Source organism: Argiope bruennichi, chromosome X1, assembly GCF_947563725.1.
Source record: "Argiope bruennichi chromosome X1, qqArgBrue1.1, whole genome shotgun sequence".
Classification (NCBI taxonomy): domain Eukaryota; kingdom Metazoa; phylum Arthropoda; class Arachnida; order Araneae; family Araneidae; genus Argiope; species Argiope bruennichi.
Genome location: NC_079162.1, coordinates 70,459,367 through 70,520,620, shown reverse-complemented (window position 1 = coordinate 70,520,620; position 61,254 = coordinate 70,459,367). Strand labels below are relative to the sequence as shown.

The window sequence follows — 61,254 nt, the reverse complement described above, 5'->3', positions numbered from 1 at the left end:
CTGGTAAACTCGCAATATGCGGCAACTGACTGCTGGCTTCAACGAGCGCGGTCGCAACGTTTTATACACTGGAAAATAGAATTTTTCCCATCCTCTACCTTGAATACCAAATTCCCAGTTCTTCAAATTTCTGCATCTTGCGTAGGCATCTGGAGACATTCGACCTCTTCTTATCCTCTACATACGACAAAATTCCTTCAGAACTGCAATGGAGTTTTGTTAGTTCCGGTAAAACAACTTCATCGGTAGCACTTTTTTTTTTTCTTGCAGTATAAGCATGACGAACAGAGAAGAAACTAATGTATGTGCAGAATCTGCCTTCTTTTTATCCAAAGAAAAAATGGTAATAGACATGCGCTGTAGCGAAAATTATGTTTCACATTTTCAATATATGCAAATAAATGCCATTTGTATTACAGCGTCATCTATTGGCGAATTTTTGTACTAATTTTTTTAATTAATAAATTTAAAGCGTATCATCTGAATAATCTGTAGTTTAAATTTTATCTTATTTGGACCAAAAGAACGCATTTTAGAGCTCTCTGAAGTGGGTAACTTATTTCTTGCTAACCCTTTATATTCTAAACTGAATTTCAAAGTCAAACCAATTCCACTAGTCACCTCTTTTTCGGATATAGTTTTTTTTTTTTTTTTAACATTTAACTCCTCAAATATATTGATATCGTCATAACCGCGATAGCTTAGTGGTAAGACCTCGGCTTCAGGATCAGAGGGTTTAAGTTCAAAACCTGATCCCACTGAAAATTCTCCGTGTAAGTGGGTCTGGTACATGTTAAAAAGGACTTACTTCCTCTAATAAAAAAAAACTTCTAGTGACTCTACCGACTTATATTGCAACGGGAGAGGACGGTCCTTCGGACCGCTCCTCTCGAAGTAAAAAGTCCATGGCATTCATGTAAAGCCAAGTCAATTTACATCAATTTCTAGCCATTTACAGGAGATAGCTTCTGTTGGAAGCGGGCTCTCCTTAACCTCCACCACTTCTCTACCGACTTATATGTTTTCTTTCTCGTCTGAACACTCTTCAGTATAACGAGGTTCATCGCAGAATAGTCCTCGTGTTGTTTTGTAATGGTGAGCAAATATAACAAAAACTGAAAATTCATGTTATTAAATTAACGTTCCGTTTTGAAAGTACATGAGGACAATTTGGCGAGAGATCTTATTATTTCAAACCTGGGTCAGATGATTAGAAACGAAACTAAGTCAACATATTACGTTCAAAATTTTGAAGCCACATGCGGCGGCTGTTTTATCGTATATCAGACTCCCATAAATAGTGAATCTATGACTGATTAACTCATTCCAATATTATTAAAAACATCCTGTTTCGGAGCGAAACAAGGCCAATTTTTGGACCTACCTAGTTATAATGAATTGTGCTGAGAAGAAAGACTCTTCAGCCGGTACATCACCACGTACTGAAGCTTCTGTATCAACGGTAGTGCATCTTATTTAATTTTTATCAAGCCCCCAAATTACGGCGGATCTTCGATGGAAAAGAGTTTCGAACCTGATCCCGAAGTTGAGACCTTATTAGAAGCCCTCCATGCCCAAATCTAAAATATTTCGAGTCTCAATAATGTGATCTTCTTATCTAGAAGCATTGCCAGCACGGCATGGTGGTTTTTGACTAGTGACTACTTTGTTTGAATCACAAGTTTGTTATGTTTATATTCTTAAATGATGATTTTATCCACTAAATTTATAAAACCCTATAAACTTATAAATTAGAAATTTAGAATAGTGTGGTAGAAGAAGCATTCAAGCTGCAGTTTATAAATTCTTTATCAGATAGCTTTACAATATTAAAAGATCGGTAAATTTTCACAACTTGTACTCTTGAGGTATCCATCGCAATTCACATGGTTAAAAAAGACAGTTAATATAATCACTAAAATTCATCCATATTAATATCAAAAGCAAGAAATAAGTCTTTAATGGCATGGTTCTAAATTTAAAAAAAAATCTATGCTTACAGGTGTAAGCGTCAGCTTCCGAGTGAAACACGAGCAAGCACCTTATTGCTGAAATATCCTCGAACATTACTTGAGATTTATTCAATGTAAAAATCTTTTTTTTAGTTCTATCGGGTTCGAAAGAAAATTGAAATTTCATATTCAAAATTATATGAGAGAAGAAGAACTATTCTGGAGAACACTTATTATAAGCCTGGAAAATAGTTGTCCAAGCACATATCTAAAAGCAAACTTCTCAACTCTAATACGAAACTGTAGCTTGCTGGATGTATCTAAAATAGGAGTGCAGTTAAGCACGCATTTGTAGAAACATTTACGAAGGTCAAAAATCGCATGAAGTAAAAGATTTGTCATACGAAGTTAAAAGTAAAAATGGATATAGAGAATGAAAATAAGACAAAAGAATTCGATGAATTAATTTTCACTTGGCGTATAGAAAACATACGTTTGTGCTTTCAAAGGAATGGTGAAGCGCTTACAAGTCCAACTTTTACAGTCGACTGGTTGAAAGAATCATCATGGAATCTCTGTCTTTATCCAAATGGTATCCAAGGAGAGAATGATTACATAAGTTATTTTATCACCCAAGAAAACAAGAATGCTCCAATGGATGATATAGGAGTGAAATTCGAATTATATCTATTAGCCGCTGATGGAACAAAAGTGCATCCTGAAGTTTCTGAATGTTTCTTGTCGATGAAAAAGAACGATATGTTGGGATGGTCACGCTTTATCAGTCAGAAAACTTTAATGAAAGAAAAGACAGACTATCTTCCAGACGAAACACTGACGCTGTGCTGCAGAATTTGGTGTGAACATAAATTGGACACAAGTGAAAAGATAGAACCTGTGAAATTGAAAGTATTTGCTCGCACAAGAATAAGGAAAGAAGAAATTACTCAACAAATGGCATTGTACCCCAATGATTCAAAATGTCAAGAAATTGGTCAAATAAGATCGATTTTACAAGACAGCCCAATAGCAGAATTCTTTGCTACCTTTCGCGAAGAGTCTGGACATAAGAGCCTTACTTTTAATATTGAATTCAAAAAGAATGAGAAAATAAAATCGGGCTTTTTAAACCTTGTGTTAATTAATCAGACTAAAAAAGTCTACTGGAGGACCGAATATGTATGGCAAGGTATTAACTGTGAATTTATGTTATCTTCTGAACTTCCAAAAACTTCGGAGCAGTATGTATTGAAGGAAATGTTCACCGTGAAATGTCTTTACTTGCTATGCCGATTTGTCTTTACAACTGGTTCAATAACACAAAAAATAGAAAAGAATGATTATGGAAACAACTTAGATCTCGTATTCGCACAGCGTCTTTCAGATTCCTCGGATACAAAACGGGAATCGGCATGTCAGACAGCAGCAGATGCCTTAAAATCATTGTTTGATGATCCAATATATCATGACGTAATTATTAAAGGAAGGAATGAAGAATTTAAAGTTCATGAAATGATAATGGCTCCGAGATCGGAATGGTTTAGTAAACTGTTGAGCGAAAGAGATGAGACTAATGTCGTCCAGATAAACAACGAAGATGATGACACATTGCAGAGAGTCATATATTTCCTTTACACAGACACGATATTGGATATGCACTGGGAAATGGCTAAGAGAATGTACAAGGCTGCTTTTAAGTACAAAATAGAACTACTCAAGGAGAAATGTTGTGAATATATAAGAAGAAACATTAGCGTATCTAATATTTGTGATCTTTTGATCTTAACCAAAAATGAGAAGGATTCCGAACTGAAAGGGTATGCAAGAGATTTTATAACCAAAAATCACTCTGATGTGTTTGGCTCCGTTGAATGGAAAATATTTTCGAAATCTAACCCAACTTTAGCTCTGGAATATATGATGACCAGATTTAAACTTAAATAAGGTGCAAGATTTTGACTGTGTTTTATTAACAATAGTCTCTCATGGATTTAAATTTCATTACCTTTGCTTCTAAATGTTATGTATAATGACCAAATCGATATTTCGTTTTAAATATTATGGACGATACTTAAAACAGTTTTTAAAATGTAAATTATGTATTTAACTCTTAGAAAGTATTATAAATATCGCATATTTTCTAAGCGTATGCTGTACCTTTAAATGTTATATATTTTCTACTTTTAAATTGTGAGATTGTTTAATGGCTATCAGGCGAGCAAATTTTAAATAAAGTATTTTATTCAATTTTTGTATTATTCATATGGTTGAATAACATCAGTGTTTCATGACTTCAGATAGATTTTTATCCTTAATTTAAATCTATTATTAATATTTATAATCTTTGCAAGGTACAGTGCAGTGTAATAAGTCCTTAAAAAATCTTACGACTTATTATACTGCACTGTACTTTGACCGCAACTATTTTGTGTGGCTATTGCAAATATGGCTTCCATTTAAACTGTCATGCATTTTAGCTGGTATATCCGTTTCGTTTACTTTATGCAGAGAAATATTTCCAGAAAGGCCATCTTTTTGAGTATGGGATGACATGTTTAATTGTAGAAATGTTTTTTTTCTGTATGCCTAACTATTAATCTTTTGCCCACGGAAAAGTAATTCGATTCATAATTATTCATGTAATACAAGGAGTTGTTTATTACTCCGAAAAATAAATATATATAATTGTTTCAAGTAGATTAATTTTTCTGGGAAATTCAACATCTTTTTACCATTCTGTAGGCGTTTATAACAATCAAAATTAGAAAATAAAACTTTAAAATGATGCACAGTCTTGAAAACGAGAGGCACCATCAGAGTCCAAAGGGTTAAAATTTGAAACATTCTTCATAGAATATCGGAAAGAGCATCTTTATAATTATAATTTCAGTTAGATAATTTCATATAACGTCCACAGTAAGCTCTTTAAAATTGATAGAAAACAAGATATTATTCGAATTAATATGGCCCTCGGGTCTCGCCTTAAGTTTCTCCTTTACACCTTCTGCTATCCGCTCTCTTGACGGCACGCGAGAGAGTTATCCATGGAAAATTGCAGCCACATTGTCTGCGTGTTGGTCGTGTGTGGCAACCCGTTAGATGGGTGATGTTCTATCAATTCGGCTGGTAGTTTGGTCACTTAAATGGCTAAGTTGCTAGAGATCTTGCAAAATAGTCACACAACCTCTCAGCCTACCCGAGTTGGGTGTAAGGAAAAAACAGTCTGGTGTGAGAATCGCAGCAGCAGTCAGGCGGCCCTCCGGATCAGTCCAGGTTCTGGACAGATTTATTAAAGTTACTCTAAAATATTTACAAACATTGCCCCAAAACCAGGAGCAATTCATTAATAGTGGGAACATGGTTAGTTCCGCCAGTGGCGGAGAGAATATAAATAAAAATATCCTTCATATAAGAGATTAAATTTAAGATAAATGAAAAGTAAAAATCCACTGATAATCCACTCCATTGCGGGCTATGGAGGAGGGGAAAAGCGCACCGCGAAAGATGCGACTAATAGCGCCTAGATTTTAAGTAAATTTAGATGTAGCTTTATTTCTATTCTTAATTTAGATAGAAATAGGATTAGATGAGAAGTTTATGTTGCTGTTATCTCAAGTCGTATGAAAAGTCCTATTCGCGCTCGTAGGAGTAGTGATGAATTGCTTTACAGAGTGCAGCAAAAAAACTCGGACAAAGTTATTACATCATAGAAGTTAATTTCTTTTTAATTTTTGCTCATTTCTTTTTGTCTACCACTTCAATTATAACATTTTATAATGTATCTTTTAGTTTATGTATTCTTTTGTGGCTTTTTTACAATGCCAAGCAAAAGATATGCTATTTTAGAGTTGCTTAAGCACTGAAAATGACAGAATGAAGTCGTTCTTTTGCTTAATATGTCTCGGGAAACAGTGTCTGATGTAATCTACCGTTTTAAAGAGCTTGGCAATGATGGCCAAAGACCAGGAAGTGAACGAAAACGTATGGTGAACCCTTTCAATAGGTATAAGGTTATCAAAAACCGAGTTCAATGAAGTTCGGGGGTTTCCATGAGAAATATCGCTCGTGAACTGGGAATAAGGGACTGATAAGTGCAACGAATGGCAAAAACAGAGCTTGGGATAAAGCCTCACAAGTTCCAAAAAGTTCAGCTTCTCACTGAAGAAAACAAACTCATGCGGCTCCAAAGACGCCGAAAACTTTTGAAACGGGTCGCAAGTCGGCACTGAGAGAGATTCCTTTCCACTAATGAGAAACTCTTTAACGTCCAAAAGCTTATAACTTCTAGAACTAAATGATCTAGTTTGTAGACACACCAAGCACTGCAGCAATTGTTAAACATCGCAAAAATCCAAAGTTGGTCATGGTTTATGGGGGAGTTTGCGCAATCGGCAAAACATCTCTGAATTTTGTGGATGAGAGTGCTAAATGAAATCAAAAAGTGTACCAACGGGACATTCTAGAAGCTGTGGTACTTCCGTGAGCCAAAACACATTTCGTCAGTGTAAAGTGGGAGTTTCAACAAGACTCCGCATCAGCTCACAAGGCTAAAAAGACAGAAGAGTGGTGCAAGGCAAATTTTCCGGACGTGGCATCTCATGGAGAATGGGCACAATACTCGCGGAATCTCAATCTCATGATTACAGTTTATGATCCATTTTGAAGTCTCGGGCTTGTACCAAGCGACATAAAAGTTTGGACTCTCTAAAGCAATGGCTTCGGCGGGACTGTCGTCCATAATAAGTTATATATATAATATTAAAACTTGTGATGTTTAAAAGGTAAAATGTAACTATGCAGCCCGCAACAAAAAGGAAAATGTTTTAAAATCTTGTCCGACCCCGTTTCACCCCACCAACCGCATAGCTTGTAATCAAGGTCAAAGGAGGGCAAGGAAGCTCCGGGACCGGAAATATTTGTCATGCCTAAAGATTCATTTGCAAGATGTTATAAAAGGAAATAAATAATTTGGTAGGGCTTCCTGAAGTTGAATCAAATTTAGAATAAAATATTTACAATAAGAACATGTACATATAATCAAAGGAAGAACATCTAAAAAAGTTAAATCACAGTGTCATCCGGTGCCTCTATGTGGGACAGTGACTCGCATGTTCTCGCACTAACCTAACCCTAGTTTATCAACAGCTATTTTATTTCTTGTTAGATTTTTGAACCAGCCTCTCTCGTGAGGAAACACGGGTTTTGTAAGGTGATAGTTTTTAAGACGAATACAATGGAAAGTATAATGATTCGCGCCTCCAATTTCCTTGCATTTGAGTAAGGGAGAACCAAGTTTTTTAAAACGATGTAGATATACTGAGAAAGGACCGTGCCAACTAAAGAAATAAATTTAGAATTTATTATTAATTAAAAAATTTTCATCCACCCTGTCCACATAAACTCTCGTCCGGATTCCGGAGGCTGAGTCATAGTTGTTTCAGTATTGACTCCATTTGTCCAGAATGAAATAATTTAATTTACATTTTAAAAACAAGTAGATGCCGGGATTGCGAATTCTTCCCCCGATATAGTGGCTCCTTTGGTATATTGATCGGCCAGTTCATTTCCTTCAATGCCGACATGGGCTTTAAACCCATTTCAAGTCGACCAGATTTTTGGCAAGATATATGATAAATTTAATTTTGTTTACAAATCCAGATCTGGAATTGTGGCTGTTCAAGATAGAAATTGAAAATAGGCTGTCGGTTTTGATGTTAGCAATATAATGTTCCCTGACAGCCTAGCCAGCCACAAAGTCAATAGCGGCTAGCTCTGCCTTATTAACAGAATTAAAATGTTGCAGTTTAAAGTGCAGTTTCTGAGTGACCCGAATATTCTTCATTAAAATATTTTTGTTTATGTCTATAAAATCTATATAATGGTTAAAATCCAAAGAGCCAGCAACCCAGATCTTAAAATGGATAAATTTAGCTTTGGAAATTATATGCAAGGGGGAAGGAATTCCAGTTAATATATTGAGGACATTGGTGGAAGTCGTTTTATAAGTAAATCGTAGAAAGAATATTCTTTGAATCAATTGGAGCCCAGAAATTTGCAATTTGGTTAAAGACTTTCCCCACTCCATATAGAAGGGCCTTTTAATAACGGTGTTGTACTAAAATTTTATAACTTTATTGTCCAGATTTCAATTAGTTTTAATTATTCGATTGAAGTTAGCTGTTAAATTTAGAGCCTTTTTAGTTAAAGGTTAAAATGTGGGCGGTCCAAATAAGTTTATTGCCAATTGTTATTCCCAGTAACCTTAAACTGTCACCAATTTTAACCATGTTATTATTAATTCTATATGTCGGTCTTTTACTCAGAGTAATGGAGGCCTTGTTAGATAAACTAATCAATGCTTCTGAAAACTGCATGGTACTTGTCAACTGACAGATTCAATTTCATTTCTAATAATTTATTATGGACGGTGGCCGTGCATTATTACCGTTATTGCTCAATATATTAGATGCATGGCCAATGACCTCAAGTATCAGGTCAGCAACAAATGCTTGAATGCGGACTCCCGGAAGGTTGAGGTTAAGAATGTCATTTACGTAAAAGTTACAAATTATTCAGGCGATCGCAGGCTCTTGCGGACACCTTCTATAACACCATCGAGTCAATGTTAAAATATCATTCTGAAACGAAATCTTTCTTTCTATTTAATAGTAAAAGATAAAATTTGTGTAAAATTTTGGGGTATCATGAGTGCATAAGTTTTCAAATAGTATCGACCAGTTCATATTGTCGAAATCTGATTTTATGTCCAGGAAGAAGAGGGCCAGGTGTTCTCGAGATTTAATGATGTTGATTAGAATTTTTAAGGCTAGATCGCATCTTCGGCCCCCTCTAAAACAATATTGTTGATCATGTAAAAATTTGCTTCTATCCAGTTAGGCGTTTAATTTGAGTAAAAAGACAACTTTGCCAGAAGACAAACCGGCCGGTAAAAAGAACATAAGGCAGGGTCCTTAACATTTTTAAATTAAAAGACGACCCTGTCATTCCTCAAGCACTCCGGAAAGTAGTTGTAATAAAAATACACATTAAAATAGTTCAGCAAAAAGTCTTGTCCAAATTATATACCGCTCTCCATATTCTATAATCAATTCTATCTAGTCCCGAGACTTTGCCTTTTTTGAGGCTCCCGAAGATTAAACCAAGATCAGAGATATTGAGAGCATCGAACTGATCATCTGTTGAGGTATATGAAAAATAATCATTGGAGATTCTGCCCGGGAAGAAATGATCCAATACGTAGTCAATCTTTTCACAAAATCGACAATTTGGATCATTGTTCGGATTACCTTTAATATCGTTATTAGAGGATTTCTTATTAAAAAACAATTTGAAAAGAAACCCTTTTCATTGTAACTAATACATAATTTCTTCCCTTTCAGCTTTAAGTAACTGTTTTTTATAAGCTGCTCTTTCTTTTCGATGATTTGACCCCAAGACAAGAATTAAGTCTTCCGTGGTTATGTGAGACCTGTAAATTTTACCTAATTTGTTAATCATATTCATGTGCACCTTGAGGTCCTCGCTCCGTAAGCAGAATTTTTTGGCCGATTCTTTGGGGGTTTTTATAACCATTTAAAACTACTATTATGTATAAAATTAATAAAATCATTAGTAAAATTATTTAGATCTGTAATATTTTTAATGTCTCTAACTTGTATTTATTAAAATCTTTACGTTTCGAATTTAAAAATTATTAAACTCGATAGCCTATATTTAGTTTTGAAAAAGTAATCAGCATTCGGAGTGGTTAGGAATTTAAATTTAAAATAAATATATTTAGGGTCGCTATGGGATTCAGTATCCATGACTCCCCAATTTTTTATATAATGTGTGATTGGTGAACTTATTAAGGTAAGACCAGGGAACCCAATATGTTTAGTTGACTGGAAAGTTGGACTATATTCTTTAATATTACAGGTATTAAGACTATTGGAAGATATGAGCTCGGCCATTTTTCTCGCACTGTAATTATCAGATTTACAGCCCCATCATATGGCTTTACAGTTAAAATGTTCAAAGACTAGATTAAAAGTGTTAATAAAGTTAAAATCTTCTAGTTTCAACGGTTCGTCAAATAGTCGTGTGGGAGGAAATAACAGTTTAAAATATTTAAAATGAAATCATTAAAATAAAGTTCAACACACTCTGTATTGTTGATGTTGAACTTAAAAATGAACGTTAAAATTCTTGTTAAAAATGTATATAATTGTTTTCTGCTCGATGGAGAGGATGGTCCGAAATCCAAAACGGGCTTTAAGGAGTTCCTTTTTAACCATATAGGGTCCATGACGGTCATACAGTCAAGATCCAAATCCCTAGTGCGCTGAAATACCCCAGTGCGATCCGCCTCACAATGATTCAGATTATCTGTATTCCAAGTAAGATTTTACTGTCCATAATCAATGTGGTATCGTATTAATTCTCTTTGCCTCTGAATAACTTCTACACCACAGATCAAGGCTGCTGTGATTAACTCCAAAATTTTTGCTGAATCTTTGATTTGATCTAGTACAATTTATGCTACAAAGATTTTAACATTTATGTTTCTTGCTTTTTGTATTTAGTTCCCCTCATCGAACGCGTATGGGGACATCCTACCACCTGCTGCATACCTTGGTGGTGTGTCCGAATTTAAGACAATGTTTGTATTACTTAATACTAATAAATTCAATTCGGGCACACGAAGACGACTCCAGCCTTAATATAAATCGCTCCTCTCCTTAATATCGTTAAAAATCTTGGAAGGCACCTTCAAACTCCAATTATTAAATTTTTTATTACGAGAGGTGATGTTAAAATCAACTTTGAATAAGGATTTCGATGAAGAATCCGCTAGAACCAGTGGTGGTCTAGGGGGCCTAATAATTATTTGTGGATATTTTTTCGTTGGTAAAATAAATTCAAAGGTCCCCCCCCCACAAGAGAGGATCTCATAGAAGAATTTCTTTCAAGTGTGCGGATTCTTCGGTATTGGAAGAGATGATCTTAACTCTTCCTGCATACAAAGGGCTAACTTCTCTAATCCTAGCAGAGGGAATGCTTATTCTTGAGATATCCTAGGACCCGCATCTCTTTTTTTTTTCCCAAATCGGTCCAATCCTCCATTTTTGGTTCAATAAGGAGTGCCCCTTCCCAAGCCCTGGGAAGGAGACCAGTGGTGGTCTAAAGGCCTGAAGCCACTACTTTGGCAAAAGATTTGGCCTCAGTGAATGTGTGTGTGTGTGTGTGTGTTTTTTAATTTTCTCTAATGATTCCTCAAGATCATTTTGGCGGGAGCGGATAGAGTTGCATAGATCTACTAATTGATGACCCTGATTATTCAGAGAAGCCCTATCAAAAAGTGCCCGAATGTCTTCTATGGCATGGAGCTTACTCCTCTGGTTTACATTTTGTCCTTGAAATATATAAATTTTGGATTTCATATTTGATAATTCGGTTTTAGAGTTCAGCTCTTTAAGATCAAAGCTTTCATCCTTTAACAGATGCAGAGCCGAACTCATCCCTCTTAATGTTTCTATGAAGAAACAAAAATACTCCGTAACAATTTTGTTTTGGAGCAGTTTCCCATATTATCTCTTTTTTGTTTTAAGTTGGACGGAAAATATACTGAACTCTTCAAGGTTATTTAATATGACAGTGTTCACGCAGCTAGGTAAGTTCCTGCTGTTAATTCTACTGGCCAGAATTTCCGTGGCGTCATGTACTTTACGGCTAGAACTGGAATGACATTTAATTTGAGAGATCCGTATGGCGGAGTCCTCAAATAATAGAGAAGTTTCAAGTGACGATACTCAGAATTCTGTTCTTTATATTAAAGTAAGGGACTCGAATAAGCTCACCAAAACCCTAGTTTTGGTCCTGGTAGCTGGGATGGAGGGCTTATCATGCTTGTCTATGATTTCTCAAATGAAACTTTACCATTGACTATAAAACTGTAATTACATTATGATCGATATTTAGAATAGCATTCATAAAAATTGCCCCAAAGAATAAACACAAATTCCAAAGACAATTAATGTTTGTCAACATTTTTTCTTTCGATATTAAAGGCTCTGTCTTTCTGAATACTTGTGAACAGTGTGATTTGTTGTAATTAAGTATACCTCCTCCGGTTGCAAAATAAATGTGCACTTGTGAAATATGCTACCGGGAGAAGCAGTTTATATGCACAGCAAAACTAAGTGTTACTTTTCAGTCAGCTTTTTTTTGGTTTATTCTGAAACAATAAACAAATACATTTAAAAGATATTTATGAGACGAAGAGATGTTAAGGTGGAATCTCTCTGATTATTTGAATAGTAATTGTTCTCAAACTGTTATTATCAAAAAAATGATTCGTGCTTTAAATTATTTGATATAGAGATACCATTATTCCGTATTAAATTCGAAAATGGAAGAGTAACATAAATGACAGATTAATATAGTAATATATTTAACAGATATTCGTAGTCTGTTTAATCCTTTTAAGCATCGATTCTCACATATAGACTGCACAAGGTATTTGCGGCCATGTTTGAGAAAAAGATGGAAACGTTGGAAATAAATTACCATGAAGATGCAATTGTTTCCATTGCTAAACAATTGTGCGCACTATCGATCGAAGTCTGATTTCAAAAGCAAAACGATAGGCAATTAATTGATAGATTAAAATTTTTTTTCAACGAAAACAAGAAATTTCAATGCCAAAATATATGCATTATGTAAGAATTTTACTTCTGTCTGACTTTTACATAAATATTAAATATTTCAAACTATGTTGACGAATATAATGAAACGAAGGCTGTGATTCTTGATTTTTTTTGTTAAAATTATATTGAGTTTTTTTTAATTGTTAGGTTTCAATTTTTTGGATAACTTTTATCTTATAGCAACAAATATAAAATAGAATAATTACAATTTCAAATTATTAAAAAATTTTATCCCTTTAACTGAATTATCATTTTTTATGTTCAGGACGAACCGATTGGTCACTGACGACATCTTACTATTGAATAGGGAATTTTATGTTAATGTTACTTCAGTTTCAATCGTCAACTTATCCTTATGGGATGGGCGAGTCTATCTATCGCAAGCTGTACATTTCGGAGAAATGAAAGCGTGAGAGGTTGAGTTTGTTGGTGTTTTATGGATTAGTGTCTCAACTGCAAAATTTATCCCTATGGGATGGGAGAATCCATCGCAAAGCGTACTTTTCGCAGGTAGGAATGTTTGACCGAGAGGGGCATCAGGGATAAGTGTTGTCTTTTAAATGTTGAGTTGTATCACAACGCTTTTCCTGGTGTGTTGGGAACGGAATGGTATTATTTTCGAAGAGATATACTAGCATCTAGTGTTGTAAATGCGGCCGCATAGTCGTAAAAGAACGGGGCCTTTCATTTCTTTGCACGCTGTCCACAAGAGACAGCATCCTAAATATATTTGGAAATTCCCCAGATTGATATATTTATTAATTGCTACAACCCAGCTAAAAAAATTTGGTAATTTTATATATATATATATATATATATATATATATATATATATATATATATATATATATATATATATATATATATATATCCTTTTTAGTGATATAAAGGTCTGATAGACCATGGGAAGTTTGTTATTTGTCTTGCAACTATATTTCGTAAGTTTTCCAGCTTATTTGTATTGTAATTTATTTCCAGTAGGTTTCCAGAGTTTGAAGACTGCGCCCCATACTGGGGACGTTGCCACCTTCTTAATTTCGGAACGGCTGTTGCTGTATTCATAAAAGAGGTGTCTAAGTATACTAAAGTAGACAAGTACATAATGAATAAAAGCGCCTGTGGTGCCACCTGCTCGAAAACTGCTGATATAGCATTTCTAATTCGAAAACAGAAAGACATAAGGAAAAAAAAGTGATTTATAATGATACAGAGCATCAATGATTTAATACGAAAGGATACTTTGTGGACATAAATGAGAAGAATAGAAAGGTTAAACGCGCATTTGTTTTGTCGCGATTTTCTATTCTGTGGCGTCACGAAACTTGAGTGGAAGGAGAAACGATAATCAAAACATAACGCAGTGATATCGCTTGTGATCCCCAATCAAAAGTACTGCGGTTGAAACCCAGAAAGTTAAATCCCTGCATTGATTGTCTTTACAAACAGAGTAGACAATATATAGATAGTGCAAAATAGTGTCGCATGAACTCAATGCAACATGCGCTTGGTGTTTGAGATTTTCGAAGTATGCAGATATATAAGAAAGGCCAAGTCTTTTCACCAGAGACAGCCATAAAAGAAACATCCTCTTCGGGTTATCTTATGTTGATGCTCTTGGCAGTGGAGCGATTTTATAAAGCTGAGTATTGTGATATAGCTTTACTGTTCGGTAAATATGGAATTAAGGCATATCAGCAGCAATGTTGTACCGGCAACGATTTCCAGCGGGCCCGCGTCCTTCTCATCAAAGCATCTTAACCGCTGTAAAACATTTAAGGAAGACAGGCCTCGTGACTAGTTGAAGTCGATCTGACAGACCAGCTAAGATAAGACGGCAAGTTCAACCAGATATGATATTAGCATACGTCCTCACATATCTGAAATGCAGCACAAGAATGATCAGTGAACAGTGTGGCCTCTCAAAAAATCAGGTTTGGAAAATCTTAAGCGAAATAGTCGTTCATCCATACTGATCAATGCCTCAACAGGTTCTGTTGTACAGTGATGCCGAGCGAAACTATCCATAGTACAGTTTCGTCATAAATCATATATAGGTCTAGCCAACGTTCTTGGCAGATATAGGGTGGACGCATGAGACATGCTTTTCACGGAATGGCATGTACAACAGGCAAAAAAATCCAGTTACTGGGAGTTGGAAAATCCTAGATGCTTTGCCGGCGTTCGACATCAAATGTGGTTTACTATTAACAATTTATAATAACAAGCTGATCTGCCCAATATTTTACGATGGCGTATTAATGGCTGCACGATGTTTACAACTACTACAGAACATAGCATCCGACTTTGTGGAGACCCTGCCGTTGTTTAAAATTTGGGATCTGTGGTTTCAACATGACGGCGTGCATACTCACAAGTCTTCTCCAGTGAAGCAGTACCTCGTCAAAGAATTCGGAAATGAAATAATTGGGTATGACGGTTTCAAATATTGGCCTCCATGTTCGCTGGATCTGACTCCATTGGGCTTTTTCCTGTTGGGATACCTGAAGCATCAGGTGTATACAACTCCTCCAGAAACATTGCAGGACCTTACACGACGCATTTTATACGCTTATGTCGCTTGTCACCCTCTATGCTCTAACGTGGGCAATGTGAAATTAAAACGAGGATTCAAATGCACATTACAGCTGACCGTAAGAAGTTTGAACATCTCAAATAAAGATATACTGTTATAACTAGATGTCTTTTTCTTCTCTTTCTCAGATCGTTTTGTTCCTTCACAGTGTAGAAAATAACGAAAAAACAAATGCTTATTTTAACCGTTCTATTCTTCGCATTAATGTCCACAAGGTGTCTCTTGGTAATTAATCGGTGATGCTTTACATCTTTGTAAATCACTTTTACCTCCTATGTCTTTCTGTTTTAGAGATAGGAATGCTATCTCAGCAGCTTTTCACGAGATGGTGCCGCAACCAGTTCATTCAATAGCGCTTGTCTACTGTATCTAGACACTTTTATGAATATAGCAGCAGCAGTTCCAAAGTTAAGAGGGGGGCAATTGACTTTAGTGGGCATACTGTATATATTAAATTGTAGTGAAAATTATAATAGATGTAACTGTAAAGATAATTATTTCGTAGGGCGTTTGAAAGAAGTAACCAGGAAAATAATCGAAAATTTATTTCAGAATATTTTTGATTGAACACAACAAAAGGAATTCAATTAAATTGGTAAAAAAAAAAGCTTTATCAACTCAATATATTAAATGGAATAATAAAATTAGTAAACAAGAGTTAAAAATTGTAAGAATACACTGAAATGTACTTTACGAGAAATGAATAATAATTATGCTTAATAAAGTTTTGAGAATAGATATAAAAGCACAAATTTTGCATTCGTTCTTACAAATCGTTTCAAAAGGAAGAACTTCACTTTAATTCGTAAAAGAATTATTTTATAAATCACAATTGTTCACATATTTAGATCACGCATTCGTTTGTTGTTCGTGAAAGGGATAAGACGTGTTTTTCGCGATCTTATCTCGCCTCCGAATTTCATATGTATATTTTTTTGACCGCTGCCACTGGCATGTCCAACGATGAAAAACCGTCGAAGCGCTTATGCGTGGAAGAAGGAATTACAAATTGACGAAAATAATGACAAAATTCCTGCAACCCTTGTTACCAAAGGGAAACATATCTATTAGAAATGAAACTTGCCCAGATGGACTTCGACAGCTGCAGCAAGAAAATACAATTGTATGAGGCAGAGAACAAGGTTCCTCTGGACAAGAATGGATTCTACCAACAACTAATCAAAGACCACATCTTGAAGGAAGATTATATATAGCACCTTAAGAGTATGTCAAGTCTATCATCCGCATGTGAAATCCCGGAGAGATGTAGCATTTATTTAGGAAATAACCCCAGTAAAAGTAACGTAAAATTCACTCCAGTAAGCAAAAGAAAGACAGCTAAAAACCCACAAATACAAAGTGAATCAATTAAAACCCAAAGCAAATTTCAAGAATAATGCAGAACCCCCAAATAGTAACAGCGATTATTCTAATGAAAAGAAATCCCCATAATGTTAAAGTTTACCAACGATTATCATATAGTTTTAGAATTGCTGCACAGCAAATTCAATATAATTGAATCTAGATTAGGAAACAGCTTCATAAAAGTCTTCACAGATACAATTCGAAATCATGAAAAAATCCTGGAGTGCTACAGGGAAAATAAATTTGAGTTCTATATACCTTCAAAGACAGTTAGATCTATAAAGGTTATCATTAAGGATTTGCATATCGGCCATATGGAGGATGACTTAGCAGAACAAATAGCAGAGAACGGCTTCCAAGTCGAAAAAATTACTATAATGACTCAGGCAAGAACCAGGCTTCCACTACCAATTTACCTGGTAGAATTAAAACGCACACAAATGTAAAAGACATATATAAACGTGACAGGATTAGGTATTTAAAAATAACTGTAGAAGTATACAGAGGCCGAAACTCGGTAGTTCAGTGTTTTAAATGCAACGGATTTGGCCACAGGGCGCCAGATTGTGGGATGAAGCCGCGATGTTTAAAATGGAAAGGCGAACACGAAACCAAAAATTGCGAAATAAAAGAAAGGCTTGAAACATCCACTTGTATCAACTGCGATAAATCGGGACGTGTTGCCGCCTACAGGGGATGCGAGGCCTTCCCAAAAATCAATCAAAAACAAAATAATAGACCAAGCCAAACCGTAAATACTAAAAAATTTAATGCAAACTAATCTCTTATTAAAAATAATGTAAGCTCCTCCCAACTTTTCAACTCTAACAAAGAACAACAGATGGCGCCTCAAACAACACCCACTTACCGTACATGGAAACCTTTCAACTCAGCTCACGCTAATGTAAAGAAGTCGCCGCTATGTTGGATGTCATCCTCCAAATCAAGGAACATTTTTAAGCAATTGCCTGAACTTTACACAATGGGCTAAAAACTCAAAAATGTTACAAACTTAACCGATAAATTACAAATTATACTAAGGACTTTTCTCAGTGAAGATGGCGCCCCCATTGAATAATTGTTCCGCCAGTACTTTTAAAATTGTTTACTGGAACGCAAACGGGATGATACCCAAAACCAACGAGCAAAAACTGCAACTTCATTAATAAGCATAGCCCGCTGTTATACTTTTACAAGAGACCTACCTAAGAACAGGTCAAATAATCTATATCGCAAATTACGCGAGCAACTATAGCTATAGGGAGAACCAAAACACTTTTAGGCCCAACAGAGGAACGGCTGTAATCATAGAAAACCATATTCCTCATCACCAAATCACCCCACCCCCCAACCTTGCATCACGTCGAAGCTTCATTAATAGCAATTACCCCCAAAAATAGCGATCTTATAAAAATCACTTCAATTTATGTTCCACCCAGTTCGGATTATAATCTTTTTATCTTCAACATTGAAAATTTATTCCAACTAGGCCCCAACCAACTTATCTGTGCTGACCTTAATGCTCATCACATATCATGGAACTGATATAAAAACACTACTAGAGGTATTACGCTAAGGCACTTTGTCGATAACGTCTTGAAATTTTGTATCCCCGCTATGGAGGTAACTCTGCCTCTACAATAGATATCGCAATAATCAAAAAAATTTTACATCCCTATCAAATCAAATCTTTACCTGTGACCACAACCAGGTTCGCTCTAAACTTTTATTTTAAATATACTCTGCCAAGTCAAATTTCAAAAATTAAAACTAGCTGGAAAACTTTTTAAAACCATCTTATTAGGACAAATTTTAAAATTAATAATTTAAAAACTCCCACAGACATCGATAATCTCACGGAGGAAATTGAAAATAACATTTTAACAGCTAGATTGAAAAATTCCACCCCACTAAAATTAAACCAGTCCTACTTCGATTCACAAAATAAAAAGTAAAAAAATGAAATACAGAAAGAAACAGAATTATGAAATTATTCCAACTTAATAGAAAACCTCTACTAAAAACTGAGCTTTAAAAATTAAATGCGCAAATTAACAAACTAGATGAAAAACTAAAAGAAACTGAACTAGCCAACAAGCTCACTAACAATGAAAACGGAGACATTTGGAACTTTGTGAAACCTTTTAAAAAGAAAAATTACAACATTCTGACCCTTAACGGTACGACCAGTATTGCTCAAACCGACCTTGAAAAAGCAAACTGCTTGGCTGAAAGCCTAGAGACTCAATTTAATTTAAACAACCTCAATCACCAGGAAACCGAATCTAAGGTCGACGAAGTTCTTAACAACTTCCATAACATCTAGATGGCGCCACGAAACTGCCCTTGCCCCATAACAGAACTTTCTTTACCATCTGAAATAATTCTAGAAATAAAAAAAAATAAAAAAATTAAATGAACTAAGCTCTAGGATGTGATAATATCACTAATAAAATCGTTAAAAAACTATCCCTGAACGTAATAAGTGTTTTTACCCCGCTAATTCAAAAAATTTTGGAAGTAGGTCACTTCCCTACACGATGGAAGACAGCAACTGTATATTTAAGCCAGGAAAGGACCCCACAAATCCTTCCAGCTACAGAACAATATCACTACTCTCAACATTAAGAAAAATTGCTGAAGGTGTAATATTAAAACGACTTAACAAACACCTAGTGGAGAACAATATTTTGTGGTGTCCTGAACAAATTGGGTTTAGACCAAACCTTTCAATGACACATCAACTCGTCAGGGTAGTTGAATGCATCACGAAAGGTTTTGTTAATGAACAAAAAACAGGAGCTGTCTTCCTCGACATTCAAAAAGCATTTGATCGAGTGTGGATAAATGGTCTTATTTTTAAGTTGATTGAGTATCAGATTCCAGGCTATCTGATCCAAATCATAGAGTCTTATCTCACTGATCGCTCCTTTAAAGTCAGAATCAAACATGAATTCTCAAACACGAAAAACATAAAAGCTGGATTTATACGCCGATGGTATTCGGTATCGCCTACACTGTAGGTTCGTTTATCCATTAATTTGTACTATTCAAAGATTGCTTGTAAATTTTTAACTAAGTCTTTGACTTCTTTTTAGTTAAAATTATTGATGTGTTTTATCTTGTTGGTATGGCTATTTTATTTACATGGGGAGAGTACACTTACAAAACAACGTAAACCAAACCAAGCCAACTAGTATTTTTTTTATTGGTACTGTTCAGGAAAATTGTGCACCAATTTTCGAAAGCCAGGAAAATATTCTGGCTTAATTCACAGCGCATTTGGTAAATTTTTAGGAAACAAAGGAAACCAACTTCTTCCCAAACTTTTTTTTAAAAGATTAGAATGATGAAATTTGTCTTGTATAAGGAGAAGGGAACCACTATGGGAAAGACCCGTTAGTCGATATAACTCTTCTACTGCGGTAACGAGAGCTTTCAATAAACTTTTTAATATTTGAATCTCAGCTAGTCACTCGGAATAGCTTTGTTTAAATACTACTCTGAAAAAACAGTTACTCTGTTGCATGCGAGCCATTGAGATTCAAAATTTAAATTTAAATATTTTTTTCTATTAATAGTGGTGCTACACCTCAAAGCTTATATATATATTTTTCATAGTAAATCGCATAGAAAACCGGTAAAAGTTTAGAAATTTTAACGTATGTATTCCGGGCTTCAATTAGAAACCACAAATAAATCATTCATTCATTTCAGTCATTTTTCAGTCCACATTTCGTCATTCTCTCGATAGCTACCGTCATGCACGGTGGCGATTTGGAGGATGCTGGGAGCAAGCACTTTTGCGCTGAGACCCAAGATGGAATGCAAATAGACCGTCAGGAAAGTGATATTATTATTCTGGATGCTCCTGCCTGCCAGACATGCACACAGAGAAGCTTTACAGAAATGGTCATTTACGGTATTCAAATGGAACTTGATGGGTTAAACAAGGCAATGAAAAATTGGACAAAGAACCCGAATTTGCCCCAGGATCACCTTACCTTCCTGGACATGGACGCCAAGCGAGATGATGCCATTTCAAGACTGGAGGAAGCAAGGTAACGAACAATTCCAATCCCGTACTAAACGTGAAACAGCACGGAATAATCCTACTCAAATTTCCAACCAAGAAATCGTCACTAAAAATCGCTTTACACCGATTGAAAACATCAAAGAGCCCGAAACCGAAGCCCCACCCACTAAAGTCCCACCCATCATGCTTAGATACGCTAACAAATATCAAGCTATGTTAGCTGATATTGAAAAAGTATGTGGCTCTACAGAAAATAAATTTAATAACGGATTTCTCAAAATTTTCCCTAACACTATCGAACAACATCAAAAAATTCAATCATATGCAACCACTCAGGGCTATGACTACTATATTATTAAAACAAAGAACAAACACTCAGTTAAGGTAGTCATCAAAGGTCTCTCGATTGATCATGAATCCGAAGAAATTTTTGCATATATTAAAAACGAACTCGGGTATCCAGTCACCAAAGTAGTTCAACTAACACAAACAAGAACAAAGGGGGCGCTGCCTTTCTTTTTAGTCGAACTGGAACGTAACGATGTATTCAATAGTATATACAACATCAATAACATTAATTACCTTCGCGTTACCATTGAGCCATATCGTGCTCGCAATATGACAAGGCAGTGTTTCAAATGCAATTATTTTCAACACTCGTGAGACCAATGCTTGTGATATCAAGGAGCGCATTGAAATCCCGAAATGCATCAATTGTGGCAAAAGTGGGCATGTTGCCTCATATAGAGGATGTGGGACGTACCCCAAGACGAATACCCCTCAACAAAATCGTAACAATATAACTAATCAGAGCAGAGCTACTTTCGTGAAAACACATCTTTCACTGGTCTTTTTAAACCAGCTGAATCATGGCAGATGGCGCCACGTGACAAGCGAAATGTTGATAAGGATGATACTTCTACCCTCAATTTCATGAATTCTAATGATTTTAAGGAACTCATCGAGGACATGAAGGAAATTAAACAGCTTTTGAATGAATTTCCTAACCTCTTAATTCAAATTAGAAAACTTAAAAATGCTAAAACATCAGTCCACAAAGTCTTAATTCTTTCTGAAATATTTGCTAGTCTGGTCAATCCCTCTGATAAATAACATTCAAGTGTAACAGCTTGCATTTTGTTTTCTGGAATGCAAATGGCATTTCAAACAAAATTAATGATTTTCGCTCTTTTGTAAATAAGTATAACCCGATGCAATTCTTATTCAAGAAACTCACCTTAGACCGCAAAGAAAGATTTTTCTGGCAAATTACCACTCGTACTATAGTTACAGGATTGAAAATATAATATTGACTCCATTAAACATATTATTAGCAGAAACCACAAATAAATGTAATTAACAATTTTTCATTTCACTGTATTTTTAACTAATAGCCACTAATTCTTCTGATTGGGAAAGAGTCAAATTTTGCAGCAATGGTTGACATTTGTTAGTGCTCAGATGGCTCCAACAGCAGCCGTCCTTATATGTACTAATAACAACTTAATCTACATGAATTAATAGGAATTGCATTTATTCATTTGAAATACGCTTACAAATTTAAAGCAAGTGGGTGCTTTCATTAGTTTTCCTTTGTAATTATAAAGGTAATCAATTTTCAACATTCTATTTTATTTTTAATCTTTTTGAATTGATAGCTGAAGAGCTTTGTTTAGCCGTGCAAGCAGACTGATCAAATTTCAAAGTAATGTTTATAGCATTACTCCGCACATGGATCTTCATGAAAAGCGTAAAGTTGGATCCTTTTCTTTTGTTTCATGATTGAGTCTTTATTCGTCTTTAAAAGTGCTTGATATATTAACAAAGAATACATTTTTTTGTTTCTGGTGGAAGGATCTCTGATATAATGCAACCCGTGATGCTATTTTTTTTCAATGAAATTTGACTTAATTTTCTGAATTATTCATATTATCCCCTATAAAGAAAATTTCACCCATTAAAAATGTATCTTAAATGTGGCTTTGGGGTGAAATTTTGTAAATTAAGATTGTTGTTTAGAAAATATAAACATAAATGTAAACATTAATCCAATTTAATTTAAAATTCGCATATTTTGCTAAAACAATAAGTTATTGAAATTACCATCATTATTAAATGAATTTAAGATGACAGAATCAAAGTTTTCATAGCTTTCCAACTTGCAGCAATCTTTATGAGTCCCATCTTTGTAATTAATTTGTACTCTTAGAAGATTGTTTGTAAATTTTTAACTCAGTCTTTGACTTCTTTTTAACTAAAATTATTGATGTGTTTTTTGCTTGTTGTGTGACTTTTATATTGACATGGAGAAAATACGCTTACAAAATAACGTCAACCAAACCAAACCGGCTATTTTTTTATTGGTTTTGTTCAGGAAAATTGTGCACCAAATTTTCGAAAGCCAGGAAAATATCCTGGTTTAATTCACAGCGCATTTGGTAAGTTCTTAGAAAACAAAGGAACCCAACTTCTTCCCAAACTGTTTCTTAAAAGATTAAAATGTATAAATTTGTCTTGTATAAGGAGGAGGGAGCCACTGTGGGAAAAACCTGTTAGTCGATATAACTCTTAGCTACTGCGGTAGTGGGAGCGTTCAATAAACTTCTTAACATTTGAATCCCAGCTAGCCACTCGGACTAGCTTTGTTAAAATACAAAACTGAAAAAAAAATCACTGTGTTGAATGCGATCAATGAGATTCAAAATTTAAATTAATTTTTTTTTCTATTAATAGTGGTGTTACATCTCAGTTTTTTTATTATTATTATTATTTCCATAGTAAATCAGTAAATGTTTATAAGTTTTAACGTATATATTTCGGGCTTCAACTAGAAACCACAAATAAATGTAATTACAAATTTTTCACTCTTTATTTTTAACTAAGAGCAACAAATTCTTCTGATTAGGAAAAAGCCAAATTTTGCTGCAATGGTTGACATTTGTTAGCGCACAGATGGCGCCAACAGCAACCCATCTTTAAAAGTGCTCGATATATAAACAAAGAATATATTTTTCTGTTTCTGGTGGAAAGATCTCTGATATAATGCACCCATGATGCTATTTTTTTTCCGATGAAATTTGACTTTATAAAAATTTCAAAACTCTTAATAAGCAAACCCGCTGTCATCCGAAAGAATCTTGAATAATATCAATCCAGGTGTTTCATATTGGCTTCCAGAACACAGGCGGCATGTCAATTTGTCTATTGATTTTTTCAGAATTTCGAAATTTTCAACGTTTGCATCCATTTTAAAAATATATAAAAAGAGAGTACACGGACAAACAAAAAAAAATCTAAATATATAGAAAACAGAATATGCAGGAAACAGATGAATCTAAGCAAAATAATAATTCCAAATTGTAAAATATTAATCAAAACATGATTTCAGCCTCAGCAACATCTGGCAGCACAAAACGCCATACAATATAAAGCTGAGATTCAATTTCGTTCCGAAAATTGTTATATGTTAAATTTGGAAAAAGAAATTTATTCTTATGACTGTTGATTCCCGAAATGCATTAAGAAGCAGAGTTCTTGAACATAGGAAATCCCACCCCGCCCCCTTGACAGTGCCGTTCTTACAGTCAGGGGCGGATTGGTCATGTGAGTTTGGCCATTGTTAAGTGGACCCCTTACGCTTGGGACAATATGTTGTCCCTGGTCGTGTATGTTGGATCAGAAGTTCGAATTGTTAGAAATTAATATTGCAAAAGATTGAACCTTGGTGAAGTAACAAAGTAAACATTTTCAAACAAAGTAAAAATTTTCGCAGCACTCTGTCTTTTACTTGAATATTAAAAAGGGCAGCAATTAAATCCAAATTTGTATTAGATTTAAATATGATGTGTGAATTTTTGAATTTGAAGGCTTTTTGGTCTCAGTTATGTAAGAGTACATTTTTAAAACTTAAAAAATTGATTTAATAATCAGTTATTTCTTATTGATTATTAAATCATTAAGAAATAATTTTGAACCCAATTATCCGAAAAGTTTAAATTAGATTAGAGGCAATATAGTTTTTTAATTTTAGGTCATCAGATGCATAAATTATAAGGAAACAGATACCTTATGTAGTGTTGGACTAAGCCTTCTTGGGACTCTTAAGCAATGAAATCTTGAGGCTCTTTTTTTAGCAATTTAAGTACATAAGTAGTCTAAATAACAAATTTTTTAGAAGCTGAAACTGCAAAATGCTTTATTTTTTGAAAATGTGGGTTTAACAAATCGCGTGTAAAAATGCACAAATGAAATTTAAAAGTAATTTTAAATAGAATAATAAAAAAATCATTACAAAACTTTTGTTAATACAGTCTAAAAAATATTTAGTTATAGATATGATTCTTTTATCTATATGATTCTTATTATAAATCAAAGAATCGTGAGATGTCAGTTCTAATTTAGCTATATTTATGTCTCGTTTTGAAACAACACAATAGCTATTTTAGGATGAACCTCGTAATCTCCAATCGTGGTCATATGACGAGAACGACACCTAAGTCGGTGCGCACACCCTCTCTCCAAACTTACAAAATAAGTACAAAAAACATTCAATAATATTGCAAAAAAACCCTCTTATTTAACAGCATATTTACAGCATAGCCTGTGGTGCAGAGTTCACCCCCAAAAATTAATATAGGAATTGTTCCATTTTAGTTATATTTACAAACCCTGCGGAAGTAACGCTAGGGATATATGAAGATCATTGTCCTGAACCAGCATACCTTCTCCAAATTTCCGCGCCACAGTAGTGGGAAATCATTTGGGGATTTATTGTGCTTCAACCTGTTACATAGCGGTTTTCCGGTGAATTTCCGGTGAATCGGGTTTTAAAATCAAATTCTTAACACCCAACTACCGAGATCCCATCAGTTTTAGGAGTGTGTGTGTGGGGGGGGGGGGGGGAGCAAATAATTTGCTGAATTAACTTCGAGCGTTGAAGCTAATGCTATTGAAGAAAGTCCTCGACTTTCGACGACAATGCTTGTCTTGTCTTATCAGGGTCCAAATTTTCAGACCATTTCGGCGTGTCGAAATTTTCCCAAAAAATGAAAAATTTTACCATAAACTAGATTCAATGCAAAAATAAATCAGATCTCAAATTATGCTACCTTTGACTTACAACCAGGCATCATACTCAACATACGAAAAAGAAGAAAAAAAAATGCGTAAGGAACTTCAAGTAAATTTATTATTTTGTAAAAAATTAAAATCATCAACACCTATGATAATTGACATTTAAAAAAAAAATGAAAAAAAAAACCTTAAATAGCTAATATGTAAGCGTGAAAAAAATTTCTTTCTTTAACCGTATTTAGTGATAAACACTATAAAATAACGAAACACTGCATTGAAAACAAAAAGTATTTTATTAAGCGGCATGCATAAAATAAAACTGCAGAATGCAAAATCACCTAAAATTATCGAATGCAAATTTCTTAAAGCTAATGAATATATTGTAAATCCATGTGCCATCCTACTTTCACAGGAACAATGTTTAAAAACATTATTAAAAACAATTTCTAAATCTGCATTTTTATTAGTATACTAGAAAGAAATTTCTTTATTTTAATTATTTTGTGTCTTTTATTTATTATTTTTTAAATTATTTTGTGTCTTTTATTTATTATTTTTTAAATTATTTTGTGTCTTTTATTTATTATTTTTTTAAATTATTTTCTGCCTATATTTTAAAATTCCTAATTAATATCGCGGAACCTGAGGTACGACATTTTCCCTTCAGATTTGCTATCAGGTACCGTCAATCGTACGGAATCAAAATTCAATTAAATAAACCGATAATTAAGTAAAAATAGTGCACTATCGTCGGGAACACTCAATAATAAAAAAATTCAAGCTTCCTAGAATATCAGAAATTGAATGAAAAATATATTACTCAATAAACATGAAGCAGCTCATGTTAAATAAGTGTATAATTATAGAAAATTTAATGCTATTTATGGATGAACACATAACGTGTGTAATGGTTTTAAAATAGTATAAACTATGATCTATACCCAATCAAGGAAATAAATTACCTTTGGACCACAAAAGAAAGAAATTTAATTTCACAAAATTCAAAAACGTAGAAATAAGTCCTTCTCGTATTTTAACATCAAAGTTCGATCTTAAAAATAAAGATTTAATTTTTCATAAGTGAATAAAAAATGAGTTTAGGACATAATCATTAATTATTTTATTTCATCAGATTAGAAATTATAATAATCTATAAGTTGCTAATGAGAAATTTTTGGCACTCAGTTTCATCAGCCCAAAAAAACATTGAAATATTTCTACAGTATCAGCAAAAGGCATAGAAATATAAATACTTTTTAAATAATTGTTTACTGTAACCAAGATCATTCTTAAAACAAAGTACATGCTTTCTTTTTCTTCAACACTATGCTTCTCTCAGTCATGTACAGTCATGTTCCACAAACTTTTGCGATTGGTTTTTGATAAATATTTCACCATCTTACTTAGATAAAACTCCGATTCTTCGTCAATATACTTTTCAATATATGCCTTCAGAACAAAATCCTGAAAAATGTCAGCTAAAATTAAAAGTTCACTGATATTATTGAAGTCACATTTGGATTCTAAATATCCACGGCACTTCTCTTTCAAAAGCTTTACTCCAAATTCGTCAGCCATTGAGTATAATTTAATGGCTATTGTCCAAGATAGATGATCCGCACGATCAGTATACATGAAGAGTAAGAATCTTCGAATAGTATCAGCATCAAAGTTTTTTATTTCAAAAGTTTCCATGTTAGATTTCAGATTGTGTCGGAATTTCGAAGATCTAGCGCAAAGAAAGGCTTTATGAGAAGGAAAGGATTTCGTTTTGGTCTGGATTTTTACATCAACAAAAGATTTATCCTTGTATGCGGATTCCAATACATTTAAAACCGTTAAAACATGAGGTAACTTTGAGACCTCAACGTTTTCATTAGGATTTGGTATAAATAATTTTCTAATGGATAAATCTGTACCACAGTCTTTTAATTCGTAATTAGAATATTCTACTCCAGTAGTGTAAGCAAATTCATAGCGGAAGAAAATGGTCTTTTGAGAATTCTTTCCGTCATCTGGATTCGTTTTCTCTGTTTCTGGTAGAGGTATGTGATATCTCTTAACATCTGTTTTAATTTTGCCAATCCAGAAACGCTTGTGCTCAATCGGAGATTCGTTCGCCCAATTTTTAACAATCAATATTTTACAAAAGGCATATTTTATTTTCTCACAGTTCTTTGGATAAATCTTAACAGTCAGATTTTCCTCGAAATTCGATAAGTTTATACTTATTAAAGGATCGTCTTCTAACAGTGGTTGCACTTCAATAGCACGATTACTTACAGGATCGAGATCAGCATAATCGTCAAATATATACAGGTCGGAAATGTGTTCTACAGCAATCGTGGAACGCTCATAGTATACAGTTCCTTCAAAAGAGTCTCCTTCTTTGTTCAAAATTCGGCATCCCAAAGTCAAAGTGAATCCATTCTTTTGAGCTTCCTTATCAGCAAATACTTTCCTTCTTTGGATAAAACACTTTTCTCCCTCTTTCTCATTAATTTTGAATAAATAAATTTTCAAGAATGAAGCGGAAGGTACTAGTAATGAATCTCCAACAGAAAGGGATAATTCAAAATCAACATCCACTGTCTCTGGACCTCCTTCCACTCTGAAAAGAAAACAACTGATATATTCTCCATCATCTTCACCCCTCGGATATAACCAGAGTCTCCAAAGTGATTTTTTAGAAGAATCAATGTGGAATAAAGGACTTTCAAGCTGCTCTCCTGTTTTGTGCCAACAATAATCAAAATTTTCAATGCGCCAGATATAAAGGAAACCTTTCCCACAGCGTTCTTTTACTTTCTCACAGCATTCATTTACTTTCCCATATCTTTCTTTTACTTTCTCACAGCATTCATTTACTTTCCCATATCTTTCTTTTACTTTCTCACAGCATTCATTTACTTTCCCATATCTTTCTTTTACTTTCCTACGGCGTTGTTTTGCTTTCCCCATAATGCCTGGATTTTTTTTTCCAAAAAGAATTTTCAAACTTAAAAGAATGCGTGAGATGGTAAATATCACCAAGATCCGTTATTTTTGCTTAATCTAAAAGAGATATTAGACAAATCATTTCAGTTCTTATGGCACGCGTTCCTTAAAATTATTTCAAAATATTATGTACTTGTGCCAGTAAAAAAAACACTGTTCTACTAATGCTCAAAATATTATTTTATAACGTCAAGATACTAATTTACTTAAGCATGAAATTATTTTCAGTGAATTTCTAGATATTTTTTTGCAGATAAAGAAATGAATTCCGTTTCCATAATTCGTAAGTTATCATTTCGTAATTGTGATCTTAACTTTTTCGAATCTTGCCATTGGGGCTTGGAAAAACGATATTGTAAACAGCCCATTCTGTTCGATTCCCATTTCTCTCTTAAGTAATTAATAGATTTGCAAAGAGTGCTTGATTGAACTTGGCAGCTTCTTGTCATGAAACCAGATCTAAACCAAGATTTTTGTCTTTCTCCCATGAAAATTATATTTCAAAGTTCGAAAATTAAAAAAAAGTGTCGTTTATAAATGCAAAAGCATTTGATAATATTAAATAAATTGCTTTTCAAAAACGAAAAAAACCTACGAACTTTCAAGATATCGACGCTTGACACTTAGACAAGCCTTTGATGGGATTGAGTTTTGTTTTTGAATTAAGGTCCTGGGTTTTTTTTTTTTTTTAATCGGCTTTGATTATATTTGGATAAAAATAACGATAGCTTATGAACAGATTTCCTGCTATGCTGAGCTTTCACGGCCTACGGGAATCAAATCATTGTAAACTGCATCTTGTTGGGCTAGAATAAGAATTTGTAGATTTTATTCAGATAGGAATATATACTAAAAACGAAAAGATGATGAGGTATGTAAATATACTTCTTGATATTGTACTGATGGACATTTTTTGAAAACGTCTGAGCAAGCATTTTGCCACATTTTCATGTAGGAAATTTACTCTGAAAGGCATGAATCGGCGGTGGCTAAAACACTGCAGGTTAACTTCGTTTAGAAAGTTAGAACATTTCTTGCGCACTCATTTTTCAAACCAATGATCAATCTTTGCTTCAAAATTTTGAAATTTACTTCAGAGATAAGATCAGTGGATTAAAAAAATCAACAAATTTTGCGTTTCAGGCTGGATTCAAACTCTCAATAAAAGATTGAAAGGCATTAGAAAATAAGGGTCAATATTATGCGTATCAATTCTGATTTTTTCCCAGCCATAACTATTTTGAACATATTTACAAATCTTTTATTTTGAAGACATGGTTGTACGTTTCAAAGGATCTTATTTGAATATTTTACATGCTCTTTCTTTATGATATTCCCCCCCCCCCCGATTTTAGTGATTTCTTAGAGTTTCAAGCAATGTCGGAAATGAAAGAAGCCGGTTAGTGAAAAATGAAATTTCCAGGAGTTGATGATATTATTTCCTTCTCCGTTGAGTTTCAATCCAAACTAGAAGAAAATGATGAGAAGATACAGCGCTTCATAGAAAAATCATTTTTGCTCAAATATTACAGATTCATACCTTGATGTAGACGTTTTAAAGAACAGGCATTCTGAAATGATGTTCAGGAATGGCCTCCATTATTGTAAGTAGATAATGCCCATTGCAGTTAAAGCATTTTTGGTGGAATTTAAATAATATACATTTTACTAACTTTTTGAGTGACAAAAGATGTGATCGCGTTTTTTCAATTTTGCAATTAGCCTCTTAACTGTTTTTTAGTTATTATCTAATTAGACGGCACCTTCCCTTTCGAGAATGTGTTGTTGTACTGATTTAATTAAGAATCCACCGAAAACTTGCGATGCTTGAGGATAATGCTTGCATTTTGCATCAAATTATAGCTCCTTTGAATGATTTAATTTCAGCTTATACGATTCGCAAGCGATAATTCAATGCCAGTATGAAGCACGGGTACAAAGATTAAAAATAATCGCTAATCAGAGTTTGGACATGAATTTAACCACACGCTAGATTTTGAATATTTTGCATTGTATGAAAAACCTTATGTAATTGTTCATTGTATAAAAAATTCTTTTTGAAGAGTCTCATTATATGTGTTGGTAACCAAGATTTTTAGATATTCAAAGCCTTTCGATTGATTCAGTGAAAAAACAGTATTCAAGCCGTGAAATCAATTCAATGTAACAATTTAATTTCTTTAGCCTTTTAAAGTACGCGTTGGATTTTAATAGTAGGTCACATACAACAAATGTCAATAATAAACGTAAACATTTAATTTTGTTTAAAATTTTGAATTTTCAGCAGTTATAGGCCAACCAATTCCATGGCCCATTCTCAATTACAAGGATATCAGAACGTAAATGGAAATTTTTGAAATTATCTATTAAAAAATAAAGACATTTTCATTTAGTGGTAATCTTTTCGGTTATTCGAGATATATATAGTATAAAAGAAACGTTTCTTGAAAATAATTGTTAAAAAACGGTTAACAATTTAAAAAAAGTTCTATAAATAACAAAATGATTAAAAGTAACTGTTGAATCAGGCAGGTTACCCAGCTTTTTTCCCAGACGTGATTTATACCGTAATCACTATCGGGGCCGGGGTTCAATCTCGATCACTCAATCAATGACTTCCGAAACTATAACCCGGAGTCAAAAGTTTCAACGTCATTCTAATACATGAAAAATTAACCATATTTGATATTCTTTTCTACAAAAACATTTTTCCAGAAGCAGTATTTTTATAGAATTAATACGAAGGAATTTTCCAGCAATTCAGTGTAAAAAAACAGTAATCCACTGAGTATGTGAAAAAAACATACTATAGGCGGGAACGTCGAGATGAAAATACTTCCTAAAACGATTTCAGAGGTCCCGCTATAGGTTCCAATAGAACCAGTTCAAAGTATTCACTAATATTCACACCAAAATACCTCAAATTTCCATCACTTTTGAATGAAATCCATATAAAGGAAGCTTGTCTATCTTCAGGGGCGGATAAAGCTCGTTGAGAAACCTGACTGAAGTTCTACGAGGCTTTCTGAAAATATCACTGGTGTAAATTTCAGCTTTCCTAGTTATTAGTTAATTTAATAAACGTTCTCAGAAGATTCAGGGATTTAATTATGCAACTTATTTCGGATGTGCAACTTATTTCTGATGCATATATTCTATTTCTTCATAGCAAAGTACTGTTTTCATGACTTTTCATATTTATGTCGATATTCACAAACTTGTGTGTTGCATACTTTATTCTATTTTTCAAATTTCGCTTTTTTGTTATTGTTGTTTTTCTCCTCTTAGCTGTTAATATTTCATTTTTGGCAGGAATAAGAAATGTATAGCTTCCCAAATAAATGCATTTATTTGCATTTGGGAGAAAGGGCTACTGATGAAGAATATGTTGCTAAAACCTATTTAAAAATTCTTAAAATATTGCAAGATAATATAACAAGACTAAATATAAAGCAACCTGGTACATGACTAATACGGTCATTAGAAAGGCATTCAACTATCCCTCCCTTTAAATTTTCATCAAAAATACTCTCTACTAGACGCTTTAAAATTTTGAACGAGAATAAAGAATTAAATTGATGTAAAAATATACATCTACCCATAAAATTTAAAAACCTAGGAATGTTTATAGTGCTATAACACTGCGCCTTCCTCTTGTTCAATGTAAGCTCCCCCCTAAAAAATAAAAAGTTAATATTAAATCATAGTATTTTCAGTTCGGTTTCATCAACAAAAATTGAGAATGCTCTGGAATCCTATGCCATCCTTCACACATATCCAAATCCGTCTCCTGGAGTGTGCAGTTGGCCAAGGTGGCCTGGTCTCGGCCGATAAAGTCTCGGCTTCGGAACCTAGAGAGTTTCAGGTTCGAGACCTGATTTCACCGAAGAACCGTCGTGTAACGGGTCTGGTGTACGCTAAATCCGTCGGAAGCAAACGTCCTCCCGCTATTCTGATGAAGTTTAGTGAGGGGGTACCAACTCAGGTATCGTCCTCATCATCTGACCGCGGTTCAAAATTACGAGATTCCATCCCAAAATAACCCTGCTGTTGCTCTAAAAAACGGGACGTTAATATAACTAAACCAGGAGTGTGCAATCTGTGCTGCGACATAGGGCGCCGAGATTATAGGGGCGTCATTTGCTAATAATAAATTTGAAAATTCGTGCTTTTGATATGGCTACCGGCTGGAACACAATAGAAAAGAAAACGGATGGAAAGCTAACCAGAATACTGAAATTATGTGCGAGAGAGCCAGAAAACGAAGTAGCCGAATCTAGTTTTTCGAAATGCTTGGTAAGAAAGAGAGAAAAGTACACATCTCTTAAATTAATTCTGCATTACGACTGAATAATAGTAAGTGTAAATAATTGAAATATTATATTCATTCATTTAATATTTAAACCATTGTGAAATAAATAATAAAGTAGTATTTCTGTCTGATTGTCTTGACAACAAACCTTGGTCAACAGTAAAAAAAAATTTTAATGAAAATTATATATACGTATTCTATATTATTTCTGTTCGAAAATTCTTATATATGACTTTTGTTTCTGAATATCAGAAATGATTATAAACCTTCAAGAATGTCAGATTTCACCGATTTCTTACTTTTAATATGCACATTTCCTCACCTCGGGTCTAAGAAGTTTACAATAGTGTGACGACTATCATTTTTTACCCCATACGAGTTTTTTGTCTTCTAATGCATTTTAAATATGCATTACATAAAAAAAAATATGTATTTCGACCCTATTAAGGATTAAGCATACATACCAATATGCGATATAAATGTAAGGGAAGGGTGCCGAATCAACACCTAAATACAGACATCTACCGAATAATATATGACATCTACTGTTTTCAGAAGTATAAAAACCGAAAAAAAAAAAAAATTACAAATATTTGTCATGTATAATACTTATCAAAATGTGAAAATTTATGCTTTCATAATCTCAAAAGTGTACATTTTTGGGCAAAATAATTATTTCACTTTCGAAGCTCATTCTAAAAAAGCTTAAGTAAATAGAATTCTTAAAATTACTTATTAAGCTCAGTTTTTAAAAATTACGTGTTAAATTATTTTATATCTCAAAGATTTTACATCTTACAAATAAGTGCTTGCAAAAACAATTATTTTGATTCTAAACCGCCTACTCGCGCCGATAGCTTAAGTCTGGCAAAACCATCCAAATATTGGCGCCAGCGCCATAAACCAGTGCCGAGGCTTTTTGTCGCAGAGGTCTAATACTCTGCAGCCGGTCCATATGCACCCCGGTAGCGCAGCGACAAAAATACATCCCGCAGTGACTTCTCCCACCTGCACTGTGATTGGACGACACTCCCCCTCCTAACTCCTCACTCCGACTCTTCTCCTCTGCATCTCTCCCACGACAATGGAGGAGGGGATGTTGGGAAGCATGTAGACTCAAGGGTCTTTCATCTACCGCTTGCCCCGGACCGGAAATTATTGATTAGTAGCATGACAACGAAATAGCACCCAAAGATGAGACGTATAAAACGCATAATCAATAGTATCAAAATGGATCGATTACAATGTAATAAAAAACGTGAGAAAAAAATCATTGTTCATAGTTTAGGACCTACTATTTGTAATTGTACTTATTAATATTTGTACTTATGTAATTATATTTTAGAATCCAAATAGCCTATTGGCTAGCAAATATTCTGTCAGGTGTGGGTTTAAGAGGGGGGTTTTCAGTAAATGAGGGGGCTCATCTTTGCAGCCCTGTGCGGGGGCTTCTCCTAGTTCTACTAGATCCCTAGATATCCGGGATTTCTGGTACGGCTATGTTTAGAGTTGGTATTGATTTTTCGGAGGCACGTGGCTGCTAGTTTCCGAGAGCAGTTTTCAATTATGGTTAATTTTAAGTTTTTGAAAATGTTGCGATTTCTAACGCTGCCGTTCATCAAACGAGGGGAAGCTTAGCTCATTAATGGCCTGAGAAGTAATTTATAGAGTCGTAGTTCGTTTCCTAACTAGAGTTTGGGATCTTACCTAGCAGGAACTATAGCTGGCTATTCTTTTTTGTAGCATCGTGCGGGGGCGTGCGTCTCCGATTTCTGTTGCTACGTGGGTTCCTAGTTTTTTTCCTTGAATACCCTGGAATTTCTTGTAAGGCTATGTTTAACACTGGTATTGATTTTTTGGAAGTTCCTACTTTCTGAAAGCAATTTTCAACTGTTGTTAGTTTCAGGTCTTTTAAATTGTTGGGATTTCTATCATTGTATTTGGATTATTTGTTTGTTGTTCCTTGCTGTAGCGTCACCATCGGCGCATTTTGCTTATCGTTAATTAAACGGGAATAGCGTAGCTGATTAATGGTTTAAGCAGTAGTTTGTTTCCTAATGAGGGTTCGGGATGTTTACCTAGCGGGGAGTATAATTGACCTTCCACTTTTTCACCGTTGTGCGGAGGCGTCTCCTGTTTCTATTCCTGCGTGGGTACCTGGATTTCTTCTTCCTTCGCCATTTTGTTTTTTGCTATGTTATCGATATGGGTGAAATAGCATTTCGCACTACCTTTTTTCAATCAAAATTCATTTCGAGAATTTCCTCAAATGTGAATACTTGTCGGGAAAGGATGACAAACGTTGTACACAAAAAAAATATCTTTGTAACCCAGCAAACATAACAAAATGTAAAATAATAATTTCGTAGATTGTTATTTAAAATTTCTAATTATATATAATTATTAGCAATGAACCGCAATACTTGTCAATTGCAGATTACTTATGTAACATATGCTCTGTTTCCCCTATTAATAACAGCTGCTATTTTTGTAGCCAATAATAAAATAATGAGCAAACTTTAAAATGACGGTAATTGGGTTACAATGCTGTTCACAATTGGGTTACAATGCTGTTCAAGACAAAATGAAGTAGGGGTGATTGTCACCAAAGTTTGAAAATATTAAAAAATTGCAATTTGGAATTATTTCTATGTTTGGAAGGCTTAATTATTGGCAGGAGAATTTGTTTCCACATATTAAAACTAATAAGTTACCTGTCAGACTCAGAATTACTGACATTCAAGGCGATTAGTTTTGAAAGTAATCACTGTGGACAAGATATCCCTCAAAAGTACGAAAGATTATAACAAAGAAGCGATGTTAAATATCAGGAAGAAAATATTAACTTTTTAGCATTTTTTTTTAATTCTATATTTTCTGTATTTTTATTTCAATAAAATGTTCAATTTTTTTTAAAAAAAAAAAAAAAAAAAAAAAAAACTTTGTCAAGGTTTATATGCATAAATATGACTATGCTTATTTAGCCCATTCTAGCACTTTGATACCCTAGATGTAGGAAAATAAAATGGAAAATTACATTAATTTAAGATAGAATATAATTTATAGGATATAATTTGATAGAATATAATTCTTCAGTAAATAAGATTTTTCTTAAAATCAAGATATTTTTTTTAAAAATCGATCTGAATCTGTAAGCGAAATAATCCACACACTATAACTTTCAGTTAACTCAGTGATAGTTATACAAGAGAGTGAACTTCATCGGAAATATATTATTCCGTAAAAAATAATGAAATGTTCCAAATCAAGGTGGCTTTTTAAAAACTATTATATATAATATAGTACTCACGTGTGTGGCACAGAAATCACTACTATTGTCGATTATTAATTAATGGAGCTACGAAATATTTTTAAAAATGCTCTGTTGTGTCACCAAAAATTTTATTCAATCACAAGAAGAAAGATGTAAAAGAAATCAAGAAATAAACGCCAAACAAAGTTTAATTGATCACAGGGAATTGGCTTAACCGTCCCCAGATTTGTAATTGCTTTGATTTGGCCATGAAAATTGATGAATTTTCATCAATTCATCAATTTTATTAAACTATAAACTATTCTCACAAAAATAATTTTTTCATTATTTTAAAACTTTAAAAAAAATTATTTTAATAATAGCATTTTCATTTCTATAAAGTTCTTTTAAATTTTTAATGATTTTTTAAAATTTAATATACACAATCTGTAGAGATGTTATGATGAAATTCATTCATTTATTAAAAATTCAATTACGTGCTTTTGCTGATATTAAAATTAAGATTTTAAAAAATTGCTTTCTTTGGACATTAACTTATAACTTCAAAATAGGATTTTCTCTTTCGCTTTTATTTCGAAGTATATATACTTTTTAATTTGCAACCAGAGTAATCTATGGCAGAATCGATTAAATTCATGTTCTTCGGTCTTATCAAATATCAAGGTGTAATTTAAAAGATACATTCCATATAAAACGTTTAACAGTCTGAAATATCTATAATTTAGGTAAACAAGCTGGTCTCCGAAGGCGGTTAGTATATTGAAGAAATGATTATAATCCCGTAGTCTGTGGACTTTAACGGCTCCTATCAATATCGAGAATTACAATATGAGAAAATGTGGAATATACTAAATTTTATTGGCAGTCGAATTATTAGGGTTCGATATGGCATAAATTCTGAATTCAATAAGTGGGCCGCGGTGGCCTGGTGGTAAGGTTTCGGCTTCCGAACCAGAGGGCTTCAGTTTCGAGACCCGATTCCCTCCCCCTTAATCGTCGTGTAAGCGGATCTGGTGCTCTTTAAATCCGTCGGGACCGAACGTCATCCCGTTGTTGTAGCATGGAAGTTTAGAGAGAGGGTAGCCAGCTCAGGAATCGTTCTCATCATCTGCCCGCTGTTCAACATTACGAGGTCCGTCCCAAAATAGTCCTAGTGTTGTTTTAAAAAAGGGATGTTAATATAACTAAACCAAAAAGGTTTTACAAGTAGAGAAGGAAAAATAAGTATGGAGAAAATTAGTATTGGTCCCTCATATTAAATCTCAACCAATTAACTCCACTAGAAAACTTTAATTATGAAAAAAAAATGCAGATTAAAATTTTAAAAATAAGAAATACCTTTCTCTGGAAGAGAAAAGAAATTTTAGGGTAAAAAGAAGACCGAGTAGAGCTTTTGATTCTAATTAAAAAAAAAATGACGATGAAAATTGTGAGCTTGTTTAATGCTGAAAACCATATGAAAATTCAAAACTTTGCAAACAGTGGATACAATTCACCAAATGCAAGAGATGAGCTCATGAGAACTGTATCATCACAGGTAATTCAAAATTTATTTGCCTAAATTATAAAAGCGATTTTGAAAAAAAATGAGGATTTACCATAATTAATGTTTGTAATCTATTGTGCATTTTTGAAATAAACTGGGTTTCTTTAGGTTGAATTTGTTTTTTAATCACAGTAAGTTTTGTATTTAATCATTTTCAACGGTGTGTATACTTGTCCCAGTCATTGTTTAATCTTGTCCTTGTCACGGGGCAAATTTAGCAGATGACATCATGATAAAGAAAATAATATAACTAAGAAAGAAAATAATAATATAACTAAAAGCACTTCTACTGATTATAGTTAATGGCTCGTCGTGCCATCTGTTGGTAAACTTCGGGTATATTCTTAAATTCGGATTTTTTTTGGAGGGGGGGGGGTGGCTCTTAAAGAGTGAGACGAATGATACAAACTTACTCATGTTTTGGAAAGCCAGTTCAGCAGTTTAAAACAATAAAATTGTAGTTAAGTATTCTTTTCAAATGAAAATATAGTTTCACAGGTCTATTAACTCTGGTTTCGATTTCATTGGTCGGCTTTATCAGTAGCGTCTGGTCAAATATGGTCAGCAATGTGAGCACTGCCGATATGTGACATAATTTTGCATTTGTAAATTAGAGTTTTTAAACATAATTGAGTGTCTTCGATAGAATATGTAATAGCTATCAAGTGTCAATTTTTAGAACATCCTGCAGTTACTAAACAAATTTTTTATCAAAATTTACATTAAAATGAATTTATTCACTTTTTTTACAAATACTCTTAAACCCTGCATGGCTTAAGAATTTCAGATATAAAACAAATATGATTTTATATAGTACTAATCGAGAAAGAAAGATCTTTCCTGTTAATTTTTTTATCGGTTTTAGAGAAATGTCGTAAGAATTTAATTGATTTTTATTTATTATTTTTAGGCAACATTAAAAATGAATCGAATAAAGAATTCATGTTGTCAAGAATTTCGCCAATCATAAATCAATTCATTCTGAACGAAATCATATATTTTCCAAAATTAATAATAATAAATAAAAATCCCTACTAAATATTGAAAAAGTGCTTGTAATATATATACATCGATTAAATTATGCAATTGCAATTTTGAATAATTCATTAAAATGATAGATAAAAAGTTTATGTATTTTAAATGGCATCCGAATTGCTATAACGTTTAAAATCAATTAAAATTTTAACATTCGGCATGTCACTTTAATTGTGAAAATTTTAATTTAAAATTCTAGATAACACATTGCAAATACCCATCTCCGGGTTTAAAAGGCTGGGAAACTGACAAGTGTCTGTCTATTTTCTACAGAAAAAAAAATTCACAGCAAGATGACAAGATGGCGTCTTTGGCAAGGAAGCCATCTTGTCTTGATCTGAATTTCATTCGCTTCAAAATTGTGAAATTTGCTCCAAAAGAGCCTCCTCAAGAGCCCCCTTTCTTGTTGCTAGGGGACATGACGTAGATAAAACCTACGTTGGAAATCCTTTTTGCCTCTGCGCATGCACCGATCGATTTTGATTTCGCAATGATGGGAATGAAGTAAACGATGAAGGAAAAGTTTCTTTTTAAATTTATATTTTATTTTATTGAGAAATGTATAGAGACGTGACTCAGGCTTCGAATCGAAACAAAACGATACGATTGAAAATGAAAATAAACTTTACAAACAATACTTAAAAGGAAAAATGAATACAACATAAGAGGGAGAGAAAGTTATTTTCAGGAGTTTTATCACCCACCTGTTAATTCGGAATCGACTATTAAGTGACAGGTTTCGGGATTCTTAAATGAACAGTGTGTGAAGATTTTTCTCTTTCAAGCGCATTATTGCAGTTTATTCCTAATGAATAATGACGCTATTATTTTTTCCTCCATAACAATTATATTTCTTTTTATGAGGTATGAATGGTACTGAATATATTTTTATCCTTATTTGAATTACTTATAAGGCATCTTTTTTGCTAGAGAATAATAATTTTCGGACTCCATTTATTCTGCTTTGAATAAATTCAAATTTTACCTGCTATTTTTGACGTTAGTATTTAAATTGATTTTGAAAAGCTTGATTATAATATAATCAGACACATTATCTATTTTATTTTTAATTTCAGGTAGACAAGATTTATGATAAAGAAATTGTAATGTGATAATTTCAAGCTCAAAGTGAACCTTTAAATTATTTTTATTGTAACTTATTTAATCTGATGTTCTCATGATTTTTAACTGCTGTAAAAAAACTAATTGCTAAAAGTAATTTGCCATGATGCTTGCTAAGAAACCTTTGATGCGATTTCATTTGATCATAATTTCTGTAAAACGGAATATAACGAGAGTCTCACATTTAGTGATGGTTGTGGGGCGAGCGGTAAAACAATAAAAAACACTGAATTTAGTGATGAACTCGGACGATTTAAGAAACAATTATTTTTGATTGTATATAATGCAAGGGATCATTGATAACATATATAGGTGGTATTACTTTCTTATAAAATAAAAATTGGCGAATTCAGTCCAGTTGTTGTGGCTGGGGACTAGTCCTTTGATTTTTACCAATTATTTCAAGTATATGTATATATATGAGCGGCAAAAAGCTGGTCTCCGAAGGCGGCTGGTTAATTACATAAAATTAATAAGTTATATAAAATTATTATTAGTTATAAAAAAGAGCTAAAATTGTATTTAAAATATATAGTAATTGTATAAAAATACACAGAAATTGTGTACAAGTATGTTCGATAATAAATAAAAACGTTCAAATGAAACATCATAATGCAAATTTTGCATCGACCTTGCAAGTAGCTACTTGCGATACCATCCAAATGTGAACTGAGAACGCTTTTGTGTTCGTCGAAATACTGAAAGAATTTGGATTGGTTTCCGAACAATTCATGTGGCTCTAAAATCCAGGCCAGATTATTAAATATGCAAAATAGAATATAACCTAAGGTTCCCACAATTTTAGGGAGAGAGCGAGCCCTCGAGATTTTTTCCTAGTATTTTGAGATTTATTTAATTTTGTGCTTTAATTTATAAATGCCATGCAATCGAGCTTGTTCGAATCAAAATCAAGTATTGCTTAAATACTTGATTTTGGAACATTAATTTAATGACATTCCTAATTGATTATCATCTGCCTATTTCATGTTTTGTTATTTTAAATTTCTAAAAGAACTTGTGGCGCTTTATAAATTCAACAAAAAAAATGTCCGCTTTTATTATTAAATAGTATTTAGATTATGATGAGAAAAGATTTTACTATTCGCTTTAAAATTACTTTTAAATTTCAGTTGTATAATTTTTTTTTTATACGGGATATACTGAAACAACTTTTTAAAAAGCAATCTGCCATTAGCTTTTTACTACTTTAGTTTTCCAAAATTTATTACTTAACATTACTTATATAAAGATGAAATTAAAGTCTATAAAAAAATATTTGGTTTTGAAAGTTTTGGGAAAAAAAAAAAAAAAAAAATAGGAACTTCCATTCAATGTGCAAAATTATCCATAACACTACACAAATGAGCTTTTCAGAAAATTATTTTACAAAAAGTAAATCGGTTTAAAAAAAAAAAAATTGCTCTGATTACACACGTACGGTTGCATTTTAATGAATAGTGAACATTATCCAGTGAAAAATCAATACTGTTGCGTCTCTTCCACAGGTGGGCGGAATTTCTCTCCTCTCTTTTGCCGCAGTAAAATGGTTGTTAAAAGTTAGTTTCGCGAAGAGAAGATCGATAAATCTATTTATAAACGAATGAGCGCCTGTTTGAAGCGAATGCGTCAATTCCCAGGCACTTGTTGCTATGCTGATGGGAGGATTTTGTGCGTAAACGAAATGCGCACCGTTTCTGTGATTTCCAGGTTCCAAGTTTGCCGTAAATAGGATGAAATGGGGACAGAGATTTTGCTTTTCCGCCATTAACTCTAGAATTCATCATCGCACAGAAACTCTTTTTATACTATATCAATAATTTAGCTTTCAGTGATATTGAAACTTCTCAGTGACATAAATTTTAATTCTGAACAACTAATTAATTTTTCAAAATTTATTTAAACACAATATGTAACAATTCCATTTTTTCCCCTCTTTGAAATATAAAAACTATTTTATTGTTAAATTACATCTTTCTCTCGCGCTTTTGTTAATATTACTATCTTTTCTCCCCCCCCCCCCCCTCCATTTTTACTTTCGATTTTAATTTCACTAATAAGTTTAGTAGTCCAGTAGAAAAAATATTCTGGCATGAAAAAAATATTTAACAATAATTTTATTGGTTTAAATTGTTGAGCTGGCTATTCAAAACAGGTCCTTAAGTTTACACCTGGAAATGTTATCGGCTAAAGGGTAGAGGGAAGGGAAGGCGGAAGTGGTGAAGCTGATTTTTCGAATATAAATAAAAGAAACTATCAATCTTAGAGGAAGAGTTTGGAATTAAAAGTTGTAGATATTAAAAGGATCTATTAAATGAGTTGTCGAACGTTATGATAATTTAATTAAGAGTAAATTTTTTTTTTAATGTAAAGTTGGAAAAATGTTTCATTTTTTTATTATTATTATTATTTGTGCACAATTTTCGGAATTCCGCTTGAATACGTATCATAAAGAAGTTAATAACTAATAAAAAATTCAGATCACTATCTGCATTATTTTTGAAAAAACTTGAGTTGAAAAATGTCTAGTTTTCTAGATCTTCCAGAATTCGCTCGCCAAAAAAAAAGTTCTGTTGTAAAAGTGTTATTCTGTGATTTCCAATAATCGATTTTCAAAAAGAAATGGCGAAAATTAAATTCGTAAAAAAGTCTTAATTTGTAGTAGCTGATTGTCGAATAACAAATATTAGTGTTCGCGAACGTAACGGTCATGAATGTTAAAAGAACGGAACAAATGAATTCAGGCTTAATAACTGAGACATAGTATTAACTTCAAATTTAAATTTCATCACTTCTTTTTTTTTAATTGACCGTTATGATAACATTTGAAATCGTAGAATACTTTTTGAATAGGAGTTTCTTGCGAATTCTGACTAACAGAAAAGCACTTATATGCCTTTTTCGATGACTCTGGACTTTTTTTTTCAACAATCCAAATTTTTATAATAATAATACAAATACCAATCTGAAATTTTAACACACGTACTTAAATAAAATTTTGTTCAAATTAAAAAATAGTAATGATGAATATTTTTCAAATTTGCGCTTTTCTTTCTTTTAAATTTACTCTTTACGCTTAATTAAGTCATTTTGTAGATCGTTTTTAATATCTACAACTTTTAAATTTACTCTTTTTCTTCGGGTTTTTTTTAAACGTGAAAATTTCTGTTTAATCTCCCACGCGCACTCTTCTTATCTGGTAACTTATCTGGGTGCCAATTTGTTTGCACAGACAACTAACAACTATAACCAATAAAATTGCTGTTATGTATTTTTACCTCATTTTGATGTTTATTGACCAGCCCAATTGTCGTGAAAAATATCTCTTAATATGCTAGCGCAATATCTGAATTATCTGAATTTTGTAATCATTGTTTTTAATAACAGTTGGCATTAAAACGTCTACACATATTACTACGTCAAATATTAAATCAAAGAACTGTTAAGAACTCAGATCATAAAACCTTTCGGATTATCTTTAAAATGGCTAATCTTTTATGTTAAAATTTAATCTAAGTTCCCAATATCAACCTAGAAACATATTTTTCTCACGGCGAAAAAATTAAATTAAAAATAAATTTCACGCTATGAGACTGCTCTACAAAGTTTCGTCGTTTGATCTATAAAATCTATGTGGCAAAGACACTACTCCGGAACTTGAAGGAAACCTCAATTGCACCGATGAATAACATGGTAAGTTGTTTGGTGCAAGTGCATCCTACCCTCTCCGGCGGTGTTAAATTAAATGGCCTTGAAGACTCTACTTACCTAGTTCTAGGAGCTCGGCTAATACCATAAGAATTCTAGTGCCACAAAACCTGGGTCAGAATTTCGTCTACGCAAACAGAATGAAATCGTCCCTTCCTTCAGAGTAATAACAGGAGGGGGAAACCTGTTGAACTATGACTGATATGCTGGTCCAATTTTCCGCAATAAACCCTGTGGTAATCATTTGCGATTTGAGGGAAGGGTTTGTTTTCAGTTGCTAAATTTACAATCACCTGTATTTCAAAAATTTTCTTTCTTCTTTTTCTTTTAATGAGTACAGCCTTTCGCTAAAATATAATTAGGAGAAATTTTAAAAAATCAGAATAGACGAATTAAACATCAAACATAATCATCTACGGTATTTTAAGCTAGAGGTTCCAAACTCCTTAAAATTTTTTTTCTCAAAAAATGTATCACTTGTTTATCGTGTATGAAACCTTTTAATAATAAAACGTTATTTTTAATTCATTTTCACTGACGAATTTTCTTCATTATTTTTTAAGTTTTATATGCATGTTTTATATGTTATCGATGCATGAAAATGCATCGATATATAAATACATTTAAATGTATAACACGAAACTTAAATGGTGACATAAAATATAAATCTTTTTTTTGTCCTTAATAATATGATCTACAACATGATGAAAAGAAAATTACTTTATCTGTCAATATTTTGATTCTTTTTATAAGAACACCAATTTTACTTCCAGTCTTCATTTTTCAGACAATTCATATTGAAGAGCTTCTTAGTTTAAATTAATTTACCTTTTTTTTTTCTCTCAAAAACTAATTTCATACATTAAGGAAATTTAAATGTAAATAGTGGCTTGCAACTTTAATGCAAAGGGCTTTCTGCATTTTTTAGGAAATTAAATGTGCAAGATTAGACGTGTATATTTAATTTGCTAATTTTTGTATTTCCTAATAGCGGAAACGAAATGATTTTTGCATCATTTTTTTTCTCTTACATATTTAGATAAAATATTTTAATAACTCTTAAATTTATGCAAATTTTTATTTAAAAAATACAGGCATTTCTACAAGTTAGAGTCTAAAATAAAGTGCAAACTTCTTAATTTCGATTCTAAACTATGTTAAATATTACCAATGATATATATTTACATATTCATTTAGAAGAAAGCAATTTTATTTAAAGAGGCTGTATAATAATATCAAAAAACACTATAAAGAAAAAGGTTATTTTATAAATTATATACAAATTCGTTTTTTAAAAATTAAAATTGAATACATCAAATTTTATTCCATTTCGAAATAACTTCCCCAATTGATTTTAACTGTGTTTAATAACCACCATATTTCTCTAAAATACAGGGGCAATAAAATATAATAAAATTCGCAAATCGTAAAAATTGAGGGTAAAAGCAATGATTGCCAAAAATGATAATCTTATAATTTCTAATTTGTTTTGCAAAATCGATTAGTACATAATTTTACTATCATATATGAGCTAAAAGATTTGGGAAAAAATATTTAAATAATCAGTATCAATAAAAAAAAACAATGAGGAAAGATCTTTTAAATTTTTTTCCTAAAGAAATTAGAAATTCTTTATGTGTAATAAAAAATACTTAAAAAGAGCCGGCTAATGGCAATTGTAATAAAATGTATAAGAAAATTGCAATATTTGATAGAATTTAGAAATTTCTGTAACGAAATTAAATGCTTCGTTTTCGTAATTATTTTCTTCCTTTCCCACTATTCTTGACTCTGGTAAAATGACATTAAAAAAAACACCCTTCAATTACTGTCAAGGGACTTCAGCATCCCATTGAGAACGTAACCGCGGGTGGTTGTTGAACGAGGAGTTTTGTGGCGATTCCCAGCTCATGGGGCCGGATAAGGTGTAAAAGCCAATTGTTGAGAAGTCGGGGTTGGGGGGAGAGCCACCGTCGGACAGAAGCAGCACACAGTGCTTCCCAATGCAGAGCACGAGCGAACCCGGTCCTCGAGGACAAATCAAACACGTAATCATTCTGATCCATGCGGGTTTATTAAATCTAAGAGAAGGGTCATATTAAAACATCTACGAGCCCCTCGACAATGCATGTTTCTGGGTTCCGCTTTCCTTTCCCCAACTTCAAAATAATTTTTTTTTCGTTTATTTATTTTAATCTTGAGCTCTGTATGAAATATTTTAAGTACTAAATTTTGAAAAACTTAAATAAGAAAGCATTAATCTCGGGTAACTTTCAAGCAAGTTGGTTTTAATATTTCGCCTATAAAAAACTAAACAAAAAATAAATGTTTAACAAAAATTTAAAAAAGTAAAAGTAAGTAAATTAGTTTTAGTCAAAAATAATAAAATGTAATAACAATTTTGAATAAATTAGTAAAAAGGTAAAACTTTTTTTGACACAATCAAAATGGTATTTAATTGTTAGATCGGACAATTTTTAAAGAATAAAGCAATATGTCTTGTAAGAATTATGAAATAATGTAATATAAATTTTGCAAAAATTGATTAGTTAGGAATGCTGATACAATAATTCTCCAAAATTTAAAGGATGTTTGACTTTCTTTGAACACGCTCAAATGCACAACTCTTGCCAATTAAATATATCTGAATATTAATCCGGTCCAATTTAAGGATTTTATAAATTTTGGCTCTTACATGGGCAGTACGTAAAAGTGAACAGATCTATTTGTATACAGATATAAAATGGATAAGGATCAGATCCTCAGATCGATCCACATCAGTGAAGAACAACTGCTCAATCCACCTAGCGAGCAGAAAACATAACTACATTTGTGGATATACCGATATGGGCAGAAGTAATAAAATAGTCACTACGATACAATAAATACCCCCAGTGATGTGACACGAAAGTTTGGAGAAGGGGCTGCCGGCTCTGATGTTGTCTCCCCCCAATCCGACCACGAAGACTAAAAGACCCTTCCTTAAATAGTCTTCGTGTTGCCTCGAAGCCGGACAAAAATATAACTGTCCTAAAACATGAATTATTTATATTCAAAGTTTTTTAGAGTGACCTCCGTAAGTTCCTGAAATTTTTATTTTTTATACTTATTAAAATAATCTGTTAGTAAAGAATTTGTACTTTTCCTGTTGTTGGAGTAAAAATAAATTTCTAGGTCGTAAAATATTGTGTTGAAAGAATAAATTAATTTATCTATCTTTAAATGAGAATAAATAAATATTCAAGCGAGAGTATATTCGAAAATCTTATTTAAAGAAGAGTTTTAGTGTGTGAATACTCAATTTAAAATATAGCAAAGTTTTAAAAATTGGTGATTATATGGCTTCAAATGCAATCAGTGTTGATTTGTTATTTAATACAATCATCCTAAAAAAATTTAAGTTTTTTATTTTTTTAATGAAAAATGCAAACTTAAAAACTTAAGCCTGAAAAAACCGATAAGTTACATCAGCGATCATCTCAGTGCCAAGAGCCCTCGACAGCTTTAACAATCAAATTGAAAAAAAAAAAAAAATTGTGGGAAAAAAAAAACCTACAATTTTTTTATGAGGAAATGTTTTTTTTAAAAAAATGTATTGATCACATAAGGAAAATAGTCACATTTTACTTTATATCTCTAGAATTCTTCTTGTTATAAATTTAAAACTATATAGACATTAATATTTAATGCTGACATTAGAAAGAAAAAAATTCTCATAGATGATATTTATTCCTCGTGATACAAAATTCTAATGGTTTAAATAGAATATGTATCCTTTTATACGAATCCATTTCTGTAACTGATATATCTGCAGAGGTGCAAATTTCAAACTTTATAAATTATTTTTAAAAACTAAATAGATAAACAGCATGACCGACAATGTTAAATAAAGATTTATAAAAATTACTTGGCATAGTTTAATTATTTTTAGAAAAAAAACTATTAAGTAAATTTTTAGATTTTTTTTTTTTGGGGGGGGGGTAAACAATTTGACATCCATAACAATGAAAACTGAGGACTTGGCTAAACGAGTCCTCAATTTTTATTGTATCACCCACATTTTTAATACTTTCAGAAAACTTTTAAATTTAAATGAATATAAAACATTTTAAATATTTCCATGAAATCTTTTTAGAAATTAAATTCTCATAATATTTTTGTGAAACCTCTTACAATTGAAACATCAGAAATAAGTTTATTTTGAGAGTTGTATTCATAGAGTATTTATAATTGCAATAATGAAGTCTTTTCTGTTTTAAAGGACAAGGAAAATTCGCGTTCTGTGTGGTTTCTCTGTATGTTAAATCTGATGAAGTTCTAATACCTGGTGCGGTTTGGAAGTTTGGAGAGAGGGGCACCGACTCTAGTGTTACCCTTGCCCTCTGATCACAATTCCAACTTTCGAGGCACCAAACACATTTTAGCTCTCTCGTAAGACATCGTATTAAGGGGACAGTGGGCTTTGAAATAAGCAAAAATGGACGAAAAAAAAATGAAATTTTATTTTGTGTCGTTTCATCACCAAAATTTATGTTTACATTCCACTAAAATAGTGTCATAAAATGTATTGTTCAATAAAATGATTATTTGAAGGGCCTAGAGAAAAAAATGTGCATTTCAATGATTTTTCATAAAATGATATTGTAATTAGATTTAAATATCTTTAAAATGTTCCAAGTATCTTACTTTTTGAGGAAATTAAATATAATTGATAACTAAGATTTTGGTTAAATATTAAAAGAAAATAGGGTATGCATTTTATATTTCGAGTTAAAAAAAAATTAGGAAAATTCAGTATGTGTGCGTAAAAATATTTCTAAAAAATTAGCATTTAATTGGAATTACAAAATAATTCACAGTTTTGTTCCAAATTTATATTGGGTAGTAAGGAAAAAATAGTAGAAAAAAATTTAAAATTAATTCACCTAGAATATTTTGAAAATTTCGTATATATCTTTTAATTTTTAAAAAAATAATACATTATTGTTTTAAAAAGTGTTTTTAAGAAACTTGACTTATTTATATTTTAATACATAAGCATAAAAAAATTTCATAACTCTAAGTGAATAATTCGCAAAAGTGCCTAATAGAGTTAACCGTCCCTTTTGAAATTGCTTTAGTATTTACTGTGAATATACAAGTTAACTATTTGAAAATTTAGATATTGGCTTCAGATATTAAATTTAGTCTCGCCTAGATAGCAGAAAATTCAATAAATCGTATTTTTAGGTTATTTCCTTTATTTGTAAAATGTACCACAGATTTTTTTAATATTTTCTCCCCCCCCCCTAAAAATTTCATTTCTTATTTACTTTTGCATTGATTGCAACAATCTCTTCCACAAAAAAAATTTAAAATGTATTAAAAATTAATGAAATAATAATGAAAAAAAATTCTACTCAATGTTATGAAATCTCCTGCGATATAAATAAAATTTTCTTCAGATTATGCATATTTCCAGATTTTGCTTTTCTGATATTGAGTTTTGGTTTCAGTTCTGATATTGAGTTTTGGTGCTATATAATGAAATCGAACCATTATACAGCATTTAACGTTTCAAAAAGGATTATACTTTGGTTTCCCAATCAGTGTCACATATTACTTCCACATGAATATGCATGCTTCTTTCAGCGATAAACACAGAAATTTCTTAATGACCGTGGTATTCATTAGAGGTAAAACCAGCTGATTTTTAGTGTAGTAGCAAATCGCACTTTAACACTCAACTCTGCTTTGAATTGATCAAGAGAATTAATACATTAAGTGCTAATTTGATTAACATTTTGTTTATTCTGCTTAATTTCTGAAAAAATGCCTTCCAATAGGATCAACAACCGTAATGATCCAAGAAGACCGAACCAAATCCATAGGTATTGAAATAAAAGCAATATCTTATGTACAAAAAAAGCATCCAATCATCCTACTATTTATCACATGATACCTTAAGTATTCTGTAAAGTCCAGTTTACAAATTTCTGATTTTTATTTTAAAATATTACCGTTATACTGTCGAAATTGCTTTTTCAGAATATTTTACAGAGCAATTTTTACTCTTTTATTAAATTTGACTTGCTTCAATGATTATAACTTGCTTCATAATCGTAACAATGGCATTTTGAATCTACCTTGCATTCACTTACATATATGTGGAAATTCTAAAATTTTGTACACTTCTGCATTTTTGATGATAATATATAATTCTTATATTTTCAAAACTTAATTATAGTAAGTAGATTAATTTAATTCAGTTTTGATTAGTTCAGTTCAGTTCATCATTGTTATTGAAATAATCCATTGTTTACTTTTTAATGTAACTTTTGATTTGATGTTATTCTTTCCTTCACTAGCATCCAAGTTATTGAAAAAAAAAAAAAAAAAAAATCCCATATGTATTTACACCTGTGTTTATTCATTTTATTTTTATTTTATCAAAATCATTTTTTTTTTCAATTATCTGTTTCTAACCAATACTATTTAAATTGGAGATGACTTTTTTCGACATATAAATATCTTTTACACTGCATATTTCATTAATTGTTCAACATTTTCCAACAAGTTGTTTTGATTTAAAAAAGCTCTATGAAATTCTTCAAATTATTAATATTTTTCTATTATAGAAACAAATGCATTTTAAATTTTCAGAATTATTGGCTCTCAATCATTTAACAAATAGGGCATTAATTTCTTAAAATTAATATTTTTTTCAAGTTAGGGAATAAAATATCTAAATAGTAATTTTTTAAATCATTTATATAGTATTTATGAGTATAATTGAAATTTATTCTTTGAAATCTTTTTTGTGCATAAAAACCATTTTTTTAATTAAAAAAACTCAATAACTCAAAATTTATCTATGTGATGTTCTCTTTATTGAGAGTGATTTTCAAAAAATGTAATAAAACTGACAAATTCTTTTATAATGTAACTAATCTTATTTAACCAAATGTGTAACCATAAGTAAAAAAATAGTTTAAATCATAAAAGAGTTTAAAATTTCACTAATCTCTGGTATTTTCAAATATTTATACCTGCAAAAAAAAAAAAAGTATAGGTTTGAAAGAAAATGACAAAAATAGATTGTTTGAACTCCTCTGTATTAATTAATAAATTAGCATTTTCTTGTTTCATATTTATATTTGATGTAACTGAAAGCATTCATGAATTGTAATTTCAGTTGTATTTTAATGTTCAACAACACATCACTCTCCTATAATTGCACGAAAGGATATTTTTTCCCCCTAATGTAATTATTACCTAATGATATGGCTTGGTTGATTTAGTAAAATTCTATTAAAATTAAATTTTCCCTGTTTCAATAGCTTTACAATACTTAGTACATAGTCTTTAAACTCAAATCAATTCAATGTAAAAGGTTAGGTATAAATTGCTCAGTATTTAATGGTAAACAGGAATATTAACTATAAAAGGTTTGTAATAATTCCTCAGAATAAAATGTAGCTCAATTTTGATTGCAATCTCATAAAATAAACTTTTTTCTCCTTCTCATGATAACATATATTGTATCATCTATAGACACCCTGCAAGATCTTATGATGATCAATTGGCTAAATGTTTGATAGTGCTTACTATAGTATTTAGTTTGTATGGTCTTTATACAAAAGTAAGTTTATTTCCCTCTTTTTTAACAGTATTTTAGAATGTGAAAATTATACTTTTTTTACTAAGCTTAATAAATAGTACAGAATTGCTCATTTGAATTAAAATATTTCAGTATTTCCTTATTTGCTGTAAATTTGATGAAAAAAAAAATAACTTTCTTATTTCAAGTGTGGAAAAAAATATAAAAAAATAATTATGCCTGAACGCATTTTAACTATTTTGTCTATTCTGAATGATTTTTAATCTATTCCATCTTTGAAAAGTTCATTTATAAATTAGAAGCTGAATATTTTTTGCTGTTTATTACATTAGTTTTGTTTTATATCCATATTCATATTTAAAATTTTTTTCCTAGTATTAAAATATTAAATACAGTCCTTAATTATTTAATAAAGATTTTAAATTTATAAAATTAGAAAAATGTTTATGATAAAAATTTCAAATGCAATTGAGTGCCAATAGCTAATAGTTTTATTCCAGCTGGAAGAAACAGGAAATTTCTATTATATATAATTTTTGGTAAAGAATATATATTCAATGTTAACTCTATATTTAAAGTGTTAAATGCTATAGAAATTTTAAATAATTTACTAAACAGAAAAATATATAGCTAGTGCAACCAGCATGAGCAAGTCACACTCTAAAGATGCTGAAGGTGTGTCACAAATTATATAAATTTATCAAGATGAGCAAATGCTGAATTATTAATTCAGATCTTTTTAAATGTAATGAAAAATATTTATTATTTAAAAATGATTTTATTATGTGATACTGTGAGATGAAAGCTTCACAATGTATGTATCAGCTTTTTTTTTTTATATGATTGAAGAATATTCTTTGTTAGTGGTCAGTACACTATTTTCTTGTAATCTTTTATGTAGAATGAAACATTTTTTATCATAAAATTATTATTCATAAAAAGAAAAAATAAAGCATATTGATTTTAAATCCAGAGGGGAAAAGATAATTTATTAGTTATTGGAAAATATAAATGTCAGTATGATACTGGACTGATTTAAATAAAATGTTTGAAATCAAGATTATTTTTTTCATCCTTAAAAAAAGTGTTAAATTTCGTGGGATTTTGGTATATATCCATGTTAACAGTTCAAGTGACTGTTTTTTGAAACTGTATGTTAAAAAATATATATATATATTACTAGTATTTCTGTACAGAATGATAAATTTTTGAAATGAATTTCAACATATTAAAGTAACAATGAAATATAGTAAAATGTTTTATTGCTGAACATTTTAATATAAAAGATCTGTGTGTATTTATGATTCTCTGAAAAGAAAAAAAATGCCTCCAGAATTATCTCAAAGATGTAACATTGTCTTCATTGTTTTAAAATTTGATTGTTTATTATTTTTAGCGATCCTGGTGTACCTGGATGTCTCTCTATTGTGCATGTAGATGCTTTGCCAACTCTCCAGTTGATAACAATCAAGGCTTTTGTTGTCTTGTGTAGGCATTTTTTATAATCATTAATTTTTTTCAGTATATATAAAATCTTTTTCTTTAATCTTAGTATGTGAAATTTATTGTATCATATTTGAATATGTCATTCAATTTATAGCAAATTGTGATATAATATTTTTTACTATGCATGCAAACAAGGACAACTGTTAACTCCTTGGTAAGCATTTTATATTTAAAATATGACCTTGAATAATTTTGATTTGATGTTAAAGTGATATTTATTTGCTTTTATAAGGATTTTAAAAATATACCAGATGTTACTTTTTTCTTTGATTACTGTTTCATATAGGTGTATTAGAATGAAGGTATATTTTATTTTTGGATAATATTTGCTGCAATTTCTATAAAAAGTTTCATTCTAAATTTATTTTTAAATGAATCAAGAAGCACTTATGTTGCTTCTGTTATATATACAATGTAATATTCATTTGAAATTCACTATACTGTGTATAAGCATTTTAAATGCATCCTTTTAAAATTTTAGAATAATTCTTAAAATAGTATATTTTTCTCTTACCAAGTTTGGATCATCCTCATAAGTATGAGGACAGGGATATTCACCATGACAACACTGACATAAGAAATCTATTGAATTTCTCGTATTCCTGTTTTTTGCTTAGATGTAAATTTTGTATAAACATCCATTTTCACTACTGACATTATTCAATGTAGTTATTCTGCACAAAATTTTATTATTTTGGTATTTTGGATACAAAGAAAACATTTCATATGCATTGTTTTTAATAAAGATTATTTGAAATCTGTTTCTTTTACATTTTCTTATTTATTTTCTCTCGTTCATCTATTACTTTTTGATATCATTATTTTAAATACTTTTACTATATTCTTTTTAAAAGATTATGTGCTGTCAAAAATAAATTAGATAAAATAATAAAGACCAACAACATTCATTTTTTAAGAAGTAGATTTTGAAAAAGAGAGGGAGAAAGTAGGAAGGTTTTTTTTTTTTTTTTTTTTTGGATTAATCTTTTTGAATGTATTTTTATATAAATTAATTAATTGATATATTAATATTATATTCAGTTTAAATTGCGATCGGAAATATTTTTTTTGTGTGTGTGTTGTGAATGTTAATGTATATGAAGGTATTCTTTTAAGAATGATAATCAGTGATGAAATTAAGGTCAAACTTACTATCATTCCTAAATCTAAAGAAAATGTCAGAAATGATACATTATAACTAAAATCCTTAAGAGTATGAATGAAAAATATTGTTTAATGCCCTCTGTTTTGCTGAGTTACAAAATGAAATGTTTATTGATAATTACCACTTCTGATTTAAAATCTACTTCACAAATAAAAACATGATATGTAGTAACCAAGCATTACAAATATTGTGTCAGGTGATTATTTGTTAATAAGGAATCAGTTAAAAAATTTGGGTAAAGGATATTATTGACTTTGTCAGTGGGAAACTCACCATCTATAATAATTGTGAAGAAAATAGTTTTTCATTTGGGATTGAAATTCCTTAGTAAATAACTACATTCTATATTTCCTGTTGCTACCAATAAATGCTTTTTCATATGCAGCTGTAAATTTGTACCTTGTCATTTTTCTTACATTATTATATTCCTTTCTCCTTTTTTTATCTTTAGAACATTGTATTCATTTTTATAATTCTATAATATAAAATTTTGAAATCACAATTTTTTTACAGCTCTATCTTGGCTTCCAAAAGCATAATGATTCTTAATAGATGGTGTTATTTAATCTATATTCCTATATATTAATATATTTCATTCAAAACTGAAGTCTTTTATTTAATATTTGAATTTATGCATACTTATTATTCTTCAGACTGTAGATTGTAAATAGATGTGTTAAATGAAACATTAATGTGCATTCTAATAAACATTCTAGTGCATTTAATATCACTAAGAGCATATATATTTTAAATTAATTCAAGGTTTTTAAACAATAGAATATCTATTGTTTAGAAAGTTTCTTTTAACAAGAATTGTGTATTATTTTAGTTACAAGCTCAGAAGTCTTATAAAACTGATTAATTTATATTTATCTATAAAAAGAAAAATTTATAAAAACATTTCCAAAAGTGCAAGATATGGTCTTTATTATTTTTTTCTATATGCTACATAGGTTTGCTATAACTGCTATAACCATGTCCTACTTACAAAAGTTTCTACCATCTTTCTTGGAGTTTGCTGAATATGGATTTTAGCAAGAATTGGCAGAAGGAAGAAGAATGTATCCATGCATTTGTATTATTCACATTTTTGTATCAATAAAACATTTGTAGTAAGTCATTTCATTTATTAAAGGATCTAATACTTTGGTAAACTTTATATTTCTGACTAAATAATCCCCCCCTTCTAAATTTATCATATTTGAAACAACACATGTATGAATATTGAACTTATTAGAAAAACTAGTTAAGTGATATTTCTTTTTTTATAATTAATAGATCAATTATTGTATCTGAAAATATATTATCAATAATCTCAACAAGAAGTAATTTTCCACATGAAATTCTAATTATTGATGAAGTTTGGAAATCTGAAATCTATAATTAAAATAATGCAATAAAATATTTTTATTTACTTTTCAACTGAAATGAATGTTTTAAATTGGAATAAAATTCTAGTTTGTGATATCAGTAGTAATACCTATGATATATATCTAGTTTTTATGTTCTTTCCATATAGTGGAAATATGCATTGATTAATATTAATGTATCTACTGTTGGCATTATCAAGTTAATCTGATCATAAAGGCTTCTGAGACTTTTCCTTGAGTTACATCAGATTAGTTATTCCAAAGATTGTTTCTGGAACATATTTTCTTTGTGATGCTTTATATTCGGTGCCTGCATTTTACAATAAATTGACTGCTTTATTTGATACTTAAATTTTCTTTACTTTGCAATGTTTTGTTATAAGATCTGAAATTTAATTTAAAAAAAAATTATTTAAATTCTTGTTAAAAGTATTTGTTAAAATTTCCTATTGTATGCATCAACAAATTTTATCATTTAAGTATTTTTTGAATTTATTTGTAAATAACTGGTTGATGGAAGTTAATTCCTTTTAATTATAAAACAATTATGTAAGCGTTTTTGGGTGAATAAAAAAACTATTGCGGAAAAATAATTATGTATCATAAACTATTAAATCTTATGTTACCTATCAGGTTTCTTCATATAAATTAATGAATAGAGGAATTACTATATCTGCATTTGAATCTCTTATACTTAAATCTCATGCTGTGAGTAGCATAGAAATTGTATCAATTTTTCCATACAACCATATTGATATGCTATATATAATATAGAAATGTACTTAGTTTCAATTGTTCTTAACTTATTTGCAAGTACTGCATGAAATTAAAAAATAACTTGCAGTTCTAAGCAAAACAACAACAAAAACTTTCTGCATTTGGAAAGTTTAATACATTATATTATTATTACTGAAAGCATCAAATTTGAAATTTTTGGATGCACATTTGGTATACCTAATTTTTTAAAGTTATTTTCAGAAAATGTAAATATTCCCCCATTTTAAAAAAAGGATTAGCATGCATTTAAAGATTATTTGTTCCAAAATTTTACTTATTGAATTCATAAGTTTTGAAACAAATATTCTTTTCTTAATGTTGAAGAAAATATAACCAAGTATGCATGAATAGTCAGAACATTAGTTTGATGCATTAATTTTAAAGATATTTATACAAAATTATGTAATTTTATATTAGATAATTTAATGATTATTTTTAATAAAAAAACGTGAATTTTTTTTGTCCACATATGATTATGGGCTATTCTTAATCGTAATTATATGGCTGCATTTAGAAATATTTTAGATACTGTAAAAAAGGGGCCATAGACTAGATCCTGTTCTGTATACAGATAGTTAAACCTCATTTAACATTGCAAGAATAGGAATTTAAGTTTTTATTATAAGGAATTTGTTTTATTCCTTGGCTTATAACCAAAATCATATTCTATAAAGTTTTGGAATAGAAAAACTTTAATATAAAACAGCCAAATTTTTTTAAAAAAATACAAGTAATAAAAGATCTTTCCGTTCTATAAAACCAAATATTTGTTATTTAATTACAAAATTCATTTTCAAACAAAACTTTTCTGTTTAAAAAAAGCAAGCTAATAAGTTTGAATGGATTACTTTTCATGGTTAGCTATGTTTTTTTTTCTTTTTTTTTTTTTTTTTTTCCCCCTTCTGTTTCAAATCTGATCTGCCTTGTGCAATAATTTTCAATCCACTGAATAGACATACTAAGGCATAGGATCAGGAAGAGTAATTGGGAATGGTGGCTACGGCACGCGCAGATGAAACCTTAGCGAAATAGGAAGCATATAGCTTTATTAAGGATTTTGGAAGATGAACAACGCTTTCCCGCTTTTTCTAAACATCTATTTACTTTAGTTACAATCGTATTAAAAAAAAATTGAAATCAAAAGCTTTATACTAATTTTATTATTTATTCCCTGCAGCGATTATTTGCAAGAAAGTAGCAAATTTATATACTACACAGTTCGAATTAATTGGGACAAATAAATAAATAAGCACGATTTTTTTCTAAAACCTTATCTTTTAATCGTTACATATCTTAAGTAAGAAGATTGATAAATCTCTAAATTAGTACGAAGTATGTCCTCCAATACCAGAAATGACCTCTTCAACACATCTCCACTAATGTAGCGCACATGTTCTTGTCTTCATCATCGTTGAACCACACTTGTATAGCACTTTTTATCATTTGTTCTGTTTTCGTACAATTCATCTTAGCTCAACGCTTCTTGAGAAATATGCCATAAGTTCTCAATGAGATTTAAGTCTGAGGAATAACCAGACCAATCAAGCTCTTTTATTTTATCTTCCCGTATAAAAGTCTGTACCAATTTCGCAGTGTAACATGAATCGAAATCATGTTTAACTTACATCCAAATGTTGCAAATATGAATTGCAAACCTTCATATAACCCTGAAAATTTTACCTTCATGAACCCAATTGAACCTAAAAACTACCTTCATAAATCATGTTTAACTAATTAAATTTTCTTTTCTGAAAGGATCAAATGCTTTGCATGAAAGTTCTGGTCCTTATTTGCAGTATTGCTATCTCTTTTTACTAAAAAATAAATTTAAAAAAAAATGGTATTTGAAATAAATCTCTTACTATATTAGTGGATCTCGATATATTTTTTCCCTTTAGATTTTTTCTTACTTTTTCTCGCCTATTATTGTAAAGCCTTGCGTTCAAATTTCTTGATAAAATATAAAATGTATATGAGATTTGGAATAAAAAATATGCTTTGCATTTTATTTAAAACAGTTTTGTATTGAATTAACTTTTCATATTTATGTAGCCAGTTTTAATGACGATTATATTTTAACTAGTTTCTGCTACACGTATTAATAGAATGCTTTAATTCTAAAGCTTAAATCAAATATCATTTATGCTATATTAATTGCTCTGGAATGTATTCACCCTTTATAATTTTACCCTCAACATAAAACAAAAATAAATACAAATTGGCTTTCAAAAATACATATGTCCCTGTTTTCTGCGCCCTAGGTGTCTACAACGCTATAACTTGAAATATATGTTCAATTTGGCAGAATTTTTAAAATTTTACAACTAAACTAGACAATTAAATTATAGATTCGGCTTAGGGCAATTAAATAGAATCAATCTTCAGAATGCTGTATATATATATTGTAATTTATCTAAAAACTTTTAATATGTAGTTTCCAAAAATAACAAAAGATTTCAAATAAATAACATTTTATGACGAAAACTACACTATATAAAAAAAAATGTCGCTTTTTTACAACAACAACAACAAAAAAATGAAATGTATACAAAAATTACTTATAAAAAATTTACTTTTGAAAAAAGTTGCAACTTTCAAAGCATTTACAAAAGTGAGAATTGGCGAAATTTGACATGATACATTTATATATTTAAAGACATGATACATTTAATTCATTTTTTGAATATTTAATGACATGACTTTTAATACAATCTGAGTAATTATCACATTGTATTTTATAAGAGGTGAATTTTTTTCGATGAATTTATACAAGAGTGTATAATGAAAATCGGACAATAATAATATTTCTCATCATAAAAAAGTGTACCCATCTCAAAACAATAATCATATCTAAAAAGATAACTAAAATTTGAACTCTCAATTCAAACTACTTTATAGCAATTACTTTATTGAAATATAACAACTTTCATATATCTAAAGCAATTGAGTTTCTTCAGTTTTTGCCATATTTCTTCTTGACTCATTTGTTTAATTCAGTAACTGCGAATATAAAAATCTATAGTATTTCATTATGGTCCCTTTTAAATAAAAGTTGTTTCTTAAGCTTAAAATACAGTTAGGTGGGATTAGTGGTGTTGAAATGAATTATAGGAAAGAGATTATTGCTAAAGGGATAGTTTTGAAATGCCTTAAAGAATTTAAAGAAAGCCCAAAGTATAGATGCAGTGCTTTAGAGATGGAGTGCTGTATCAGCTTCAAAATAGCAATTTGAAAAATAGCAGTGCTGTCACAAATTTAATCCTTTCTGGTTCTCTTTATAGGCTCAATTTCAATGCTGTTACAGTTTTTTAATTTCTAATTTCCATTTACTCATTTTACTTGCTTCATTGATTTATACTGAATTCATATCATTTGACTCAAACAACTCTTAATGTCTATATTGCAAAAGAGTGGCGATAGCAGATTGTCTATGGGTTTCACTAGATTGACTTTAAACATCAGCCAGATTTTAGGCCAGAAAGTATCATAAAAAATTAAAATATAAAAAAAAGAAAATCTTGCAAATGTACTTCTTAGAAAAGAAGTGATCTCATGAATAAAATGCCATTTCTTTTCTAAAATGTTCAGTTATATATAAATCAGGCAAACAATCTGGAACACACCCATGCATTCGTTGTAATAATCTATCATCACATTCTTGTACAATACTGTACTCTAATTTTGATTGATAATTTCCACTGACTCGTGGTCAAAACAACCGATGAAAGCAGCAATACATAGTAGAAATTTTCCTCTATCGTGCTCATTTCTTTGTCTATCGACCTAAAACAGAGGCAAAATGCGACTTCTGATTCCTTTTTCGTTATGTTACTCTACTGAATGAAGAGCAAATTACAGGCCGAATGGCTTTCAATTGAATCAATTGTCTACCATTCTGTTGGCTTTAATATTTATTGAATAATTATTATTTGTAAAATGTTTCAAAAGAAATAATTTTTCACATTCTTATATATTTTTTATAATTTAACAAATAATAAAACAAAAGCGTAAATTTTCTACAGAAAATTTCTGAAAAAAATTTATATAGCAAATCTACACTTTTTTTCTTTGTTTTTCATGTTCCTGAAAAGCATTATAAAAAATAAAAAAATTTATAAGAATGTGAAAAATTATTCCTTTTTAAAAAAAACCTTTTTTTTCTTATAGAAAATAATTTATAATATTGCTTTTCTTACTTTTAGAACATATGACTGTTTCGAATCCATCGTATCTTGAAGTTTTATTCTTAAAACGTACTTTCATACTTTCATACACTTCTCCATTTAAATTCTTTTAGCGTTTTAAATAAAAAGAATTTTTTATGTTGGTATAATGTAACTGCCCATTACCATTAATTTTTAACTGTGAATTAATCGAATTGTGACAACCTAAATGCCTTGCATACACAACACATTTTACAAACTTATACAGAGGGATATCCAAGCGGTCTGAATACTTTTTTGTAAAATATATGGTCTCTTTTTCATTTGAATATTCAAACAAATCATTCTACTCTTAATACTTTCGTAATTTTTTTCCTTACTTTCATCTTTTAGAGGTATAGCCTATTTGGAAAGAATGCATGCATATTTTTCCAAATATTTATGTCTGATTACCAAAAACTTAGTGTTTTCTCTTCCTTTCGTCAGTTTTGTACAAAATATACGAATTCAATTATTTGACACAAACAATATTAACTCCTTCATCAAAACCGATTAAATATTCAGGAATTTCTGAAATAATAGAAATTGCTTCCACATTCATTTTCTAGTAAGATTAAAATGATGATTGAGCAAATTTCTTCTATTTATATAAAGTAATAAATATATAAACACCAACTAATTTTTCATGATGAAAATCGTTTAACAGGGTGAAGGCATTTTTTTTTCTATTACAACTTTTCAAGATAGATAAAAAAAATATATCACTAAACATAGTCGTAATTATAAGAAACAACTTTTATTCACTTACCAAGGCGCTGGATCCCAGACAATATGCACCTCGGATGTATTTGCTAACAAATTCGAAATAATATTATTAAAAAGAAATGAATAATTTATGTTTAGCATCTGCACATTTTTCTGAATAAGATCCGTTACCAAAAAATTTAATTCAAT

General features: G+C 31.2%; 1 protein-coding gene across 2 annotated transcripts; it reads left to right on the top strand.

Moving 5' to 3' along the window:
* Positions 1–30,175: 30,175 nt before the first annotated feature.
* Positions 30,176–55,033, top strand: LOC129958121 (PAT complex subunit Asterix-like). Of its 2 annotated transcripts, XM_056070318.1 has the most exons (5): positions 49,511–49,589; positions 51,253–51,340; positions 52,716–52,807; positions 52,961–52,979; positions 54,944–55,033. In XM_056070318.1, exons 1-5 carry the CDS (start codon positions 49,531–49,533, stop codon positions 55,010–55,012), a joined length of 327 nt encoding a protein of 108 aa, XP_055926293.1. In that variant the 5' UTR covers positions 49,511–49,530; the 3' UTR covers positions 55,013–55,033. The 2 variants fall into 2 exon arrangements, 1 of the variants encoding a protein (XP_055926293.1); XR_008783152.1 differs by lacking the exons at positions 49,511–49,589; positions 52,961–52,979; positions 54,944–55,033 and adding an exon at positions 30,176–30,329 and having other exon boundaries at positions 52,716–52,793.
* Positions 55,034–61,254: the final 6,221 nt, after the last annotated feature.

Excerpts from the sequence above, each read along its gene's own strand:
- LOC129958121 (XM_056070318.1), top strand. The coding sequence starts at position 49,531 with ATGCCTTCCAATAGGATCAACAACCGTAATGATCCAAGAAGACCGAAC. Across the intron at positions 49,590-51,252 it reads AGACCGAACCAAATCCATAG|ACACCCTGCAAGATCTTATG; the intron begins GTATTGAAATAA and ends TATCATCTATAG. Across the intron at positions 51,341-52,715 it reads TGTATGGTCTTTATACAAAA|CGATCCTGGTGTACCTGGAT; the intron begins GTAAGTTTATTT and ends TATTATTTTTAG.